The 66,631-nt window shown below is 36.4% G+C and overlaps 3 protein-coding genes across 6 annotated transcripts; all 3 read left to right on the top strand.

Annotated features, from left to right (window-relative positions):
• Positions 1-16,241: 16,241 nt before the first annotated feature.
• Positions 16,242-30,811, top strand: LOC108982152. Of its 3 annotated transcripts, XM_018953449.2 has the most exons (9): positions 16,247-17,082; positions 18,622-18,807; positions 20,812-20,904; positions 21,462-21,644; positions 21,720-21,822; positions 21,901-22,086; positions 28,419-29,620; positions 29,810-30,222; positions 30,315-30,811. In XM_018953449.2, exons 1-9 carry the CDS (start codon positions 16,837-16,839, stop codon positions 30,373-30,375), a joined length of 2,673 nt encoding a protein of 890 aa, XP_018808994.2. In that variant the 5' UTR covers positions 16,247-16,836; the 3' UTR covers positions 30,376-30,811. The 3 variants fall into 3 exon arrangements, with proteins under 3 accessions (XP_035544724.1, XP_018808994.2, XP_018808995.2); XM_035688831.1 differs by lacking the exon at positions 30,315-30,811 and having other exon boundaries at positions 16,242-17,082; positions 29,785-29,881; XM_018953450.2 differs by lacking the exon at positions 20,812-20,904.
• Positions 30,812-35,295: 4,484 nt separating this feature from the next.
• LOC108999446 (probable serine/threonine-protein kinase WNK5) lies at positions 35,296-39,721 on the top strand. 2 transcript variants are annotated; one of them, XM_018976337.2, is made up of 7 exons: positions 35,296-35,957; positions 36,705-36,970; positions 37,382-37,605; positions 37,764-37,921; positions 38,136-38,448; positions 38,548-38,901; positions 39,008-39,721. In XM_018976337.2, exons 1-7 carry the CDS (start codon positions 35,856-35,858, stop codon positions 39,385-39,387), a joined length of 1,797 nt encoding a protein of 598 aa, XP_018831882.1. In that variant the 5' UTR covers positions 35,296-35,855; the 3' UTR covers positions 39,388-39,721. The 2 variants fall into 2 exon arrangements, with proteins under 2 accessions (XP_018831882.1, XP_018831881.1); XM_018976336.2 differs by having other exon boundaries at positions 35,330-35,957; positions 39,005-39,721.
• A 15,828-nt stretch (positions 39,722-55,549) lies between these two features.
• Positions 55,550-60,110, top strand: LOC108981515. Its single transcript, XM_018952711.2, has 3 exons — positions 55,550-56,075; positions 58,942-59,278; positions 59,609-60,110. The coding sequence occupies exons 1-3, from the start codon at positions 55,660-55,662 to the stop codon at positions 59,834-59,836; spliced, it is 981 nt and encodes a 326-aa protein (XP_018808256.1). The 5' UTR covers positions 55,550-55,659; the 3' UTR covers positions 59,837-60,110.
• Positions 60,111-66,631: the final 6,521 nt, after the last annotated feature.

Below are 66,631 nucleotides of genomic sequence, written 5' to 3'. Positions count from 1 at the left end.
GAATTAGAACTGGCCAACCAGTAAAGCAAGATCACTTACTTTGGGTTCATCGTGAAGAGGTTATGGCCTACCAAAAATCTAGAATTAAATGGCTTGCTGAGGGGGATGCTAACACTAGTTTCTTTCATGCTTCTATGAGACTTAAGAAGAAAAATAAATGGATAGAGAGGATGCGGCTTGATGATGGGAGAGTGCTTGATTCGGAAGAAAAGGTGCATGAGGGTGTGGTTGTTTTTTTTTTCCAGCAGCTCCTTTCAGTTTCGCAGGTTGAGAGGGAATCGGCAGATCTTGATTTAATCACGCCGATAGTTTCGAATGATGAGAATGAAGCTTTGTGTGCTGTTCCGTCTATGGAGGAGGTTAAAAGTTCTTTATGGTCTATTCCTACGGATAGTAGCCCAGACCCAGATGGTTTTTCGGCTAGTTTTTTCATGATGGCTTGGGATGTTGTGAAAGATGACCTTGTGGAAATGGCTCAAGATTTATTCTCTGGGCAACCGGTTTCTACGTTCTTTGTGGCTACAAATTTGGTTTTAATTCCAAAGGTAGATGATCATTTGGGTTTTGGCCAATTTCGCTCGATTAGCCTTTACTCGGTAGTATATAAGATTATGTCGTAGATTATGGTGTCTCGTTTGGCTCTTATTTTGGATAAAATTATCTCTCTTGAACATGCAGCGTTTATTCGGGGAAGAAGTATTTTTGAAAATATTTCTTTGGCCCAAGAATTGGTTTAAGGCATTAATAGGAAAGTGAGAGGTGAGAATGTAATGTTGAAAAGATATGGCTAAAGCATATGATCGAGTTAACTGAAGCTTTCTTCTTGAGATTCTACGGCGGATGAGATTTTCTAATAATTGGAGAAATCTTGTATAATGCTGTTTTTTTACTCAATGATGCTTAATGGGTCCTCTAAAGGTTTTTTCAAGGCCTCGCATGGGTTACAGCAAGGTGATCCTCTTTCCCCTTATTTATTTATTTTGTCTGAGAATGTGCTTTCTCGAATGCTTCGAAAAGAGTTCAGTTTAGGTCGAATTAAGCATTTCCATCCTAGTGGAGGAGCTATGATTTCTCATTTGTTTTATGCGGACAATATTCTGATTTTTGCCAATGGGGGAAAGTCTTCTATTCGAAGGCTTATGGAAGTTTTGCACCGTTATGAAAGGATTTCTAGTCAAATGATGAACCTGAGTAAGTCCTCCATGTTTTTTTCCTCCTCTATTTTAGTTGAACGGAAGAATGGTTTAAAGTTGATTTTTGGTTTTGAGGAAGGTCGATGGCCATGCACGTATTTGGGTGTTCCTTTATTTGTGGGTTGTTTATCTATCCGTATGTTTGATTCGTTGTTGGTTAAAATTCAAAAGAAGCTAGTTGGATGGAAAAGTAAGACACTTTCATTTGGAGGTAAAATCGTGCTACTTCAAACATGTGTTAAATAGTATGTCTATTCATTTGTTCTCGGTATTGAATCTTCCTAAAGGTGTTATCGGTGTTGAAGAAAATTTTTTCAGACTTTCTTTAGAGTTACTCGATGGAGTTTCGAAGAAGGAAGTGGATTTCTTGAAGGAAAATTTGTTTGCCGGTGGAAAATAGAGGGCTTGGAATTCGGGATCTTCATGAAGTCCACGAAGCCTTGCTTATGAAATTTGCATGGAAATTAATTCAGGGGAAGTCGATGTGGTTGAATTTTTTTACTACAAAATACATTGGAAATTCTCATATTTTTTATGTGATGCAGCTAAGGAAAAGGTCTCGATTTTGGAAGGGTATAATGGATCTAATGCCAAAGGTGCTAGACAATTCAAAGTGGATTATTCAGGAAGGACAAACTCTGTTTTGGCTGGACAACTGGATTGGGGATGGGGCATTGATTGCCTCTATACTAGTAGTAGGAGATGTGCGATTGAGGCTGGCAGACGTGTTTACGGAAAATGGTCCGAATCTTGAAGTGTTGCGGGATTCGGTTCCGTCTGAGATGTTCAGAACAATTTATGCAGCGGGTATAAAGCGATGGATGAGAATGGATACATGCGTATCGAAGCCCAACATCAATGGAGAGTTCTCCACCAAATTTGCATGGCAAGTAATTCGGCAACGTGGTTATATATGTTCATGAAAGGCTTGGCTGTGGAAGAATTGGATTTCAAAGAAGATGTCATTTTTTGTTTGGCATGCAAAGAGGAGGGTAATTCCGATGGATGGTATTATTCAGTTTTTAGGAATTCTTATAGTTTCTAAATGTGAGTGTTGTGCTCAACCTAAATTGGAATCCTTCCATCATATTTTATATGAGGCGAATGAGCTCAAAAAGTGTGGAAGTTTTTTGCGGAAGCCTGTTGCATTAGAACTGCTCATATTTGAAATTGGGAGGGGATGACGAATTTTTGGTGGCAAAGATCTTCAATGTCTTCACAGGCTGGGTGGCTTCGGGGGGTTCTTCCCATTATCATCTCATGGTTGTTATGGTGGGCAAGGTGTGCGGCTCGAATGGAAGGTACAAAATTTAATTATGATGATATCATTCGTTCAGTTAAAATTTTAGTCAATCATATCTCGAGTGGGACCAAGAAATTTCGGGGCTTAGGAGAGCATGATTGGATGGTTATGGAGAGGTTAGGTTGCTTGATTATTCCTATTGTTAAGAGGAGGATAAAATTAATTGCATGGAAACCACCAGAGAGAGGGAGGGCAAAATTAAATGTGGATGATGGCTCTCACGGTAATCTGGGTGAGTCCGGTGGGGTGATATTATTCGAGATTCTAAAGGTGATGTTATGGCGGGTTTTGCTCACTACTATGGGCAGGCTATGGATACTATCGCTGAGTGTAGACCTCTACTGGATGGGCTTCAGATGTGCAAGCAGTTGTGTTTAAGGGATATTTTGGTAGAATTAGATTCAAGGGTGATGGTTGGTTGGTATCGGGAGTGTGCAATTATTGGTTTCTTTGAAATTTTTGGGAGGAAGTGAAAGAGATTGTTGGTGAGCTAAACGTTCGTTTTCGACATATTTTTAAAGAAGCTGATATGGTGGCGGGTTTTTTGGCAAAGCAAGGAACCCACATCGTTAATTTTGATGACATTATCTTCTCACAAGGCAATATTCGGGGTCTCATTCGCATGGACAAGCTTGGCATTCCATACATTAGGCGATGATAGTTATTTTCTTTTTCTGGGATTTGTTGGCACTTGAGTTTTGTTTATTTTGCAATATCTCAGGTGCTTTATATTGTTACTACGGTATTCCTCTGCCATAAGTGATGGTATTTTAATAAAATTGAGAAGTAGTCACTATTGGACAGGTGACCTCGACTCTTTAAGAGAGAGAGAGAGAGAGAGAGGATGATGATGATAAAAAAGATGATAAATCGATTTTTCCGACTCAAAATCACCTACATGAGTTCTAGGTTCTCGAGTGATATATATATACACACACGCATAAAGTTCTTCTACTTGGAGTTCTTACACCGGCCAACTCAAAATATTTTTTTTCTTTTGTAACCTAAACAACACATTTTGGAAAGGATAGAAGCAAATATTCATTTCATATTCATCTCCCCTAAGTCATTTGCCCTGTTCTCCCCTCCCCAAAATCTCCTCAGACGATAGCGTCTATGGCGTTCTCCAGATATTTGTCATGCAGCGTCTGGGCTTACAAATATATTAACATTTATACATTTCTTCAGTATTAGGGAGATGGATATGCGGCTTCTTCGAAATGAAGTTTGGAAATGGTCTGAAATGATGTTTACCATTGTATAAAGATTGTAACTTTTACTTAGTTCCTAATGGTATGACTATGTTCGATTGTAAACCGGGTATAAGGACTTCAGCTTCATAAAACATTACGTTTTGCAACGAAGGAAATTGTCGTTTGTGAATAAACCCCAAGCAAATTAAATAGATAATAAACATTAGCAACTATGCAAAATTATAGGCTCTCTAATCTACCCATGAAATTAGCAACAATTAATTCAGTCATGGGTTGTGCAAAAATGGATTTTCACTATTTTTCAAAAAGAGTATGCGGCGTTTGCAGAGATTTCGTAAACTGCAACAATTAATTCAAAATTGTTATAACATCTACAACAACCATTCACTACTTCTGTAGAAATTCTGGACAAACCTCTTCAAAAACTGTCTAAAAAATTACCTTCATAGTTTGTCTTTTCTTGAACCATACTGCAATTTATTGGCCAAAAGAGCATGGGACCTAAGCTACTCCATTAATCCCAATTACCACTCCCTATATTTTCTTTTTACACTTATTCAGACTATTTAGCACAAGGTTTAGAAATTTTGGAGTGATGGTCCTATTTTGTTTTTTTTTTTATTGGCTATGTATATTTACTTCTTTTTTTATTTGCGTGCTAACTATACTGATATTTCATGTCTTACTTTCGTCGACCGTATTAAAGTGAAATTATAAGAGTTTATTGTCTTACTTTTACAAGTACAACTATAATTCTTTTACAATTATTTTACTATTCACTTCAAATCAGCTAATATAATTGTGCAACTTCATTAAAAAATATTTTTAATTTAGATACTATTAGATATAGTCTTAAGATATGCATAATGACAGACCCACGTTGGACCATGGCCCCCCCAAAACTTTTTGAAAACACAATATACCCCCTAGATTTTATACATAATTCTATAAATATAGAAAATGCCCCTCCCCCAAAAAAATTTATAATCTCCATATACTTTCTAAAATTTTCTAAAATTTCAATATACTTAAAAATGCCTCTCTCTAGTTTTTTTCTTATAGTCCCAAAATTCTGTTTAATTTCTATATAATATTTATTTTCAAGAATGTGACCTCTTCAAAATTAAACTTAAAACTAAGTTCAGGAGAAATAATAAACTTATTAATATGGATTTCAAAATTTTTTATTATAGAATATTGGGCTTCTTAATATAGAATTTACAAGAAAAATTATTTAAGGTCAATTATCTATATGAAAAATAGTTGTAAGATTTTATCCTCTAGACTTCATTGAGTAAGAAAAGAATTGGTTTAAACTTTCAATTATAACATTATATGTTTAATGTGATATGTTAATATTTAGATTTTATATGAAATCTGATAAAGTAGCTTATATACTAGAATAAAAGATGATATTCTAAATGATCTTTTGATAGTTTATATGAAGAAAATAAATTCTAAATATTTCATTACAAAAATAACAATGGATGAATATTATTCCATAAAACATTATCGTCAGAATCTGAAATATATATTAAGTTGTGTTTTTATAATTTTATTTCTACATGTACGTAGCAAATTACCGAAATATATATACTTTTATATGTAGTTATATTTTTATGATTTTTCAATATCTTTTTAATTTACATAAGAGAAATGAAGTTGGCAGTCCTAGGATGTGCAAGTCGCGTCCACTCCCTTTGAAAAAAGTAGGTAATTCTATAACTCACATAAAAAATTATTTTTTAATGGTGGACCTCACTCTTTTTTCAAATGGAGTGCGTAGTGGTTTCAATTCCTATAACTGTATCTATTATTACTCTTTACTCTTTATATCAATGTGTCACACAGTAGAAAAGTTGGCCCCCTTCAACACAATTGTTGGTTCCGCCACTGGGTGTGCAAGTCTCATGTACTTCTTTTAAAAAAAGTGATCAGGTTCACCATTAAAAAAATTATTTTTTCATGTTGGTCCCTGATTTGTCCACTTTTTTCAAAGGAGTGCACATTGCTTGAACACCTTAGGACTTCAAATATCATTTCTTTTAAATGATAAATCCACAAGTAAAATATAATAAATAGTCTCAAATTATTTAATATCATATCATAGAATGATGAGAGGATGACGAGTAGTATTACTCATATATATTGTATAGGGAAAATGCTAAATGTACTTAAAAAAACTTACAAAAAATTTACTTATCCACATGTCAGTTATTGATATGCTGAAAATTATGAAATTTGAAATTCAAAATCTAAATTTAAAAAAAAAACTAACAAAATGAGTGTTGTAAGTAAAACTATAAGTAAAAATGTAAATATATGTAGCATTACTCTATATATGATAAGGTGGTTGAATGAGGTATGTGAGTTGGATTCGCGAACATCTCTCATAAGAGAAAAGGTAAATACTATTAGTTGCAAAATCATTGATTATAAATTTATATAATGAGAAATTATATTTGTAATCATAGAGTGCGCAAGTGTCGCACGCTCTTTTTAAAAAAATGAATAAATGTGGAACACTCATGAAAATAATGGTGGACTACTCTTTTCTAAAAGAAGTGCGTAGTACTTGCATAACCCAGGACTATATTTAACATTAGTAATCATTCAATGTCACACCAAGAGATGATGAGAGGATGATGGTAAAAATAATGATAAATATATTTTTGCCAATATTAACTCAATAGTATGAGGGTTTTCTTAGTAGGTTTTATATGTGCTTGAACAAAAAAAGTTTTAATAATTCCATATCAACTTTTAGCATTCTTTATTGATAAAAAATAATAATAACCTATAAAAGGGGATCACTATATATATAACCAATTTATTGATCTAGTGGACATATATATATATATATATATATATATATATTCTATTATAATAAGCGGCTATCAAGCTACTACAATAATGAACAATACTCTTTGTCCATCCGTTTTTTTCTTTTGTTTATGTTTTTCATGCCAATTTTAGCCTTCTGTTAATTAAGTTAGTGCATGTGTTTCCATATAGTTTAGGGATATATTTGTCTTTTAGTCATCTAAAGGGAATGGTTTTATTCTGTTTATGTGTGAACTCCCTCATTTTCTTCGTCTTCCCTCTTCCCCCTCTCTCTCTCTCTCTCTCTCTCTCTCTCTCTCTCTCTCTCTCTCTCTCTCTCTCAGACCCAAAACGCCGCCCCATGTCCCCTCTCCAACTTGCGCCGCCGTCCAACTCCAGTAGGGCCATTTTTTTTTTAATGCTTACAGATCTCTAGATCTATAAAACTCGCCATGTCTAGCTTTCTTTTTATTTTCTGATTTTTCGCAAGTTTCTTTTTTGAAACCCTACGAATCTGAAGCTCCATCTTTCAGATTTGAGACTTTTTTTTTTGTTATTTTGCTTGATGTGTGTTGGTTTGTTCTTCTTGATGTAAGCGGGTTCCCCTCACGTCGGCGACCAAATCGACTTAGGACTATGGCCAGGCATGGAGGAGCTTGAGGGGGTGCTGGTGGAGTTGTGGTGGTGAGGGGGTAGGTTGATGGCTCGGTGGTGTTCGACGGTGGGGCTGGGGCCTGGAGGCTAACCACGGCGATGAGAGGGTGAGAACCCATTTTTGGGTTGGTCGCGTGCTGTTGGGGGAGGAGTTGTCAAGGGGTTTCAACCATAGTTTTAAATTTCGTACCGTACCGGCCGGTACGGCCGAAATTTTTCATACCAGCCGTCCGGCCAGTACAGGTACTATATCTATTTCATACCGGCCAAAATACTTTCTCATTCCATTGTTATGGTTTTTCTGGAACTTGAAAAGTAGTTTAGGTTGTGTTTGGATGTAGAACTGAATTGAATTAAATTGAGTTGAGTTAAGTTGAGATGATAAAATATTATTATTATTTTGAGATTTGAAAATGTTGTAATGATGAGTTGAGATGAACTTACGAAGCCGTCTCATCCAATAAGTCTAGGTGAGGGCCGCATAAGTCAGATAGCACCCTGACCACCTATTTCATATTTAGATCTCTCCTGTTTGAAGCAAGAATGGACTTCAAAATCGCAGCGTAACTAGTCGGACAATGGCTATGCTTTCCTTCGGCTTGTGATTGTGGAGAAGGAAGACTCTTGACAATAAAAATATATCTTGATTTTGTTTTAATTAATTTTGAGAAGATTGGGGATATAATACTATATAACTCACTTATCTTGAAATACACTAGGAAGCCGATGTGTCAGCCTCCTATTGGGTGGTGTAAGAACATCCTGATTTAATGTTTTCTCTTTCTTTACACCATGTATGCATGAAATTGATGGTGAAAAATGTCTACCTTATATAATATATTATGCTTTTAACAATACATCTTGACTAGAAAAAAATGTGGGATTTTTCTTTATCACTTCATAAACAACCCCTTCGTAAGCCAGTTTAGCTTTCCCCATTTTCAATCTACATCAGATCCTTTATTACTTATTCCTTGATACATTTTAGCTTTCCTCTAACTTCTATTTTGTCTGATCCACTAGTACAATTTCATTCAATAGTTTTTTTTTGTTTGGGTGTAATATTAAGCATATCAAACATGTTAACTTTGTTTGTATATATTTTAAATCAAATGTTAACTCCTAAAAATAGCGCAACAGGCCGAAATGGGAGAAATAATAATTCCTGGCCCGTTGAGACTGTTCAGGCTTCGATCAATGCTGTGTGGAGTATTGGACGGTAGACCAGTGTTGGTGTATGGTGTTCGTGCCTACGTCCATAGCGGTGAGCAGTAAATAAATGCAAGAAAAATGAAGAAACGAGGATACATAAATTTATATGGTTTGGCGTAATGCTTACGTCCATGGAGTTTAAGGAAGGGAAAATCCACATTAATATAATTATTTTATAGTCTCTCATCCTTGTTGTACAATGGAGATTTGAGCTCTATCTTCTGGTAGAGATCTCTCCACTGGAGTTCTTGTCTTGAGATTGAAGAAGCTGGAGAAGTTGAAGTCCCCTCCCCTGAAAGTCATCTAAAAGCCTCATTTATCATTTGCTTTTCTCCCTTACTTTATGTCTCATCTTTTCTTCTTTACGTCACATCTCTACTTTTTTTCCTGACACCCTTCTCCTTCCTTGGCCTTTTGTCTCATCCTTTATTCATTCTTTCTTCCTCTCTAAAGAGACCAATGTTTTGAATACCGTACCGGAAGCCGTACCGGTCAAGGCATTGGAGCGAAATATTTCGGTACCGGTACTGTTTCGGGATAATATTTTGGTCACGATACCATTTCGGTACCGGTATCATTTTGTGTACCATTTCGGAATAATTTAAACCTGGATAAATTATATATATACAAGCATTAACTGTATTCCAAAATAACAACAAAATAAGTCATAAACTCAATACTTCTCAATACAAGTCTTAAGTTTTAAGTTAAGACTAACATAAAGTTATAAATACCAACATTATCATGATAAAATCATTAACGTCATCATGTCATCAAAAATACTAATCCTCATAAGAAAGACAATAAGGATCAGGATTTGACATGTTAATCAAAATATTTTCATCAACGTCATCACCGTCATCAACATCAACACCAATATCTTTTAGTAAGGCTAATGGCTCCTCAATACTTGCCCAATCTAAATCTTCTCCATCAAGAAGCTCAGATTCTTCACCCACCCATTCTTCCATCAAATCAATGTTTTCAAGATTGATTGGATCTAAAACATCTCTTCCATTTTTTATGCTCCTGTCAAAATAAAATCAAACATAAGTGAAAATGTTATATATTTTTCAACAGTGAAAACATTAGAATTAAAAAAGTTTACCTCTCTCTCAGCTTCAAGTTATAATGAACAAATACTAAGTCATTCAAATGTTTATGTACTAAATGGTATGATTGAGCAATACCATGAGTTTTATGGGCTAGGTAGTGGAAGATCAAATATGGCCCATAGAAGTTCCTCAAGTATTATTGTTGATGACCTGGATTGTGAAGATTTTGATACAGCTATAGAGCAATATCTTGAGAAGCAAAACAGTTCAGTACTTAGCTCGGACATGTATAGGTATTTGTCAGATGTGATTGAACCAAAAATACCCGAGTTTGATATTTTGGATTGGTGGAAGAAGAACTCATTTAGATATCCCATCCTTGCGAAGGTTGCACGTGATGTATTGGGCATCCCTATTTCCACCGTCGCATCCGAGTCCGCATTTAGCACCGGTGGATGTGTAATAGATCCATACCGAAGCTCATTAGCTCCGGAGACTGTCCAAGCACTAATTTGCACGCAAAATTGGTTGACTTGTGAACCACTTAGTTCTTGGGAGGTCGATGAGCATGTAGAACGCGTTGACATTGAAGGTAAACACTTTGATTTGTTAAGTTTGATTTTTTATTATTAATTTATCCATTTAACTTAACCTTTACATTTTTTTTTTCTTAAGATAACCCTCTTCCTTCAACTTCAGCAACTTAAGCAACTCCAACTTCAGCTTAATATGCTTGTGATGTTGGAAATCAGAGAAGGATGACTATTACAAAGAGGTGAGGTAGTGAACTTTTAATGGATTTGTTGAGCTTTAGTTGAGCTGACTATTTCAGTTGCAGACCTCATATAAAAAATAATGATTATAGTTTTTTGTTTTATTAATTGGGATGGCTTTGAAATATTTCTTTAGAACAAACTGAGGGAAATTCTAATTTCCCGGATGAGAATAGCTTGTCAAATGGAATCAAGTGAAGCTCACTACAGATTCTTTCCTTGGCCTTGAAGTTCAGAACACTCTTCATCTTCTAAGTGAGCCTTCAATAATGATTCATGAAATCTTTGTTGTTTGTTCCAACCCTTTTTCTCGATCAAGATGTAATGTGTTGTCTTGCTGCCTTGTGTGGTATATTAGGTTGATGGGCTGGTTTGTTCAGTAGCAGCACTACAATCATCAAGGAATTTGCTGCAATGACACCTCTGCTTGCCATTTCAATATTCTTAGATGCAGTGCAGGGTGTCATATCAGGTCTTGGATGTCTCCTTGGATTCAAGATGAAACTAGGAGTTAAGGTGAGCGAGCTTCTAATATCTTTTGGTAGTATGGACAAAAGTAATCTAATTAGATACAAGATTACCAATATACTAGTTACATGCCTTTGCTTGCTGATGCAGTTGGTCAATCCCTTTCTACAAGGCCGGATATTATTGGTCCCTCAAACTGGGTGCTGGTGCAAACCCACTTCCACAAACAAACATCTTCTTTTAGAGGTGTGTAATAAATTCACTTGTACCCTTTTAAAGGTGTGTAATAAAGTTTAGGAAGGTACTTTTTCTATATGTGCTCATGCATGCTTAGGATTATCACATTGACATTGTATACATCATTTTGGTTGCTTATTAATATATTGTTCTTACAGTTGCTCTACATAATTGTGTGCAATCTATGCATGGTTTCATATCTCTCGGTGGTGTTACTATCTCAACTAATTTATGCTTGGAAGATGTAAGTAGCAGTTGGTAATGCTTAGCAAAAAATCACGGGGCCATCTTTGTTTCATGGAAAAGTTTGCAGAACCAAGATCTGTAGTTGTTTTTATGGTTTAAACTTGTCATTTTAGATACTGAATCACATTGGTTTTCTGTGTGTCATCAGTACTGAGAGCTGTGCCAATGTAGAAGGTTTCCATGCATGTTTGTTTGCATGGATATATATCTTGCATGTACATGCATATTCATCATCAATGTTGGTGCATTTCTTTTTTATATACATATATGCTAGACTACCTAGAGAGAGAGATTGATGGATTTTAATTATGATTGTAAAACTTTCCATCTGTTGGATTTATAATCATGTTATTGCTGAATCACAGGCAGCTCTTCCACAAGGGATTGCACCATTTGTCTTTACAAGGGAATATGGGTTGCATTTAAGAATCATCTTTCAGTTTTACTTCCAAAATAGCACTGGATTAATACAAGATGTGAAGACTAATAAATTTTGATCTTTGTAAATTTATTTCTTTTGTTATTTGTAAATTTATGTTTTAGTTTAATTAGTTGTGATGTATTATTATTTCTTTTGTTTTTTGTAAATTTACGTCCTGCATTGTGATGTAACAACAATATTATTTATTTTACTTTTTTATTTATTTTGTTTGTTAATTTATTATCAGAATTTTTTTTTTAAAAAATTAAGTGCTATAAAAATATTTTTTTAAGTTTTAAAGTCTTTTAAAAAAAAAAAAATTAAAGCCGAATTAAATCCGGTTATAACCCGGATTAAATCAGGCTTTAATCCGGATCCGGATCCGGATTAAATCTGGATATCCGGTTACAATCCGAATATCCGGATTGAATCCGGTTATCCGCCCGGATTAAATCCGGATTAATCCGGGCGGATAACCGCCCGGATTTTAGCATCCGGATCCGGATGAGCACCCCTAGTTACTAGTTAGGCCAATAGAGTGGAAATCAAATATAATCATGCCTCCACTTGTATATAGTAATTTGGTTGGCCGTGATGATCAGTACTACGCATACGCGGTAGTCAAAGTCATGTGCTCTCGGTAGAACAAATTAAATTTAAATACTAATTTCATATCGCACAGTTCTATAAAATTACTATAGTATTAGCCAATTTTTTGTTGAAAAAAATAAATCAATTGCAACAATTTTTCGTCGTTAGTGAGTCATCGAAATTGTCTCGATCGGTGAATGGCAACGAAATACTTTTTCCTCGCTAGCTAATAGTCAATTTTTTATAGGAGTTTTATTGTTGCTATTTGAATTTATAGTCCTCGCTAATGTCTTCCTATTAATATGCTTGGCAGGTTGCTATTTGACAATACAATACGATAAAGAAGAAAGAAAAAATAAAACAAAAATACTTTTACAGAGGCCAGTAGTCATGGAGGAAAAATCGAAATTATGGAGGAAAAACTGGAAAAAAAAAAAAAAAAAACAAAAAACAAAAAACCAAAAATTATGGAGGAAAAACCGAAAAAGAGCTTACCTTTGTGCGTTTTAGACAAGCTACTTGAATTTGAAGTTGGAAATTACACTATCGTAGGGCTTGAGAAAAGAGATGACTCAGAGGAGAGCTTGAGAGTTGAGACTTGAGAGAGTTATACGGCTGAAATCGATTTTGGGCAAAAGAAGAAAAGTCAAAAGAGTTTTGTCAAAACCCTAAGATGTGAAAGTCTAATTTCCAAAATAGTCCTTAAGTGTTTAATCAAAATACGAAACTGCCATCTAAAATTAAAAGCAAACGGCAAGTAGATTTTTGTACCGGCCGAAATATGTGTTTCGGAAAATCAAATACTGGCCGGTATAAGCCGCCGGTACACCAGTATTTTGGCCGGTACGGAACGAAGATATAAATTGTACCGGCCAAGTGGCCGGTATGGAAAATACCGGTAGTACCGGTCGGTACGGTACGGTATTAAAAACACTGAAAGAGACCCTCTCCCTTGGGCTAGGCTTAGAATCTATTATGAGTTTGAGATATTTTATCTCTCTCACAAACAAAAACCTACTAATTAAAAGGGTTAGTAATTATGAATAAATTCAAATCGTTCAAATTAAATAGATAAAAACAATATAATATTGAATTCTACATATGTGATCCAAAAATACAAAACAATCCATATAGAAAGGGAGAAAGCGAGGACAATAAACACTTCGGCCCCGTTTGGTTTCATAGATGATCTCAACTCAATTCATCTCATCTCATCTTAACATTCAAATACAAACACTTTTCAATTTTCAACTTTTAACTTTTTTATCTAATTATTACCTAATCATTACAACATTTCCAAACTTATAAACAATATACAAAAAATAATTTAATTTTTTCAAATCCTAGAACAAAAATTATATTATAACAATATTTTAATTCAATATTTTCTTTCTCTTTTCCCAAAACTACATAAAAATATCTTAATTCAAATTATTTCACTACTATTCACATATTTTTCATCTCATTTATGTAACCAAACAATGCCTCATAATAGTAGGGTATTATTTATTTGTTTCTGGTAAGTAATATAAGGGTCTTGACATTGAAGCAGAAGACTGAAGGGTCCATTTGACAACACAATTATTCTTAAGTATTCTCAAATATTTCCTTTATAAACATTACTTAAACATAAAATACTTTTCAATTCTAAATTTTTAACTTTTTCATTAATCATTACCTAATCATTATAATTTTATCAAATTTTCAAACAAAACATAAAAAACATTACAACAAACTTTAAAACAAAAATAATATTCAAACAATTTTTTAACTTATAATATTTTTATTTAATTTTTTCTCTCACATTTTCTAAAATCCAATAAAACATACTCAAATAATTTTACTATTATTTATAGATATACTGAGATATTCTAAATATGCAAATGGGAGCTAAACATATTACAAACCCTCACTTCTAAGTGCCTCTCTCTCAGCGAACAATACCTTCCTCCTCGCCCCATGATTTGAAATCCTGAAAGAAAAATGATTTATATAACATTTTTTCATAATACTTTATACAAATATGTTTTAAACGAGTGATATTTTTATAAAATAACTTATATAAATAATATCACTTTATAAAAATATCCTCATCTTAAAATATTGTTATGAAATATATTGTGAAATGTGACGTGTGCATATCATTATTATGAAAGAAAACACTACTCTTTATCAATTAATACTACGACCACCACCACGTGCCTCAACAACATACGAGAGGCCAATTGGACTAACGATCTCTACCACCGATGCACTACACCTACAGGTGCATGCACCACTCATTCTAGCTGTACGTCCTTGGTTTTTCCACCCTTGTCGAGAGATAACCTTTTGTTTTCCCTTTTGCCAAAAGAATATGTAAGCACTTTTTTCATTTTCCGATGATATGAAGGATGGGTTGCAAAATGTCCTACAAAACATCTTGAAGCAAGTGTATGCAATGCACCTTTATCCAGTGTAGCTTCTAGCCACACCATCAAAAACCACCATTTGACGATCCTCTTATTGGTTTAGTTGAGGAACATGGGCTTTGACCAATATATTGGCTTCACTATTGTTTTTAGTTTTTTTCTTAATATATATATTTATATCTATGAGATGTGTTGACTGTAGCAAGACATTTTGTTAGGACTTTTTACCCCATTATTTTGTATTTCTTTTTTCTAGTTTAATAAAATTTTATTCATTAAAAAAGATAAGTAATAGAAGGTTTTTGAATATTTTATCAAATCTTGTTATTAATGGAATTAATATATAGCCAATTTAATGGTCAGCATATACGATTGGTTTAAGTGATTTATATATATATGTATTTCCTAGAGTTATTGATGAACTAAATGAGAATTTCGAGTGACACATATGATTTTTGCTCGTCTCTACGGGAGGCAATCACTCTCAATTGCCACCCTCTTGGATGGAGAAGCATATTGTGAATTCGTATTTTTGTTGTGATGGTGGATACAACAACAATATGTGATTAAGGATTTGTTGTGACATAATCTTGACGATTAGAGCTTATTATAAAGTTATAAACTATGTATATTATAAAGTTATAATTATAAAGTTATAAACTATGTATTAACTTCATGTTTTGTATACACGAACAAGGTTCTAGCAACTCGGGCTGGAATCTTCACCTGTGAACACAAAAAAGAAAGTGAGCTCGGGGTGGTCTAGAGAACCTCCAATGCCTAAATTAGTCTTGTGTGTTTTCGATATTGGCCTGGGAATAATTGAGTTCAAATAACGTTTTTCGTACCTGGGACGTGGCTTTTATACTAAATTTCGAGGGAATATTATGTTCCTCGTGTTAGGGTTAAGTTGTCCTGCCCATATCTATCTTAGTCTGGATATTTAATGCGACGTTTCATTCTAAGGCAGAGCTTTCAATGCGGTGTGGATCCTGGGATAACTCTTTTAATGCGGCGTGACTTCCAGGGCGAGTCCCGGCGATGGGTGAACGACGCAATCACTTCTGGTCTCCTTCGTCAGAGAAAAGATGGTCGTTCATGTCTTTAATTTGTCTGCTAATGTAGGTCCTTTAACGCTAGGTATAACAGGGGATGTCAGAGTCGGCGAGTCCCATTTGTCTCCAGTGTTTGGTTTCCCGCCCTATGCATCCTTCTTTATTTGATTTAACCTTGAGGGCTGATCCCTTTGACAACTTTGTGACCTCCGAAGAACGAGACTTGGGCTAGAATAGGACCCAATGTTGGGCCCAAGCCCAATTAGGATGGGCTGGGTGGGAAATACTCCTCCCACTATGGATTGCAGTTTGTACTTTGAATGAGTTATGCTACAATTCACACTCTTATCTTACTTTAATCTCTTTTCTTCACCATTGAATCATTATTTACGTTTTTAAGAGAGAGTTTCAAAGATTGTTGAGCTATCACACCTCATCACAATTGTGATAACAATAATAAAAATGTATTTTGTGGAATTTTCTACTTTGAATTAGAAATTGTTTATCCATTTTATATTGTAAAACGGATAAATAATTTAGGAAGAAAAGGGCAGATACAAACCAAGAGGGAGGAGAGAGCTGGTAGGGGAATGTACCCTCAGGCGCGACGCCAGTAAAAGGAAAGAAGTGGGGCGCATGAAAAGGGTTAAAATCTGAAACCAGCGGCACGGTAACAGAGAAGAGAAAGAAGAGAAGAGAAGAGGTCAAAAGGTGGGAAATGAAAGGAAAGAGAGAAAGAGACACCTGTGTACTGGTATCTGCGTATTTATGCTCTCTGTTCTCTTCTTAGTTTCTCAACTTTCTTTCTCTGAAAACACTACGACATTTGTAATCGCCAATGTTCCCTACTCTTTAACTTCTCTCTACACCTCTTTGGATCTTCCTTTCCCCCACCATCTCCTCCTGCTTCTCCTTTCATATCCTCCCCTCCCTCTTTTAGTTCCACTTCCTCCGTTGTTTCGTCTCTTTCGTTCTTAGCCTGTCCGATCGCCCGAGATCAAGTCTCGTTTCATATCAACGACGCCGATTTTGCGTTTGATTCGTCCGTTCATTCCAACCGCGGTTATGTTTACACCGTCGATTCCTGCGCCGGCGGGTTCCGGAGCCGTAGGTGGCGTGCTGTGTCTTTGAGGGATTTCGCTGTTATTCGCTGGTCATTTAGCGGAACTTGGGTCCTTTTATGGGCGATACTCGGGATTGGTTGCCTGAACCAAACGGCGCCGTTTTGGATCAGAGGCCGCCATCGTCTTCGTCATCGCTGTTCTCGTCGAATCAAACGGTAATTGGTGCCGTGTACTGGCAAAGAGCCGAGGACGCTACGCAGGGGGTCATAGCCCAGGTTCAGCCCACTGTTGTCTCTGAAAATAGGAGGAAAGCGGTCATTGATTACGTGCAGAGGCTCATTACAAGTTGCCTTGGTTGTGAGGTGAGCTACCAATAGCTACATATGTTTGCGTTTGGATGTGTTGTGTATGTGTGTGTGTGTGGATCCCTGTGCATTTATTTATACATGTAGATAACTTCGTAAATGAATAATTTTCTAGAAGTACTTGTAGTAATTAGATTAATTTGTTAACTAAAATCGCTTTTTGTAATAGAATTTCTGACTCTGGCAATGAGAACTCAGCTCACTTAGCCGGCAAAAGAATCACAATTATAGAATGAGTTTGTGTGGTGAACAGATTTTGAATAAACTATCATCAGGCTACAGCCACTGCACGGATTTTATATAGCAAGATAAAAAAAAAAAATATATTATTCACCGTACAATTATAGGAGTTGGAAACTTACTTGAGTACGCGTCCACTGATTAGTGCATGCCAATTGTATCATCACCTAGAGTGGCCAGCTTCTCAATATATGTACCAAGAAGATGTAGATTATTATCTAAATAAAATTAATGGGAACGGCAAAGTTTTCTCTCTTCAATGGAAAAAATAGTGATAAACTTAAACCATCTGTTGAAGCAGTTTTTTATTGAGAAAGTTTTTTGAGGTATATGTTTATTGGAGTTTGAAAAAGTAGTTAAAAACTTATAAAGATATTTGGGGAGAAAATTCTTGTGACAAGTTATTTTTCTGACTTTTTTTTTTTTGTTTTTGTGTTTTTTCACACAAACCAACTCAAATGAGTAAAAGATAATTGTTTTTGAGATTTTTTTGGTGTCTAAAGAATATTTGGATTGAAGGTGAAATGTTTAGAGTCGGAGATTGTTTTCTTAAATATTTTATCCCCAAACAGGGCCGTGGAGTTTTATTTTTCAACCGGTGCAAGTGTCATATAGTTTGGGTGTTTGGGGCATATTTTTTCTGTAGGCCACAATAGATGAACATGTTTTCTGTTTAAGGTAACCGTGTTTTCTGTTTATTGATGTTTTAAAGAAGATTGAGATCTGTTTGCATAAGTTTGCTTTCTCTTCCAGAAGTCACCCATCATATATTTCTTGTATACTGGGTCATTGTGAAGGTTATGCGGTGTGACTGCCATATGCAATAATTTTGGAGAGAGATTGGACTATTTGGACAGACTTAATTCTTATGTGAATGTCCTAAATGTGGGTTTTTCATGGGGAAGACCAATTATGAACTTGATAAGCTGAGAATGAGTTTTATGCCATCGTTGGGTATTGGAGTAACAAACTTGTTTGCTTCTGGATTTCTCCATTTGTGTGTTTTTTAATCCTATTTTTCTCAATATTCTTCCATATTAGCATCGAGATCTGGTTGCAGACTAAAATTCATGTAATGGTTTTTGATCTGAGGGAAAACAAATCTTAATATTAGATGGGGTGAATTCCTGTTCCCATTCCCTCCTTTACTAGGGATTATCCCTTGTATATCCCCAGTCTACTTGGGTGGCGCCCCTTGCTCCCTTCAGTAAATCGCTGTGAGGTTATTTATCAAAAAATAAAAAGGGATAACCTATTCGAAAAAGTAGATTGCTTTCTAACCCATGTTTGTTGCAGGTATTTCCCTTTGGGTCTGTACCGCTAAAGACCTATCTGCCTGATGGAGATATTGATTTGACTGCCTTTGGTGGTCTAAATGTGGAGGAGGCATTGGCCAGCGATGTTTTTTCTGTCCTTGAAAGAGAAGATCAGAATGGGGCTGCAGAGTTCATAGTAAAGGATGTCCAATTGATTCGTGCTGAGGTTTCTAGCTTAAATCCATATCTTTACCAAAGATCTTTCCGATCCATATTTTCATTAAGTTCTTTGATCACCAATTAAGTTGAGACTTTTTTTGCTTAATTGCTGTACATGCAAAATATTGATTACATCAATTTTTGTTTCCTTGTTTGTATTGGAGAGTAAATTCTTAATTGTTACCATAAGTAGTTTTTGTTTCACTTGTTTGTATCGTGGAAGTAGCATTCTTAATTGTTACCCAGTAGCAAGTGAAGTCTCCCAAAAAAAAAGCAAAGAGCAGGAAATCTATACAATATTGAAATCTGTTGAATATTATGTCTAGGATCATTTTTTTTTATAGTTTAAAGCATTTTTCATTATAAAGGCCTGGTTTGTTTGTGAAAGTTACTTGATCACCTCGCTGCTTGCATTTGTGGATATGTTTGTCATTTGGCTTTTCGATAATTCAATAAAAGAGTATAATGGCAGCTCCCATCCCCCTTGTGGCAAAATGAAAATTTGATTGTGAATGCTTGATTTTATAAAGCCATTATATATTATTTTTATGTTGAAATATCTATAAGTTACATTCGAAAAGGGTTGATAACCATTCCATTCTTAGAGGAATTTCTTTATTACATGCATATTGGCTGAGAAGATAGTAGCTGTAAGATACATTTTCTCGAGTCGGCATCTCTGTGTATGTAAAGGTTGGGTCAGAAAGTGCAATTCTGTCTGTCATGGTTGGTTAGATAATGCAGGTAGGGCTGGAGAGTGAGGCGGTAGCATTTTAGTAGCTATTCATTTGTTATTCTTGGATGCGGAATGGTAACATCTTTCACCGCCACAGCTAGCGTTCCTCCACTTCACACCCCCCTAAAAATCCGGATGACTTCAGGCAGCAAGTTGTAGCTTCAAGTATCTAAAGCGAAGCTTGATATGTGGCCAAATGTTTGTTGTTGATTGTTGTTCAGAGAGATTCACTAATTTTGTTGTTTTATCTACTCATGCATATAAACTTGCCTAGCTTTATGCTACTCCATATGGTCATCAAGTTGCTCATCGGTTTAGATCCTTTGCTTTAGCCTTTAGCCACTTTATACACCATAGCTTTGGCCTAAATGTGTGCTTTTATGCAACCCCTTGACAGAATGGCATGAACATATTCAATGTTGAATTGAGGCCCACAGTAAAAACATCATGAACAGCCCCGAGATTAGTCGGAATGCTTTTCCCGGACACCCGGTGCCAATAATAAAAAAAAAACATCATGAAAAGTATGGGTCAATTATAACCAATAGGTATTGAATGGGGGAAAAGTTACATGAGACTAGTATTTTACTTAAAAAAAAAACAAAGATTACATGAGACCAGTATAGTTGAGGTGGCCATTTTTGTAGACATGTTAGCCCTCAACTAATGGTATGCAGGGTGTGTGTCTTCTCCTAAAGTAAGAGTTTCTCTTACCATTGGGTTGGTTGTTGGAATGGAACTCTGCATGGAGGTGGATTTTTGTTCAAGTGGATAATCTGAAAGTCTGTGGTGTTACAACCCATCTTACCTTATTTAGTCTTAGAAACTATTTTATGCTACAATCTCTTCTTGTATGGTTAATCTGTACATACTCTTTTCCAGTAAAGTCATGGCCACCCTGTTGGGGGGTTGTGGCATGCTGAGGCAAGTTCAAATCTTTAGGGTTTCTGTTTGCATATTCATGTTTTTCATTTGACCATTTCCTTCTGAGAGTCCTTTTCAAATTTACAGTCAACTATATTGCATGCAGGATTTTGTTGACCTATACTTTTATTTTCCCTCTCATTCTATCTCATAAACCTGGTCACTGCACCATTGTATAGAGGTTCACTGTTCACGATGAATGTATGCTTGCATACCCTTTTACCTCTACGTTTTTGCTGTTTCTATGAGATATGCTGTGTTTAGGGTATGATTTTTAAATGAATCATTGTTTTTCTTCTAGTAAGTTACATCTTAGTCCCATATAAGATATATAGTGTTTCATGTTGGCAGGTTAAGCTTGTAAAGTGTCTTGTACAGAACATTGTGGTTGATATTTCATTCAATCAGCTAGGAGGGCTCTGTACGTTATGCTTTCTTGAGCAGGTAGCCTTCTCTGAAAAAGTTGTAATATAAACAAAGAAACTTATAATATAAATGAAGAGTGCTTTCTTGCTTAATAACTGGATGCTTGAGTATATGTAGTGAATTGGTTATATATAAATACGTACCGAAAGAACTTAATGATTTATAGCTTTTAGATCACAAAGCTGTTCATCTGAGGGAAAGAAATATATGGATATTTACAACCATTATTTTTATTATTTACTAATCTTTTATGCAGAGAGGAGTCTGCATATTTAATGTATTCTACTGTCTTATCCTATCAATGTTTTCTTTGGTTTTCCTTTTCTTTAGTGACATTTTTGCTGGCAATTTTGGGTACAATACCCTCATTTGCTTTTCCTAACTTTTTACAATTTCCATGCTCATCAGATGTGAATTACTAAACATATGCAGGATAGTTTACAAATCATGTAATAAGAAGTATACACTATAATAGAATGTGGAGCTCTTCTATGTTTGCCTTTGGTCTTCTGGAGTTTGTAGGGTTAGGTTTCTGCTTTTCGATTTTGACATTCTCAGTGCTGCTGAATGCACAGGTTGATCGCAAGATTGGCAAAGATCATCTATTCAAACGTAGTATTATCCTGGTTAAGGCTTGGTGCTACTACGAGAGCCGTATTCTTGGTGCTCATCATGGCTTGATTTCTACATATGCCTTGGAGACTTTGGTTCTATATATTTTTCATCTTTTCCATGCATCCTTAAACGGTCCTCTAGCAGTAAGTGCTTGCATGAATTGGCACTGGTATGCAACTCAATGTATGACATGAACTTGACCATATTTTTCTCTTCAGGTTTTATATAAATTTTTGGACTATTTTAGCAAATTTGACTGGGAAAACTACTGCATCAGCTTGAATGGTCCAGTCCGCATATCCTCACTGCCCAACCTTATGGGTGAGCAACATCTTTTTGCATGCATGGCACACTTTTTGGTTTAGATGCCTCTTAGTCATTGTTTGGTCCTTTTTGCAGCTGAGACACCTGAAAATGATGGCAGTGATCTACTGCTCAGTAGTGATTTTCTCAAGCAATGTTTAGAAATGTTCTCAGTTTCCTCAAGGAGCTACGAGCCTAATTCAAGGACATTTCCACCGAAGCATCTGAACATAGTTGATCCATTAAAAGAAAATAATAACCTTGGCCGTAGTGTAAGCAAAGGTGAAGTCATTTTCGTTTTCCTCTCTCTCATTCCATTGGGACAAAATATTTGAGGTTTGCATTATAGTACTAGTGATGAAAACCCAGTGAATTCCTTCTGGAATTTTGAAATTTACCTTTTGTAACTTTAAAAGCTGGATAAGTTATCCAAAAAAAAAGTCAATTTTTTCCGGGGGAAATTTTTTACATGAAACCCAACATATTTTGGTGACATCACGTGACATAGGAGAGATTAACATTTTGAATATTGTTATAAGTAAGAAGATTAAGGTGCGGTTTGCATAGTGAGATGAGATGAGATGATTTTAGATGAAAGTTGAAATTTGAATAAAATATTGTTAGAATATTATTTTTTAATATTATTATTGTTTTGAGATTTGAAAAAGTTGAATTGTTTATTATATTTTGTGTGAGAATTTGAAAAAATTGTAATGATGAGATGAGACACTTTCACTATCTAAACGGGGCTTTAGTGTGAATGTTTTTGTGTTTTGAGCTGGGGGGCCTATTGATATAGTCATAGAATGATATGTGAGTTCAAATTTTGGACATTTTCTTTTCTTTTCAGCAGTTTCATAAGCATTTGACATTTAGAAGGCTCCAAACAATGAGGTTGCTAATGTTGGGTTGGAACTTGAGTCTTTTTCTCTCCGTACACTTAGTCTTTTTCTCTCCATACACTTTAAAAAAAAAATGTTTTTGTTGGTCCCGTCGTCGATGGTGCTAAGTTGATAGCATAGTAGACTTGTGGTGGCGATGGGCCATAGTAAGGAGTTGATCATAAACTCCAAACGTTTCACACTTGTGAAAGAGGGGGGTAGTTTGATTATTATAGAGAGGGGTTGGAGGGTGGTGGCTAAGGTGGTGTTGGGTCCTTCAGCGATACAATGGCTGGCGAAAGCGATGGAGGCCTGCACAAAGGAAGAAAAAAGAGACTACTACGCCATAGTCCGGGAAGGCAGCCGTAGTTTCATAGCCCAACGCTGTTCGAATGCTCGAGGACGATATATGGCGGTGGTGGAATATGGTGGTGGAGGGAGGAAGAACTTTATCTTTGTTCCTGAGGAAGAGGGTAGGGGTTGGACTAGGATGGGAGAGGCGTTGCATGACTGTTTCTTGGATAGAAGTCCCCATAGTGATGGGCAAGGGAAAGAGAAGGTAGCCATGGCTCAGCCATTGCAGCACTCTTACAGGGTGGCGTTGAGGTTGGAACAGTCGCCTGAGTCTCGGTTTGGGTATGCTGGCAGGTTGGGTTAGAGTGGCACGTTTTCAGGACAAGAGACTGACAGAGTGGTGCGTCCAGTACAGTGGCAGGGTGGTGGTAGCAAAGGGGGCGTGACAGAGGGAGAGAATATGAATATCTTATTGGAAGCCAAGATGCAACTTGAAGATCTGCAAAACAAAATAGAGTGGTTAATTAGGAAGGAGATGGTGTCTAATAACAAGGGACCAAGAGGGGCTCTTAGCTACGGGGGCTGAGTTTGTGGGTGTCGGGCTTCATTCAAATAGTTGGGCATGAGCCCAGATTTCCAACGTCCTTTACTAAGGATAACGGGCAAGTGGGACATAGTGGAAGTGGGCCTAGTAAGCCTGTTTCGGAAGTAAAAAACAATTGGAGGATCCATTTGGAGGGTGACCCGAGACCCATCTCCAACGGTAACTCCACTTGTGTGCTGAGACCAGTGTCGGAAGCAGCGAGGTTCACGGTGGGTCCTTCACCGGTGGCCTAGACAGTGCTGGCGACGGTGGTGGAGCAAATTCTCCCTTCGCATGAATCGGAAAAAGAAATATCGATGGAGGGTCACAGAAAAAGAGATATTGATGGAGTAGATTCTCCCTTCGCAGCGAGGTTCACGGTGGGTCCTTCGCTAGTGGCCCAGACAGTGCTGGCGATGGTGGTGGAGCAGATTCTCCCTTTGCGTGAACTGGAAAAATTGATGTTGCCAGTCAATTTTTTTTCCAGATGGAGAACTTGTCGATACACAGAACATGCCGATAGAGACTATGGATTTATTATTGGCACAGTTTGAACAGTGTTGAGGGGAAGACAATGCTGAGGGGTTTTTGCAGAGGTCTACAGAGCCCAGTGAGAATTTACTGGAGGAGGGGCTGTGAGGATTGTAGAACTTGGGAAAGACAGTGTAGAGGGGCTATCGCAGAGTTTCATGGAGCCTAGTGCTGACATGGTCTTGGTTCTTAAAACCCAGGTGAGCGCATTCCCTACTAAAAATGTGGTGGTCAATATGGGTAATGAGGTTGAATGGGAAGGACATAATCTGTTTGGAGGCGAGGGAGAAACAGGTGTTAGAGAGCCATTCCCGTTGACCTGTTTGTTTCCTAAATGAGTTTGAAATTTCTGATTGGGTATTCAAAATGGTTAAGGATATTCAACATGTGGTGGGTTATGAAGAGCAGTTTATGGCCCTTCTCACGGCCATTGAGGTAGGCCATTCTCAGTCCAAGAAAATTGGTTCCAAGAAGCAGAGGGAACTTAACAGACTTAAATGGTCGCTGAATGAGGGTAGCTCAAGTCATGATAGGAGCAAAGGGAAGGGTATGCATGTTTTTTTATGAAGCCAAAAATTGTGTCTGGGAATGTACGCGGGTTGAATGAGGTTAATAAACACCTTCATATAAAGAATTTGCTTCAGGACTGGAAAGCGGATATTGTGTTTACAAGAAACCAATTTGAAGCTGGTGTTTAGAAAATAGTGAGAAGTGTGTGGTGTTGTCCATATGCGGATTGGGTATATTTGGCTTCAAATGGGGCATCGGGTGGGATTCTAGTGATGTGGGATAAAAGGGTGGTGGAAAAAATGGAGGAGTTTGTAGGGGAATACACAGTGGTTTGCTCTTTTAAGATGGTGGAGGATAATTTCTTATGGGTGTTTGCAGGTATATATGGACCAAATGCTGACAATATCAGACGTTGTCTGTGGGAAGAACTTGCAGGAATGTACAGTTGGTGGGACCTTCCCTGGTGCATGGGTGGTGATTTTAATGTGGTAAGATTTCCTAACGAGAGGTCTGATAATAGTTGGATTTGTCCAGCCATGACAGAATTTTCAGATTGCATTTTTTATTTGAATTTGGTGGATCTCCCACTGATAGGTGGGCCTTTTACCTGGTTGAATAGTCAGACGTGGTCTCGACTGGATAGATTCTTAGAATCGCTGGGTTGGAAAATTCATTATCTGGAGGTATGTCAGAAGAGATTACCATGACTATTCTCGGATCACTTCCCCATTTTATTGGATGGAGGTGGCATCCAAGGAGGTCGTCGCTATTTCAAATTCGAAAACATGTGGCTCAAAAGCCAAGGCTTCGTGGGAAGGGTAAGACAGTGGTGGTCCTCTTATCAGTTTTTTGGTACCCTTTCTCATATACTTGCAGGCAAACTAAAAGCTCTAAAGAATGATCTAAAGCTTTGGAATCTCCAATCTTTTAGAGATACAGGGGTGCAAAAGAGATCTAGGATGGAGGAATTACAGAACATTGAGAGGATCACTGAATATGGAGTTCTCACCACAGAGGAAGTCTCACGTAAGGCAGAACTTGTCTCAGAGTTGGAAAGAGTATTATCCTTGGAGGAAATATCGTGGCGTCAGAAGTCAAGAGCACTTTGGTTGAAAGAAGGGGATCGAAGCACAAATTTTTTCCATAGAGTGGCTAACTCTCACAGGAGAAATAGTACCATTGAAATGCTTAAAATCAATGGTAGTGAAAGCACGGAGGCTTCAGAGATCCGAGAACATGTGGTGACTTTTTATGGAAACCTATTTAGAGAAGGCGAGGGGTGGAGGCCAAAATTAGATGGACTTGGTTTTGATTGGAAAGATCTTTTGACGAAGAGGAGGTGTATGAAATGGTCAGAGGAATGACGAAAGATTATGCATCAGGTCCAGACTGCTTTTCACTGGGTTTCTTCCAAACTTGTTGGAAGGTTGTGAAAGAAGACATTATGAATGTGTTCCAAGAATTATTTATGGCGGGGAAGTTCAAGAAAAGTCTGAATGCTACATTTCTTGTTTTGATCCCGAAGAAGGCTGGTGCATTGGAAATGAAGGACTTTAGGCTTATTAGCCTCATAAATGGGGTATACAAAATTATTTTTAAGGTGCTTGCAAATAGGCTAGGGATGGCCATTGGTAAGATAATCTCAAAGCCACAGAATGCCTTAAGGGGTCGTTAAATTCTTGATTCTGTCCTAATTGCCAATGAATGTCTGGATAGTAAGTTAGCCAATGAATGTCTGGATAGTAAGTTAAAGTCTGGTATTGCAGGGATTATCTATAAACTAGATATGGAGAAGGCATATGATCATGAAAACTGAGACTCTCTTGTATTTATTGAAGAGATGTGGCTTTGGGGAGAAATGGTGTAGGTGGATCAGATGGTGCATTTTAACGGCAAGATTTTCAATTTTAATCAATGGCAACCCAAAGGGCTTTTTCAACAGCTCATGAGGTCTAAGACAGGGAGATCCCCTGTCCCATTTTTTATTTGTTATCATCATGGAGGCTCTGAGTAGGATGTTATCGACGATGGTCAGTCATGGGTTTTTGTCTGGATTCTCAGTGAGTGATCCGAATAGGGGCTTGATCTCGGTTTCACACCTATTATTTGCAGATGACACTAATCTTCTACGAAGTAGAGCAAGACCAACTTCGGGCTTTGAAGGCTCTTCTCTTTTGTTTTGAAGTAGCGTCAGGGCTGAGAGTGAATTTTGATAAATTAGAGTTAGTGGCAGTTGGGAACGTCAGTAATTCTCGGCATTTGGCTAACACACTTGGGTGTAAGGTTGCCTCTTTGCCTATGACATATTTGGGGTTACCGTTGGGGGCTATATCACGAACTTTAGCTATTTGGGATACAATTATTGAGAAAATAGAACGAAGATTGGCAGGGTGGAAGAGATTGTATCTGTCAAAAGGAGGCCGGGTGACCGTTATCAAGAGTACTCTTTCTAACTTACCAACATATTTTATCTTTATTTCCAATTTCAGCTTGTGTGGCGGCGAGGATTGAAAAACTATATCGTGACTTTCTATGGAGTGAACTGAGAGATGAATTCAAGTTCCACCTAGTCAGTTGGGATAAGGTGTGTAGACCAATTTCCTTTGGTGGGTTGGGGATAAAGAATTTGAGAACATTTAACTGGTCACTTCTTGGGAAATGGCTTTGGAGGTACAATATGGAACCGGAAGCTCTCTGGAAACTTGTGGTTGATTGCAAATATGGCAGGGTATGGGAGGGTTGGTGTTCTAGTGAAGGGAATGGGTCTTATGGTGTGGGGGTTTGGAAATACATAAGACGAGGGTGGGGGTGTTTTCTTGATATACTAAATTTATGGTGGGGGAGGGTACTCATAAAATTTTGGAGGGACATTTGGTGTGGGGAAGAGGCACTCATGGACTCGTTCCCTTTGGTTTTCCGAGCGGCACTTGACCAAGAAGCTTCGATGACGAATCTCATGAATCGTTCAAGGGACCAAGTCCAATGGAATATATTCTTTAATAGAGCAGCCCAAGACTGGGAACTAGATAGTTTTGAGGCTTTTTTCAGTTTAGTGTATACTACGAAGCTAAATGGAAGGTGTGGTGATAAGCTGTGGTGGACACCAACAGGTAAGGGTATCTTCTCGGTGCGTTCCTTCTACAAGTCCCTTACCTTACTTCCAAATACTCAATTCCCTTTGAGAAAACTGTGGAGGAATAAGGCACCTCCCAAGACACTCTTCTTCACTTGGATAGAGACCCTGGGTAAGATTTTGACTACGGACAATCCATGAAAGTGTATGGTAATTATTCCTGATTGGTGTTGTATGTGTAAGAAAGTTGGGGAGACAGTGAATCATCTTTTTCTACATTGTGAGACAGCTAGAGTCGTGTGGAGCGAAATGTTCAGTCGTATAGGGTTAAACTGGGTGATGCCTACTACAGTGGTGGAATTATTGGCTAGTTGGGTAATACCGGGTGGAGTTCCACAAATCAAAGCTGTGTGAAAGATGGTTCCTAGCTGCATTATGTGGTGTATATGGCGAGAGCGTAACGAGCGGACATTCAAAGATAAGGAGCGGACCTTAGAGGAGCTTCGAGCTTTATTTTTCTGCACCTTACTTCTTTAGATTATAGCTGTAGATTTTAATGGCCTAAATGTACATGATTTTCTTGTTTCTTTTACAGCAACTTAGATAGGTCTATCCTCTAGTATAACTTCTTGTGTACTTGGGCTATGCCTATTCTTATTAATACTATCGTTTACCTATAAAAAAAAACAATGAGGTTGCTATTACTTTGTTGATCAACAATTACCTGGATGGACTTCTGTAGGAAACTTTTACCGAATAAGGAGTGCTTTCACATATGGTGCTCGGAAGCTTGGGCGTATCCTCTCCCAGCCAGAAGTAAACATTGACGATGAAATCCGTGAGTTTTTCTCTAACACGTTGGATAGACACGGAAGTAGGCAGAGGCCTGATGTTCAAGATCCTGTCCTGGCGTCTGGACATGATATGTTTGGCACCACATCATTATTTTCAGATACAGATTCACAAGAAGATCAGACAATTCATGAATCAGAACATTCTTATGTGAATGGCATGACAGGGGAATGTAGGTTGGGTTATGAGGAATTGATGCATGGTGGGCTCACTAATATTAAGACATCAGGGGCCAGTATGAGCTTTGGCAGAGCCTTGAATGAACCAAAAAGAAGCACTACAAATGCATCAACCTCTTCCATACCAGACTCTGATGGTTCAGGAAATGGGATTACGGTTTCAGAACACCATCTTTCAGGGGATGCCAAAGACGTTGCTGCCTCCAGAATACAGGGTCTTACAATTTCAAATGATGCTACCAAATCCCCCCCTTCAAGTCGTGAGAACGGTATATCCCCTTTGGATAAAGCACATCATGCACCTTATGGAGAGGGACGTGAAGGTAAAGAATGGCCAGAAAATTCTGGTTATGCTGAGAATGATTTTTCTGGGCTTCAGCAAGCACCGCACAAGGAGAAACCCTTGATTACTCCTTGTGGCCTGGATGATAACCAGTTGGTGAGTGATAAGCACAGTTTGTTGTCTGCTGGGTCGAAGCACCAGCTTTCATGTTTGAGCTCAGTTGCTTGGTCCTCAGAAGATCTTTATCCTAATCGTCCTGCTTACCGGGCGTTAAATGGCACTTCTGGGAATCCTGAAGCTTTGAACTCTTTGTCAGATCTCAGTGGGGACTATGAGAGTCACCTTAACAGTTTGCACAATGGTAGGTGGTGCTACGAGCATGCCTCGAGTGCATCTATTACTCCCATGTCTCCACTGTTGGTTCCACAGCTCCATGGCAAAAAGCCATGGGATATAATCCGACAGTCTGTCCAGCTAAATAGGAATGTGTTTTCCCAGATGAACGCCAACAGTGTTGTCCCAAGGTCAGGATTCTACCGAATGAACCTACCAATATTGCCCAGTGGTGTGGTATTTGGTACGGAAGAGATGCCAAAGCCACGAGGAACAGGGACATATTTTCCAAACACGGTATGCTCACTTTAAGCCTCTTGATTATCATTGTTTTTGGGGGGTTAATGAAATTTTATGTGGAAACCTTGTGTTGTTTGTGGGGGCCATGCCTTGGTTTGTTTTCAGTGTTGGTATGCAGCTTTGTTCATTAAGTGGTGTAGCTGGTCTAATTATCTTAAAAGTGCTTTTATGCATAAATTTTTGCAGAACCATTACGGGGACAGGCCCTTGACAGCAAGGGGAAGAAATCAAGCACCAGTAAGGTCTCCTCGGAACAATGGAGGTGCCATCTTAACCCCCGAGTCTAATTGGTCCGAGAGAAGCAACCACGAGCTGGCACAAGCACAATTGCCTGTTTATGGTAGTGGAAAGTCCCTGCCTTCATATCACACCTCCGGTTCTCCTGGAAGGAACGTATACTCTACTGCCAATGGTTCTTTGCATCCGTCTGAGAGAGCTGTTGAATTTGGGTTGATTGAGAACCTGCCAGTGGACGGATCTTTGCTAGAAAGGAGCGGACAAAAGAACTATGGCTCAGTGCTTGCTCAAGACTCTAGTGGAAGCCTTCCTTTGCCAGGGATGCAAAGCCCAAAAGCTGTAGTGGATATGAATCAAGAGAGGTATGGATATATCATCATTTTTGAAATTTTTTGTCTGGCACTAGTTGACTTACATGGGACTCATTATGTAAGCTTCTCTGTTTTGGACGTAGGATTGGTGTACAATCATACCGTTTGAAAGATGAAGATGATTTCCCACCTTTATCTGTCTGACTGCAGCGAGAAGGAATGATGGTTTGTATGTATGGTTAGATTTTGAATGATTAGAGAAGTAAACGCTAACAAAGCATAGCCTATGCCCGGGCTCTCAACCTATATGGCTGCTTCATATTCATTTGGAAGCTCAAAAATGGAGTCCCTTTACCGTTTTCCTCTTTGTTGCTCAAAAGCATGTACATTTTACTGATTGTTTTTTTGCCCTCTTCAATCTTGGTAGCTGTGTTTCACCGAGATTCTAGAATATAGAAGAATGTTTGAGATATGGCTTTGCCCCAGGTTTTGTTTTCTATGTAGTTAAAAATTACAAACAAAACAAAAAGGAAAAAGAAAAAAAAATGTTTCTGATGTCGGATGTAACTTAATATAGAAATTGTTTTGCGCAGTTGTAATTATGTAACCTTTTGGTTCTTATACCATTGGAATTGGGGTACATCCGAATTTTCTTCTTCCTGCTTCCTTTTTCTTTTTAGTACGGTACTCTTTGCTTTTACAAGGATGATTAAGATATTAATTATTCTAGTTACAAGTCCATGCGAAGAATGATAGGATTTGATTTGCAAGAAGATTTTTGTGTTTTGTTTGGAAGTTTGAAAAAGTTGTAACGGTTAGATGAAAAAATTAAAGATTTGAAATTGAAAAGTATTTGCATTTGATTGATGTTTGGAAAAGAGATGAGATGATATGGAATGAGATAAGTTTCAAATGAGACTTTAATCATTTGGAAGACAAATCATGCTCTCTCATTTATCCTCTTCATCGACATCGACATGTATATATAAATTTACTTTTGTGGGTAGTCACATTATTTTTGCATCTGGACAGAATGTGGTCGACTTAATGTGGGATATGCTTATGCTTATTATATGTGCATAATTGTAATGGAGGAAACTGTTGGCATTGATATGGTGGCGGGCAGAATTGCGATCACAGGCTGGAACATGTGCTGGAGATCCCTAAATTCTTCGCTAGAGGTCAGCTCAAAAGTTGAACTATTGGCGAAGGTATTTTTTGTTTGACCATTATATGAACTTTTCCTGGTGATCTTGCTATTCATGGTGATCTTTCTGGCGATCTTGCTTTCATGCTAAAATTTACAACAACAAAAAAACCCTTTGAACTTTGTGTTAAAATTTACTTTTGGTTTTATAAAGGCTTCTTAATTTACTTCTTAAGTTTACAAAATTTATTAAGTAGATCCTTTCTGTCTGTATCCCGATCAAATAAACTAATGGCAGCCTTGCCACCTAGCCATCTCCCAAGTCATATTACACTATACACCTAATGAGTCAACTTTATATAACTAACCAAAAAAAAAAAAAGTCAAAAGGGTGTACACGTAAACCAACCCCCCAAGGCAAAATATACGCAGAGTAATAGACCCGATCAACCCACACAAACTTATAAACAAAATAATTATATAAACCGGAAATAACGAAAAATGTTAATATTGTCAGTGCTAAATGAACATATATAAGATTGGTAACTTTGATGAGTTTCGATTCTATCCAGTGAATATATATATATATTTAAAAAGTGGATGACACTATAATTGATCTTGCCCTTTCATTTGTATGATAAGGCAAATAAGTGGATGTCACTAAGTGTTTGGATGCTAAAAGAATATCTTAGATGATCTAAGTTTATTTGTCAATAGTAGTGAGTTAACATGTTTGAGTGGATTTTATAGGTCCTATTGAGATGTGTTATGATGTATAAAGTAAGTTGATATATGTTTAACATTTTATGAAAAGTTGAAAAAGTAATAGATCACATCAATGATTAATTTTTTGTTGTAATGATGAAATAATTATTTTATTTACATGTTTTACAAATAAAAATCATTTCAATGAACAATGTTGATTTAAGACGAAAAAAATAAGGTTATTTTAGATGAAATAAATTGTGTATTTAAATAGGAGTATATCCATCCGTACGAAACTATCTCAGATGATTTGATATAGTCTTACAATCCAAACTCAGTGCCAAATTCTATTTTTATTTTGTGTTGTCTTAAGTACATTATAAATTCTAAATTACTTTGGGCATATTTAAGTGAAAGTTCAGAAATATTATGAAACAACGATTTTTTTTGTTTTTTTCAAAAAAGGAGAAGATACTTATGGTATACAGCAAAGAAAGAAAATGGGCAATGGTAATTCAGAGAAAGAAGAAGAAGAAAGGAAAGAAAAAAAAAGAAACCTGTGCCGTATCAAATGTGATGATGTGTACACAAGACCACCCATCATGATGGGTCCACCTATTTCAATTGCCATTTTTTTTATTTTTATTTATTTTTGTCTCTATTAACACGTGTACTTCTGGACAGCATACTCTCTCATGAATTATTGCCCCACTAAACGAGTTAAAAAAGTAGATCATTTAAAATTCTTATCAAGTCAATGCATCAACATATATAAAAAAAAATGACTTATAAAAAAAAAAACATATATAAAAACTTTCTAATATTAATATCCATTACTTTATATATTTTGGACCAATGATAGATGGCTTTTCATATGTGAATGCGATCGTTGAAATTGAATCAATTAGGGCCAGGCGTCACGTATATATAGTACTGAGAAAGGATAAGACTAAAATAAGTGGTGGGACTCTTTCCAAAAGCTTTGTGCATTTTTTGGCAAGTAATTAAAAGGTAGACTAATTCATAAAAAAATAAAAATAAAAACTAAAAGTTAGATCAAGATTCCTATATATATATATATATATAATAGTTTATCTGAAATATTTTGAAGAGAAATAAATATATTATATATATTGATTAAGAGACACATATTATATCTATGTGTATGTTTATTTATTAATATACATAACACAATTAATGTAAATGATCATGTCTTCCACATCAACTTGTATAAAAAATTATAAACTTTGTAATTATAATGATGTTCATGGCAAGAGGCTTGTATAATATTATGGACAAAGATCATTTTTTTAAAAAAGAAAACGGTATGTATCTGTTTTATTACTAATTATAAAAATTATTCAGACCAAAAAATTAAGGTATTGCTGGGAAGAAAGACTTTGGATATTATTATTAAACATGAGAATCCATGAAAATGAACAATTGGTGTCAACCCATTTCTGAATCCAAACGGGGCCTCATACCATTTGGATAATGAGTTGAGATGAAATCAGTTGAGATAAAAGTTGAAAGTTAAATAAAATATTGTTAGAATATTATTTTTTAATATTATTATTATTTTAGGAATTGAAAAAGTTAAATTGTTTATTATATTATTTTGTATGAAAATTTGAAAAAATTGTAATAATGAGATGAGATGAAACACTTCTTATATCCAAATAGACAGCCTTAATTAGCGCCTAGCCCGGTGAATGGAGTTGCTGAGAATCCATGATTCGAGCCTTCGATCTCCTTAATATTCTTAATTGTGCCTAAAACTCTATATTCATGCTCCTATAAACTTGGGAAAAGCATAAAAACTTGTAGTTTATGTTGAAATAATTAACATCATGTATAAGTACTGTACGTGATATTTGATCATATATATCTAATGTCATTAAGAAAACAAGTGTAAGGAAGTTTTCTTACGGCAAAAGAATCAAGAACGACTAAAGATCATAAACATGATCATAGTCATAATAAATTGCCAAAATTAGATTGCATCCACATATTCGTTTTTAGGCAAATAGATACTTGGGCTAAATGGAAACTTAGTTTGGTAAAACAAATTAAATAAGAAAATTAAGAAACAGAAAGACAAATAAATAAAAAGAAAATGTGAAAGGGATCGAGGTATACCCAATTTTAACAGTAACTTTTACTTAGTTCTTAATTTTTGCTTGGAGGTAATATTAATATGGCAAGAAGTACGTCTAAACGTAAGTTTTATTTTTCGAAGAAAGTTGGTTGTATCTCCTAAAAGTTATAAGTTATATATAACGTGTACGTACAATATGATTTTTCTCTACAAAAATTGAGAGGGAATTAGATCATAAATATATAGATTTAGGGTTTCTTCCTCTAAAAAACAAAAGAATGCGATTTTTGTTGATTTATTTTAATTAACAACTTGGTAATTAAAATGCACACTCACTCATATATATATACATTGAAATGTTAGTATGAAAATAAATGTATGTATGCACATATGACACACGACATGTAACTAATATAGATATCATGTGACAGTATATCTGGAATCTGCATACATATTATATGCAATGAGTGAAATAACTCTTCTTCGAATTTAAGACCTGGTTTCTGAGCTGAGCCAGCAGATCAGTTGATCATCGACCGATCTATTTTACCGCAACATCAGTCCGTCTCAATCGATAGATAATTAATGTCTATATATAAATAATTATTAAATAACTTGATTGACGTACGGACGGCGTTATCTTATTTATTCCAACCAGTGATTACTGTTATTTGTAGTATGAATTCGGTTAAATTAATATTTCTCGTACTCTATATAATTAGACATGGATCACAACTGTGTTCCGTTGAATTAATCAACATTCTACGATTAATTAACAATGTATCAAATGTAACAAAAACGCCATTTAATGTTATTAAACTCCTAATTATATATGATCATTAATTATAGTTATTGTTTAGGGTTTGGAGTAGTACTTCTACGTACTACTCTGTCAGCTCCGTTATCTGGCCGAGGAGTCGATCGAGGACCCCACAACCCCACATACGATATAACCATCCACACCACTACCTCCTTCTTCCTAACCCTCCCTTTTTGTCTTCAAACACACATCTATCTATCGATCCAAACTTTTCACTAGTCTCTATATCTCTCGATCCTCATTTTCTTCCCCCCACAGATTTCTGTCTCTGTCTCTCCTTGGAATCTAATTTTCGGATTGCTCCCACATCCACTAATGGTTATATCAAAGCGTGGCCACAGATTCTTCAAATTTAGACGTCCAGTACCTTCAAGCCAAAGTCCCATACACGATCATGTCAGTTTCTAGAGACTTTTACAGACCATTTTCCTCCACAAACATCTTCTCAGTTCGTACTCAATAACACCTTAGTCCACATAAAAAAAGAGAGTTTTCTTTTTTCTTCCTCCGTTGTGCTGACAAGAAAACAGTCTTTAACAGTCTCTTCCCTAGCTACCACAACCACCCAACTTTCTTAGTTCCTGCATAGTTTTGTTCCTGTCCGGAAGAAGCAAAAAATCTAGGATATTATATATCTCCCTCACTCTCACTGTCATTCTCTATGAGACAAATGGTTACTAAGGAATACGAGTTCTCACGTGGGGTTGTGGAAATGGCTTGGATTATGCTAAGCGTAGATTACTCGAGACTTTTCTGGTTGTTGTTCCGTGTCTTCTCCTACGAAAACCATGAAGGAAAGCCCCGGATCTAGCATCCATCTCAACTAGATTGCTCGCTTGCTTTCATCTTTTATTGTCTAACCCTATTACATATATCAGTACTATATATAGAGAAAGTTTTCTAGGAAGATAGCCATGTTCAAGGCACGGATAGGAGGATCATCATGTGTTGTTGATGGAGCCGTGGATGAGCAGCTTGGATACGTTGAAACTGATCCCTCTGGTCGATATGGACGAGTAAGTATCATCTATATTATATATAATTCTGGATTTATTTTATGAATGATATATATATTTGAGGTAGATCATATACTCTATCATATATTATCTTTTGAAGAAACATTATATGTGATAACTGGTGCATGAGTGCCTCATGTTCTAGAGAACTATGGTGGACGTCTGATTAAAAAGAAGATCAAATATAAATCATGAGTCTTGTGAGATCAGCACGTACAGGTTATTTCAATTTCCTTTAGAAACGGTCGAGTACTGATCGATCGTTGACGTCCCTTCATCTCCAAAAACAAAAGTCGAACATGCATCGTATTATTAGTGTGAGTTTACCATGAATGGTTTAATCGTCATAAGATTAATGATATCAGCTAATTAATTAATTAAATATGTGTCGTGTCATATAACATCCAAGATTATTTCACTGCTTTTTATATGATCCATTAATTTGGATGCATATCGACCAGCTTTTTTACGCCTACTCTGTCCTGTCGATTGGGCTAAAAAGTCCACGATCCATATTCATCGCTTGTGAAGTTGCTTCTTTTTTTTTAATAAAAAAAAACTTTTTTAACCGTCATTTTTTTTCATCATGTATTAATTTGACATGATCAAATAATTAGAAATTTATTTATTATTTTTTACTTATTTATTAATTATTTAATGTCATATATATCAAATTAAATGATGCCAAATGACGAAATTACTGTATAGAATTGGGGCTTACTAGTGTGAACAATATTTGCGATGCAGTTCAGGGAAATTCTGGGGAAAGGTGCAGTGAAGACGGTGTATAGAGGATTTGACGAAGTACTTGGACTGGAGGTGGCTTGGAACCAAGTCAAGCTAAAGGAAGTCTTTCATTCGCCGGAGGAATTGCAGAGGCTTTACTCAGAGGTTCACCTTCTCAAGAACCTTCATCATGAATCCATCATGCGATTCTACGCTTCTTGGGTTGATATTGCTCGCAGAACTTTCAACTTCATCACCGAGATGTTTACTTCCGGTACCCTCAGAGGGTACGTTATAATATTATTTACGTACACCACCTAATTCATCTTTAACACTACTATATAATTATTCATATAATTTATATTGTTAAGGTTAAATAAAAATAATTAAATATACTCATTTTTATCCGTTTAAACTTTTAAGATAATGTGTAATTTCACATAATATTAAAATAAAGGTTGAATTTTGAGTCTACCAGCTTTTAAAAAAATAATTACGCTACTACATGCAGTTGCATAACTCATGCTTATATATATATATATACTTTAAATTAGTCATACATGATAAAAGACTAGGCAGCATACAATGCACAGTTGACCTGATTTTCTGGATTACCAAAGATACCTATTAAAATATAATATTAATGGTTTAACAATAGAGTAATAAATAATCATTAATTTAATGGGATCTGATGGCAGGTATAGGCAGAAATACCAGAGAGTAGATCTTCGAGCTGTTAAAGACTGGGCCCGTCAAATCCTACGGGGTCTTGCTTATTTGCACGGCCACGATCCTCCTGTCATACACAGAGATCTCAAATGCGATAATATCTTCATCAATGGCCATCTTGGACAAGTCAAAATTGGTGATCTGGGGCTTGCAGCGATCCTTCGAGGCTCCCAACATGCCCACAGTGTCATAGGCATGCATGCAATCCCTATTTACTTGCATTAAATTTACTGCCTAGGGGTTCCCATTTGACTTAACCATAGATTTTTTTAGTACAATATTAAGATTTTAACTCTTTACTTTTAAATTAAGTCTTACATAATTAACGAATGATTCTAATGAATGAATCAGGAACACCTGAATTTATGGCACCGGAATTGTACGAGGAGGAATACGATGAACTAGTAGATGTATACTCCTTTGGCATGTGTGTGTTAGAGATGCTTACATCCGAGTACCCGTATACCGAGTGCTCCAATCCTGCCCAAATCTACAAGAAAGTTACTTCGGTAAGCAGCTTGCTTGGAACTTCAGCAGTACCATATATACCTCTATAATTTCCTCTATACATGTTTGATGTGTTAATTAACATACTTGCAAGTAGATTTTTTTCTTCGAAATGATAATCTCAACATTCAGGTATATATATATCTTACGTACCCATGATATTATTGTATAAGCTTGGTTCAGTACTTATGGGCATGCTGATTGACTAATTACTAGGGGAAGCTGCCCAATGCATTCTACCGAATTCAAGACATGGAAGCTCAAAGATTTGTGGGTAAATGCTTGGAGAATGTTTCAAAGAGGATGCCAGCAAGTGAGCTTTTGTTGGACCAATTTCTAGCGTCTGATGAAGGTGGATTGTTGCCCATAACAAGGATCCAAACTCCCAACTCACTTTCCAACACAAAAGTTGTCGATTTGCCTCCATTGGTGTCTCATCCAACAAAAAGCACAGACATGACAATCACTGGGACCATGGACGAGGAAGACAACTCCATTTTCCTCAAAGTGCAAATTACGGACAATCACGGTATGTTAATGACTAGTACTACAGGCGGCCGGTATATCCTGGTTTTGTTTGTTGCCATTGTCATTTTTCAAATATGTAAGGATTTTCTATGCATTGCAGGTCATGCTAGGAACATATATTTTTCCTTCGACATCGTACAGGACACTGCCATTGACGTTGCCATTGAGATGGTCAAGGAATTGGAAATCAATGACTGGGAACCACTGGAGATAGCCGGAATGATAGAGGAAGAGATATCTTCTTTGGTTCCAACTTGGAAGGATTGGGGCCCATCCCAATACCATAATCAACATAGCTTTAGCTATGAAGAGGAAGATGAAGACGGCATCCACCATCCATTCTACACATCGTCTTCCTGTTCTTCCTCTGCAGCTTGTCTCCCGGCTCTGAGCTCTTCCTGCAAGAGCCATAATCGTGGGAACAATGTTTCCACTGACATCGATTGGCTTCAAGGTACATACTACATGCTCATTATTGTTCTTATCGTAGTTTCGTAATCTTTGTATATAGCGGTTTTAATATTCTTTCAAATATGATAATTTGCGACGCAATGCAGAAGATTTGTTTGCCAATGACGATGCTAGTTCCCAAAGCTCCTTGAACTCCTTCAAGTACTCCAATTTAAGCTACTACTCGAGCAATGAAGATGATTATGATTCCAGTATTACAAGAGGAGGTGAACCCATTTGCAATATTGGAAAGGGTCACATTTCTACAACAAGGTTCAGTCCTGCAGAGAGAAAGAGTGGAAACAATTGCAGACACTATGATTGCCACTCAAATCTGCCAAGGAAGCTTACTAGGATTCGGTCACTGGTGGATGTACGTAGCCAGCTGTTGCATCGGTCTCTGGTGGAGGAGATAAACAAGAGGAGATTATTAAAGACCGTGGGAGCTGTCGAGAACATTGGGTTTCAGGATCCGGCCATCGAGCTTTAAGGCAAGCTGGTGTCTCTTAAAGTGGTTTTTTATGAAAGTTCGAGACACCCATTAAATTTGCAAAATGATGATGATTGCCGCTCTTCTTTTTAATCACAGAATGTTTAATTAAGCAATGATTTTGGGTGTAGTAAACTATGACGTTAAAAAGAGAGTGATTTTATAATAATCATGGCAGAGATGAGACATGTCTTGGACTCTGAAACATTGTGGCATGAAAGTCTATAATGATGTAAAATGCAGATATTCGAATGTTAAGCTATGTAGCAGATCAGTTTGATATATGAAGCCATTAATTGTAAAGAGCTTCGTCCTTGACAAGAGTTAAATTTTACAGCCATCCTCGTCCTCTTTTATACTAGCTAATATACATTGCTTTCACATCAATAACATGTTAAATATGTCAATAAGCGTGCCTATAAATAAATTTCTTTCAATTGAATTTTTTTTTGAGATGATAAGAGTTTTGTCCATCAACCCCGTGAGAATGATCCACAAGCTAGAACGGGTGCGTGGTTGCAGTGGTTGGCCACCAATAGAAGTAGATGGAGTAGGCCAAGCTGCCGACTACCACAAGGCCAAGAGGTGGTTAAACACCTAATCATGAGACATGAATTATTCACGTCGATTTAATGGATGTCATTGTAAATGCCACACAATTGCCACAACAATTTTTTCTTATATAAAAAAAAAAAAAGTAGTAAAATTTGTATTACAATGTAGTTTACCCTAGCAATTAATAAGTGGAGAAACCGATTTTTTATATTGGCAGATCTTAGGCTCACCGGCTATGATGAAGAAGGACCTACGAAATCGCGGCACCCAATGAATCAGTAGAACAAGAAGGGAAAAAAAAACTCTAAAAACAGTGTTGAGGGTTCAGACCATGGGCCAGAGGGGAGAAAGAGGAAACGAATCCAAAACTGGTGTGCAGCCCAAGTGGCCCTTTTCGCTTTCTCTTTTGTTTTGCATTTTTTTTTTTTTTTTTTGACCATTTCGCTCACAACGCATTTGGCAAGAAAAAGGAAACACTCATCAACAGAAGAAAAGGAGTAGCAGTAGACCATGCATGCAAATTTTAAGAGTAAAATATGGAATCATTCTCTCGGATAACAGTTGAACAATGCTTTTTCAGCATAGACTAGACGACCCCAAGAGTTTGTCCTGTGAAGGAATAAAACATTTAGCTACTAAAACAATGATTTAGTAGATAGGTGTAGGTGAGTTTAGCTACTCAGTCACCGGTCCCCATGATTTAAGTAAACAGCCGTACGTGAAGACTGAATTAGAACCATAGTCACATATATTTTGGTTTGCAAGTTGGGAAATAGGCACAGAAGATGAAATCGATAGCCAAATTGAACACTTAATTAATGTGACTTTTGGGTTTAATTGCTTTTCTCAGTTTTTCTTCTAGATGATTTGCTTCACATGCTTTGGCTTACTCCGACCGATGGCTCTGGTTCCAACCCCAATTCTGAACACGTGGAGCAGAACTGGAGTTTTGCTCCAACTCAAAAAGAAATCGACTCGATTTGGAGCCTGACAGCAAGATAAAGAATTCCAACTCATCAGTAACTCACAGCTTCATCTCAGCAACACACGATGACAGCAACAAGGAAAGAAATCACTCTCAAATACAAGACTCTTCCTAAAGCAATTATTCTGAAGGATTTTATTGTAATTCTCCTAGAATATTCTTGAGATTCTATTTGTACAAAAAGGAAACTTTTCTGTAATAGCAGCTTGATTCAGCTAGCTTTAGGATTCATGCACACCTCATGCTTGTAAAAAGGCCTAACCATTTTTGTTACTCTCAGCTCTATAAATAGAGCACACTGTAAATACTTTATAGAACATGAGAAATGAATTCTTCAGAAATTTAGATTACTACATGGTATCAAGAGCCACTCGAAGACTAGCGTCTCACCATGGCCGAAGAAACTCCTTCTCCAAAAACCCCTTCGAACCCACCATTTCCTTCCCTCCTTCCTCATCTTTCTCACCTAATTTCCGTAAAACTCACCAACGACAATTTCCTCCTATGGTGCACCCAAATGATACCCTACCTCAAAGGACAACAGCTCTTTCACTACGTTGATGGCTCTGTCCAACCTCCTCCTCGTCTCCTACCTGATAACAAAACTATCAACCCAGCCTTTGTCACCTAGTCCCAAACTAATCAACTCATTCTTAGTGCCTTAATTTCCTCCCTCTCAGACAATCTAATCGCTCAAATTGTTGGTCACACCACTGCCCGTGATGTATGGGCTGCTCTGGAGAGGCTCTTTACATCAAAATCTCATGCTCGCATCATTTAGTTACGTTATCAACTCGCCACTATTTCAAAAGCATTGAGCTCTGTTTCTGAGTACTTCATCGAGGTAAAACATCTGTCCGACACCATGAGTGCCTCGGGTAATCCTCTTTCCCACCTAGAATTCATCTCTTACCTCCTTGCTGGCCTAAACAGTGACTATGATGCATTTGTAACCTCTGTTACCGCTCGCATTGAACCTCTCTCTCCAGAAGAATTATATGGTCTCATGCTTACCCATGAAACTCGTCTTTCTCATTCTAATAACCTCCCTACTCTTACCAATTTCTCATCCAATTATACATCAAACTCCCATGGTCGCGGCTCCAATCGCAGTTCCCCCTCTAAAGGTAGTTACCGTGGTCGTGGTCGTGGTCATGGTCGAGGCCATTCACCTTCAAGTCCTCCACCATCATCCTCTTCTTCTACCCTTTCACACAACAAACCCACTTGTCAAATTTGTGGCAAGGTAGGTCATCTGGCCATTCACAATTACTACAGATTTAATCATGCTCTTCAAAGTGACCCCCCCAAAACTCTCACAGCCAACTATACAAACTCCTCTTCCTTCTCGGATATGTCCTAGTACCTCGATATTGCTGCTACAAATCATCTCACTTTTGACTTATCCAACCTTAACGTTCAATCCTCTCCCTATGGTGGCAATGAACAAATCAGGGTTGGTGATGGAAATGCTCTGCCAATAGCACGCATTGGTGACTGTTTTTCCTACTTCCTTTACCTCTTTTCTTTTGAAAAGTTTATTACATGTCCCTGCTATCACTAAGAATTTAATTTCGGTTAGACAGTTTTGTATTGATAATTCTGTCTTCTTCGAGTTTCATAGCTCTCATTTTCTTGTGAAGGATTCAAAAATGGGGAATCTTCTTCTTCATGGCCCCACAACTGATGGTCTATATTCCTTCCCAGCTCCGGTTTCCACTCCTGAAGCCTTTGTTGGCCAGCATACCTCCACCTCTTAGTGGCATTCCCGTCTTGGCCACCCTTATCTTCAACTAGTTCCTCGCATCCTCTCTACTCACTCTCTACCTATTTCAACTCGTGACTCTCCAAACAAGTGCTTAACATGTTGCCAAGCTAAAAGCTCTCAACAACCTTTTCGGGACTCACATCAGCATTCCACCAAGCCTTTACAACTTATATATTCTGATGTATAGGGCCCTGCCCCCGTTGTGTCTAGGAATGGTGTTCGATACTATGTAGCATTTCTAGATGATTTTACTTGTTACACTTGGTGGTATCCTTTAATTCAAAAATCTGATGTTGTCAAAGTCTTCCTTCAATTTCAAGCACATGTTGAGTTACTATTTAATTCCAAAATCATTTCTTTACAAAGCGATTGGGGTGGGGAGTACCGATCTTTAAATACTGTCCTGCAAAATAAAGGTATTTCCCATCGATTATCTTGTCCATACACACCAACAAAATGGTGCCGTTGAGCAGAAACATCGACACATTGTCGAAACAGGATTAGCTCTAATGTCTCACACATCTCTCCCTCAAATTTTCTGGGCTGATGCCTTCCATACCTCCATATATCTAATCAATCGGCTTCCCACACCAATACTTCATCATAAATCACCATTCGAGAAGTTATTTTCCAAACCTCCCAATTATAATCTTCTCAGGGTATTCGATTATGCCTGTTGGCCTCATCTTCGGTCATATAATCCGCACAAGTTAGATCTAAGGTCAAAACAACGCTTGTTTGTTGGTTACAGTGATTCCCATAAGGGATATCGTTGCTTAGATCTTGATACTGGGCGAGTTTACATTTCCAAGGACGTGGTATTTGCTAAGCTTCAGTTTCTATTTGCCCAATCCATCAATTCACAGCTCACTGATCACAAGCCTAATTCTGTCTCACTACCATCTATTCTCGGGCCTCCTCCAAATCCTCTGACTCACAAAGGCCCAGCTCACCTAAAAGCCCATCTCACTCTCAATTCACTCCCATCAGCCCATCTGCGCTAATTATCCCAACTCTAACCTCTCGTGACTCACCATCGAATATTCATTCCAGCCCATCATCTCAATCGTCTCCTCCCGATCCTTCTAGGGCTTCCTCTAAATCACCTTCCTCACCCACCTCTGAATCTTCTCCAATATCCTCTGCCGAATCTTCTTCCCCATCCCCTATCATAACCAGGGCTCGTTCCAAGAGTCTTTGTCCTCGCAAATTCATTGATGGTACTATATTATGGCCACCTCCTCCTAGCCACCTTACCACCAATACTTAAATCCCTGAATCACCCACTTCCTATACTGAAGCTGCTAAACATCAGCCATGGAGGAAAGCTATGTTTGACGAATTTCAAGCTCTTTTGCAGACTCACACATGGACCTTGGTGCCTCCTACTGGCGTCAACAATATCGTTGACAACAAATGGGTTTTCTGCACCAAAAGGCTATCTGATGGTTCCATTAACAAATACAAATCTCGCTTGGTCGCCAAGGGCTTCCATCAACAGGAAGGTATTAACTTCTCCGAAACATTCAGTCTAGTGGTTAAACCCACTACAAATTCGTACTATTTTTTCTATTGCTGTTACTGAAAAATGGTGTCTTCGGCAATTAGACATTAATAATGCATTTCTTCATGGTGATCTCCAAGAACAAGTCTATATGTGTCAACCAATTGGTTTTGTTAATCCAAATTATCCCAGCTACGTGTGTCGCTTGAATAAGGTCATTTATGGTCTTAAGCAAGTACCTTGTGCCTGGTTCTCAAAATTAAGTAATCGGCTCAATGAAATTGGTTTTGTTTTATCACTTGCAGATCCATCCTTGTTTGTCTATCACCATAATTCTATCATCATTTACATTTTGGTTTACGTTGATGACAACATTCTTACTAGTTCATGTTCTAATGCTATTTCCTCTGTTCTTAATTCACTGAGTATGTCTTTTCCATTAAAGGATTTGGGTAGTCTTCGATATTTCTTGGGTCTAGAGATAAATCAACTTTCCAGTGGTCTTCATTTATCTCAAACCAAATATATCTGTGACCTTTTAAAAAGGACAAACATGGACCTAGCTAAGCCTGTGAAATCTCCCATGGCTTCTTCCACATGTCTCTCTCTCATTGATGGTCCTAAATTTTTTGACCCAATTTTATATCAAAGCACAGTCGGCAGCATGCAATATTTGTCTATCACTAGGCCTAATGTTACCTTTGCTGTTAGCAAAGTTAGCCAGTTCATGCATGCCCCAAAAATTCCTCAGTGGCAAGCTGTTAAGAGAATATTTCGGTATCTCAAATAAACTGCCAATCTCAGTTTACATATTAAGCCTTTCAATTTTTATCATCTTTATGCTTTTACTGATGTTGATTGGGCGGGGTGTCCTGATGACCGTCGCTCAGTTCGTGGCTATTGTGTTTTCTTTGGCTCCAATCTCATTTCTTGGAGCTCCAAAAAGCAATGAACAGTGGCAAGATTAAGTACCGAAGCGGAATACAAATCACTTGCCAACACAACTGCTGAATTATTATGGATACAATTGCTGCTCAAGGACCTTGCTGTGTTTCTCTCTCAACCTCCCACCTTATGGTACCACAATTTGGGCGCTACTTATCTCTTAGCCAACCCAGTTATCCATTCACACACCAAACACATGGAAATTGATTTCCATTTTGATAGAGAACAGGTTGCAGCAAAAACATTGCATGTGGCTTTTATTTCTTTCTATGATCAACTTGTAGATGTACTTACCAAGCCACTGCCTTCATCTCGGTTCTTGACATTACGATCAAGTCTCACCATGGTCCCCATGTTGGACTCGCGGGAGGATGACAACAAGATAAAGAATTCCAGCTCATGAGTGACTCAGCTCCATCTCAGCAACACATGATGACAGCATCAAGGAAACAAATCACTCTCAAATACAAGACTCTTCTAGAAGCAATTCTTCTTAAGGATTGTATTGTAATTCTCTCTAGAATATTCTTGGGATTCTGTTTGTACAAAATGGGAACTTTTCTGTTATAGCAGCTTTGTACAGCTAGCTCTAGGATTCATGCACACCTCATGCTTGTAAAAATGCCTGACCATTTTCGTTACTCTCAGCTCTATAAATAGAGCACACTGTAAACACTTTATAGAACATGAGAAATGAATTTCTCAGAAATTTAGATTTCTACAGAGCCCAACCCTAGGGTAAAAGTAGAGAAGAAGTCAACATCATCTAGTTTTTTATGATGTCTGCCTAGACTTATGGTACCCAACAATATTCAGTTTTTTGGATATAAGTCTTATAATTTTAAGGATAATGATATGCTTCACTTGTTAAAACGTTAAGCACTTAGAAAGTAAATTACATGCATGCCCTTAGTAGGTAATCCAGTGTTTATTAATTATGAGGATATTATGGTAACAAAACTAAGAGAAATTAGATGGTTGGAAATTCATAATATTTTAGAGTTTAATCACATTGTCATTTGGAGAAATTATGAGAAATTAAAATATTTTATAGAGTGACGATATTTTGGGGCTCCGAAGATTTTAGACATTAGAGAAATATAGATTTTTAATACCAATGTTAAATAAGAAGTACGTGTTCAATTGGATATTTATGCAAGTTACGTGACTATTTTAAAGGTGATGATTAATATTTCCTTAGCACTATTGTAAGGAAGTTTAAAAAATTTAAAAAGTCATAGTAAGCGGGGTTTCTATACGAGTCTTTACATTAAAGAAAATGACTAAGATTGATTTGAAAATATGCATGCTTATTTAAAAAAAAATTGAAAACAATATCAGATAAGTGTTCTGCATACTCATGAAATCTGTATAAGAATATAGTATTTTCTCTCATGACCGATGTAGACATGAGCTTATTTTTAGCATTTTGTTTCTGAACTGTGAAAAAGAGCAAATATGAGATCTAAAAAGTTTTGTTTGGATTAAATGAAGATACTTTGATTCTATTATGTTGAACATGTGAAATGATCTAAAACTATTCAATACTCTGTTTTGATACGATGTGTTATATGAAAACTTTGACATGAATTTCTGATTCTGCATCTGATTATAATCTAGTTCTGAAGTTGCTTCTGTTTTGTTTCCGTTAAGGTCCTGTCACGGGTATAATAGTGGTTTACGGCCCCAACGGGTATAATAGTAGTTTATAATCATACCACGAGAGTTAAATATGGTATATGACCTTACCACGGATATAATAGTGGTATACGGTCCCACCATGGGTATAATAGTGGCATACGGCTCCGCCACAGGTATAATGGTGTTTTATAATTCTACCACGGAGGTTAAACATGATATATCTTCTGATGTGATGCTCTGATATCATATGAAACTGAGGTCTCAGTTTATGATATGCCAAATGATTTTTGAATAAAAATATTTTTTTGAAAGTTTCGCTCTGATATTTTGATAACATGTTCTGATTCTTCATTCTATAAGTAAATATTTTGTTCTGCATTCTAAACTCTGTAAATGCTCATGTTTATATACTAGTATATATTTTCTGTTTACTGAGTTATTGATAATTCACCCCTTATATTCACATTATTTTCCAGATAATTCTGAAGTCTTAGCTGGAAGTCAAGAGTAGGAAGTGTTAGCAGGGTTTGATGATCGTAGATGAATAAGTGCCAAAGGGTACAAATATTTATTAGAGAGTCTTATTTAGTAGGTTTATTATTTATGTTATTTTGGTACTTTGAGTCATGGATATTTTCGAGTCTTTGTGAAGTTTTTAATTTATTTCATTGAGATATTTCTTTGGCGTCCCTGTGAAGGAACAATGATATTTGTGTTGAAAAAATAAATTAATATTTTTGTGGAGTCTGTTAATGATATATAATTGTGTCATTGGAGATGATTTTAGGTAACATGAGCTAATTCTCTGGATCTTCGAGATCGGGGTGTTAGAGTAAAAAATGTTTCATCTTATCTCATCTTATCATTACAACTTTTTTAAATTGTCACCTAAAATATAATAAATAATTCAACTTTTTCAAATCTCAAAATAATAATAATATTTTAACAATATTTTATTTAATTTTCATCTCAACTCATCTCATCTCAACTCACTATCCAAATGTCACCTTAATATACATTAATAAATAACAATTTTCACATAGGAAAAAGACAATTTCTTTACTTGACAAGATTTTCTGCTCGTTATTGCATTTCTATACAAAGTTTCCATCTTAATTGCATTAACACGAATGATTTCACTCAACAATTATAACGTTTTAAAACATGATAATGCTCCTAAATATTAATGTTGATATCATTAGTGTTCAAGGCCGGTTTTTCTTTCTCGATAATTCTCTTAATGTATACTCCGGATTCAAGGTTGATGCGGGTTTGAATTATGGGTTGCATGTGTTCAAAATGTAGGGTGAGAACTATTGCCAATGTTGTTCTATGATTTAATAAAAATAAAAAGAAAAAAAGAAAACAAAAAGAAAAGAAGAAGAAGCAGTACTTAGCTATCCATTTCACTCAAAATATTTTAGGTGATTATAAATTAGGTACGAACCTCACATATATAGCATTAATAAAGATTAAAACAAATATTTCAAATAATATATATATATATATATATCCCAAATATATAATGTTCGATACAACATAAAAAAGTAAAATAATAACTAAAATGATTTATTTGCTAAGTAGATCAAAACTCTCTTGTAATATTTTCATGTATTCATCCATATCCTTAAATTTCTCCATGATGGGCTCAATAAACTCTACGAACAGAGCTCGTAGCTGATCCAAAGTAGTCCTAGCAGACTGTCTCTCAACACCGGCAGTACCACTGGAAGCTAGATCGGTCGGCGTGCCACTATGTTGTACTGATGCAGGCTTCTGCAAGTGCCCCTTGCTCTTGCTGAATGTGATCTTGTTAAAAGGTCTCATCGGTGGCGACCTTTGCTCAGTCCCTTGCACTTTAATCCCCGATCAGAGTAAGATGTTAGATATCAATAGTGCAAATGGTAGACTACCTCCACTCGAATAGTGTGACTCCGATCGAATGCGGAGGAACAAATACAATGTCAGATCAATCGGGTCCCCTAGTGCTATCAGCAACAAAAATCAAGCTCGCTCAATCCTGAAATCAGTTTTATGTTTTTCCGGATTGATGTTATACCCAACAATTAAATTAAGCATTCTGAAAAATGTTATGCAGTCGGCCTGTCGGATCATCTTGCTGCCATCATATGAAGGAGCAGAAGGCTCTCGCACTAGCTGGCAGACTTAATCGTTTGTGAGACCATCATCAGATATATCCTCGTCCTTACTATTATCCGAACTAGCATCCACGTCATCGGTCTCTACATTCGACATTAGCGATGAGGATGTGGTCGGTATGTCTGCATCAGATGGTGCAGCCATTGTAGGATATGCGTTGACCACGTGTAGAATATCAAGGAACTCTGCAATAATGCGGGGAGAAAAATTAATACTCACTCCTCGGACTGCTAAGGTGTAGCACAGAGCTTCAACATCATGCTCTCCTATGGCACGAAAAAACTCACCAACCATCTCCGAATATGTAGTCCCCCTCTGCTGATAGATCAGTGTCCATCCTCGGTCGGTGATGATGGAGTGTATGCTCCATCCCTCCCATGCAAGATTACAGAAGTCATCTAGAATGATCTCCCGCTAAACAAGTATAGGCATCGCCTCCTGAGCATGAATTGCTTCGCGACTTTGGCCGGTCTGATCTCTCCCACGTTTTCTACCGCTGGTTGTCATTAGTATACTGTTGATCCTATAACCACAAGGAAAGTAAGAATATAATTAAAATTTTTGTGTAATTATATTATTGAAGAATTATACTATATTGAACTGAATTGAAATAACTCGTTCGAACAAAACATATTATGTTTGAACTAACCATCTGTAATGTAACTTCATAGTTCAAACTAGGAAAATCTCTATTTGAACAGAATCTTCTGTTCATTCAAACAGGCAATTTATGTTCATTCGAATACATTTAATTTGTTCAAATGGAAATAAATCTATTTGGCAACTGAGCATTCAAACGGCTTAGAGTCCATTTGAATGAGAATCCATTTGAATGGGAACAGACCAAACAGCTATGGCTGAGTCAACTCAGCCCCGAATGAAAAAACCTAGGATTATTGAGAATCCTTAGTTTTAATAAGTAGAAATGATTAAGGAGTTAGGCCTCATCATTTCTACCGATTATTTTAGTGTTAGTTGGCTAGAAAACACCAAAATGGGATAAGATTGATTCGAAATCCAACCCCATAAAACACAACCCATTCGAAGAAAAAAATAAACAGTAGAATAGGAGAAATGACCCATACCTCTTAGAAGTTCAAATGTTGGCTTGCTCCGACGGAGTTTATGGTAGAGTTGGTGGCTGCGAGAGGTTTCGAACATTGTGGGATTTGAATGTAAATGAAAATTTATTCGAACTGGATATATGATGTCCATGAGGTCCTGTTCGAATTGTAAAAAAGCCATTCGAACGGTTATTACATGCATAAATGTTGTTCGTATCAATATCAAATAATTATTATACTAATAGATTTCTAATCATATTACTAATACTTATATATAATAATACTAATATTACAAAGTACAAAAGTAAAAAAAAAAATTACTAATATTATTGTTATAATACTTATATTTAATATACATATACTATTATTTGTAATATACCTATTCTATTACCTATGACATACGAATTACTTAGTATGTATTTTAAACACTTTAATATATTTAGTATAATACTTAGTATTACTTACAAGTAACTTATAAGTATATTCTATAGTGATACTTAGTATATTAATAGTATCTTCTACTACTACATATATTATAAGTATATTATATAGTGATGCTTAGTATAGTACTTTGTATATTATTTGTATAATACTTATACTATTCTATACTTATATAGAATACTTAGTAAATTGCTTAGTATATTAGTATTATAATACTTATATTTAATATACGTATACTATTATTTGTAATATACTAAGTACTTAGTATATATTATAAACACTAATAATTTATTTAGTATAATATGTATATTCTATAGTGATACTTAGTATAGTACTTATTATATTATTTGTAATATACTCATACTATTCTATACTTATACAGAATACTTAGTAAATTACTAAGTATATTAGTATTTTAATATACTTATAGTATTATTTGTAATAGTATAATACTAGTAATATTAGTTCGAACAGAATAAAGGCCCGTTTTAATGGATTTATCTTGTTGAATGTGTTTGGAGAGAAACTCGGCGCCAAATACTTAGAAGATTCACTTATTTGAACGTGAGATTTTCCATTCGAACGTTCTAATGGAAATTGGTTACGAAAATACCATATGATATTCTCTACATTTGAAGAATACGCTAAGGAATATTCTTATTTGTTAGTTTGAACTACTATCTTACCTATTTGAACGTTAAATAGTTAAATCAAATCATGGTAGAATTTGACAGCTTTTTGAAATATTCGTGTTCGAATGGAAAAATTATTCGTTCGAACGGGACTTCAAATATTCAAATACCTATACCTTCAGTTCTTTTTCATGCACGAATGTATCACTTTGGAGGCAGAGCAGACAAAGCAGTGGGCTAGGATATTTGGGCGATTTTGTGTGTGTGTGAGAGAGAGTGTTGTGGAGAGAGAGAGAGAAACAGTTCTAGTGAGAGAGAAGGGATTCTTGAGAGAGATGAGAGGTTTAGAAGAGGTAGGCATTATTGTTTTGCTATTTTTTTGGTATTTCGAGTTTAGCTATTTTGGTTTATTGAATTTGATTTAGGGTTTTCTCATAATGTGTTTTATGAAAATGTAGGTATTGTGGATTCATATTTGTTATTGGATTGCAAAAATTTGAGGGAAGATTTCTAATTTTTAGTTTAGAAGTTGGTATATTTGTGTTTGGATGTGGGAATATGAAAATATATTTGTGTTTGTGCAATCCCATGTGAAATGTTTGTGAATATGTATCGTATGAGATTGTGTTTTCATAAATTGTGTTTTCTGAGATTGTGATTTTAATACTTATAAAATAATAATAAAACATATAATTTGTAATGTATTTGTGATTTGGAATGTGATTAGATTTCATATTTGATAATTGTAGCAGTTTGTTTACTAGTTAGGTGCTGGATTTCAGAGTTATTTTTATATGCAATTGAATCTTAGATCCGTTCGAGAGTCTTGGCCAAATATTCTCTCTTAAAAAATGTTTGGGTACAACTTTTGAATTGTCTAAAGTAAACAGTTTGGGATTCTATCATATATGGCAGATAAGTTTAAACTATTGTGTTAGTCAATTAAAATTTTGGTTTAGTGATTCTTTACATTTTTCGGGTATGTGGTTCGTAAGTTTCTCAGACCATGAATAGGGTCGACGACTTATCGTCACTAGCATATTTCGAGAATTATAGTGAAATGCTATCGAAATTTCATTAACATTAGAATTTTGGATTGAGTATATATGCAATATAGATGCTAGTCTCTCGAATGTAATAAGACCAACTACCTTATAAAATAGATTCTACACAAGTATGAATGTACTCTTAATAGTGTTTATCCAATGAATTAGGTTTTTATAATAAACAATCGACGAGTAACGAAAATACAATGGATAAGAGTTAGATGTTGTTGGGAGATAGATTTGAGCGAGACTATAAGGAGTATATACAAGGGGTAAAGTTTTTTATCGAGTTCACTCGTATGAGTGTTAATAGTCGAGGATTTATAAGATGTTCGTACAAGAAGTGCAAAAATCTTAGTTCTTATAATTTGATGGTAGTTGGGGAGCATTTATTTGTAAATGGAATCGATCCTAAATACTCACATTGGGTCTTAATGGTGAACGATTTTCTAAAGGAGTTAGATTTAGCAGCCAGACCAATCAAATGGAAGAAGGCAACGACATTTACATGGATGACATAAATGTGGATATTTCTAATGACAATGATGATAATGGAGAAAATATGACTGGGATGTTAGGCGATCTAGGTGCAGGAATATTTGGGACGATGGATGGAGAATGAACATCTACATAATCATATGAGGAAAATGGAAACTTTTGGAGACTGTGTGAGGATGCACAACAAAAGTTGTACGAGGGGTGCACCCGACATAGTAAATTGTCTTTCACAGTGAGGTTGTTTCATATTAAGTCTATTTGTCATATGTCTGCTAAGACCATCGACATGTTGCTAGAATTATTTAAAGAGGTTCTCTCTTAGGATAACGTAGTACCTCGTAATTCTTATGAAACGAAGCAATTGAAGTGAGGGTTAGGATTTTATTATAATATCATCCACACTTGTAAAAATGATTGTGTTCTTTTCTGGCAGCAATATGCAGAATTTGATTCATGTCCAGTGTGTCATGAGTCAAGATGGACATCTGATAAGCGTAATATACCCCAAAAAGTGTTAAGACATTTTTCGTTGATTCCCCGACTTCAAAGATTGTTTACATCTCGGTTGACTGTGAAAGACATGTCTTGGCATCACACTTAAAGAGTCCAAAATGAAAACTTCCTCTCGCATCCTGCAGATTCCTTACAATGGAAAAAATTTTACGTCGAGTATCCATAGTTTGCCGAAGAACCTCGCAATATACGTCTTGGTTTAGCAACGGATGATTTTAATCCATTTGGCAACATGAGCACTTCTCATAGTACTTGGTCTGTCATATTAATGCCTTATAACTTGCCACCTTGGAAGTGTATGAAGGATCCATATTTTATGATGACTTTACTTATACCAGTGCCAAGGTCACTAGGAAATCAATTAGATGTATATCTACAACCACTGATTGCAGAGTTGAAAAAGTTGTGGGATCAGGGTGTCAATACATATGATGCGGCCCTCGTCGCGGAAGTTCAAGATGCATGCAATAGTGATGTGGATAATAAATGATTTCCCAGTATCTGGAAACTTGTCTGGGTGAAGCACAAAAGGTAAAATGGCTTGTCCTGTTTGCAATAAAGATACACAGTCTCAATGGTTGACAAATGGTAGGAAATTATGTTTTATAGGACACTGTCGATATTTACCACATGATCATAGATGACGTTCAAATAGAATGATGTTTGATGGAAGGGTTGAGTATGGTCATCATCGCCAGAGTTGTTTGGGATTGATATTATCACATAGTTGGGGATGTTTCAAAAAACAGATTTGGGAAATATGCAAGAGTTCAAAAAAGAAAACAACAAACAACAGAGTTGAATTGGACAAAAAAAAGTATTTTTTCTGAGTTGTCATACTTGTCTACCTTGACACTGCGCCACAATTTAGATGTTATGTATATTGAAAAAAATATGTGAGAATATATTAGGCACTCTGATGTCAATAGAAAAAAATACAAAAGACAAAAAATAGAACTAACTCTCGTAAAGATTTAAAGGAGTTGACAAATTTAAAAACTACATAGTTTAAAAATTAATACACTACAATTTACACAAAATATGCACTAGCAAATTTAAAAATTACATAGTTTTTAAATTATAGTCATATTTATAAAATTTAAATTTATAATTTTGGTCTAAAAATATATTTTTAATTACTTTTGTACTTAAAAATAATTTTTAAATTAAGTAAAATGTAGTATTTTTTTGAAGTAGATGGAGGTGGGGCGGATTCCCAATCCGCCCCGCACCCCATCCACCGGGGCGGGTAGCACCCCTAAAACCCAATCTCTTGTCGTGATATGATGTAATCACATCATGAACAAAATGTATGCATCTCTCTCAATTGATATTTAAACATGGCACTCTTAATTCTATACATCCTTTAGCTAATTTCCTCTTCTTTTTTTAAATAATCGTAGTGATCATCATGATCTTGTAGTATTATTTATTTTCCCTTTCTCTCTTTCCTTTTGAATATTTAATTAACCATGATATTCTTATGGTATTTCTTATGATTTGGATTAACACCATTAGTACTTTTAATAATTAAACAGGTTATATTACCTATATAATTTTTATGAGTTTCAATCACTTATCATGTAATAATTAAACAGGTACTATGCTTAAAAAAATTAAACAGGTACTATTATAAAACTATAGCTTAGATTATTTTTTGAAGCATAAGCTTTGCTGATCATCCTGATAGACAATATTAACCTCATCCATTCTTTCACTAGATGAATATAAACATTAATGTAATTTAAGTTTAAAATAATTTGGAAGTTCATGTCAATACACACACATGTATATATATATATATATATAAGCTTATTTAACTCTTTTATCTTATTTTCTATATCTAATTGATTATACATAGTAATCGAAAAAAATTAGGTTTAGATTACTCTACAATCTGCCGCACATCGCGTAGTTACGTACACGATTAGTTATATATTCATAATAGTCGTAATCCTAATGCATAAAGAAAATTTTTTAAATTGATATTGAATAAATCCTAGTTAAGACCAATCAAGTCATAGAAAAAAAAAAAGAAATGTGTAACAACATTTGCTATTGAAAAAGCTTGAAGATAAAATTTTGATTTACAATTATATATAAATCTCAAAAATAAGAAAAATAATTGAATAAAATTTGAAATATTTTAAAATACTATATTAGAATTAGAAAAACCCGGTTTGTAATTATCTTGATAGAAATGAATTTACAAAGAGGCCTGGAGGTAAAAGATTGGATTATGGGAACGATCATGGTGGGCTGGGGTGGCTCGACAGATTAAGCTTAATTAACACGATTAATCTGACCATCAACTGTTGTTTCCTTACAGCTAACCACGTAGACGTGCGTACTACGCCTAACGTGCTCCACCACCATCACCATCCATCCTCCACAGAGAGGGGCCCCGGCCCTGCATTTTCTTTCCAAAAGTTGGATCAAAAACTTGAACGTCTGCCTTTATATATACCCGCCTCACCACCTCCTCCTCATTTTCTCCCACTATATTTGACGTGGTTCGCCATGCCTACCATTCGCACGTCCACCGCGGTGCCACCTCCGTCTCCGATACCCACCGCCACTGGATCGCGCTCTGCAGCCAACGAGACCTTCATCGAATACCTCGAAAGCTCGCTGCAACCTCCGCACCTGGCGTTGCCGTCGAGCACACGTCATCCGGTTCCGGTGGAAATCGATGTCCGATCGCTCGCGTCGAGAGGCTGCGAGTCCGTCGATCGGCTACTGAGGTCGGCCAGGGAGTATGGTGCATGTCGGATCAGCGGCCACGGGATACCTGGCGAGGAGTTACGGTCGTTCGTGGAAGCGGCCACGGGTGTGTTCCGAAATTCGGATTTCGTGGAGCGCAAGGGTAATCGGGACGAGATTGTTTGGGCTCTTTCTCCGGAATCGGAGGGAAAATTTATCAATCGCAATTTCAGGTAGGCTGATAACTTTTGAATTTCTTATATATATATATTATGGATTTAGACTGTTAATTTGTAATCTGGGCCTGAGTGTCTACACCTAGTCCCAAGTCCGAACACCCTATTATATTTCATATTCAATTGCCCATATTTGGGCCTAGGCTATATAAAGACTATATGCTTATGGTCTGACGATCAAATTTGAAACGGGCCCAATATTAAACGGGCCCAATCAATACTAAAACACTTAATAAACAATTTCTTTAAAAAAAAAAAACTAAAACTAGAAAAGGATAAAAAAAACAAAAGAAAAAGATAGAAAAAAGTTGGGTTTTTTATTTAATTTGATTTATAAGTGTTTTTAAAACTCTCTTTGCACTCCCTAAAAAAAAAAAAAAAAAAAAAAACTGACTTTGCACTTCTAAGTTATATCATTTATTTTATAGTTTTCAATGCTTTATTTCTTTTTTGTTGTGACATGCATGTTAATTGTAGACTTTGCGTTTTTTTAAAAAGAGTGCGCGGGACTTGCACACCCTAGATTTGTATTTAACATTACTCTTTCTAAAAGAGAAATGATATTTCTTTAGGATTAACTTGTATTATAATGTGGGATAATCTTGAAAGTGGGTCTATACTAATGGGATCATTTGTGTGAAAAATCCTAAGTAGGATAGTTGGGCTTGGCTCCACATCAGGCCCATCCACCCACCCCTGCATGGGCTCAAGTGGGCAATCCACCCGACCCAAGCAAACGGGTGGGCAAGCTTTTAAAGAAAAGAAAGGGGTGGGTGCTGGGAGCGGGTGAGACTACCCGCCCACCCCCATACCTTGATATAATTAAAAGGGAAAAAACCCTAGATTGGTTTATTTTCTCAGCTCTCTCTTCCCGCTGAACCCCTTCCGCAATTTGACCCCCATTTCTCAATCTCTTCTCTCTTCTGCATCTCTTCCTTCGTCGTCGGCCCCAACCCAGCAACATTGCAATATGTCGTTCCTCCGCTTCCCTCCTTTTCTTCTTCTTCTTCTTCTTCTCCATTTGCTCCACAGGCCATGGGTCTCTGCGTAGACCCCAGGCCACAATTGGCCCTGGGTTTGTTCAGAGAATCACAGCCACACGATTGGCTAGGTTTGGTTCGATTTTCATTGGTTAATCAATATGGATTTTGGTTGGTTGGTTGGTTGATTTTGGTTTGGATGGATTTTGGCTCATTCGAGTTTTGGAATGGAAGACCTGTTGAGCCACATATCTGGTAGTTTCTGTGCATGAAGAGTAACGGCTTTGACTCTTCATGCTTGGATTTGGATTAACGGTGGCCTGGGGCGACAGTACGGCCGATGGACTAAGCCACCCATCCACTCTTTGAATGGACAAAGCTAGAGAGTATATGGAGGCGGGGACGGGGATGGGGTGCGGGGGAAGAAATGATTCCCCGCCCAGGGGGCAGGGTGCGAAAGGGGTGGCTGCTCTCCTGTGTGGGATGGGTAATTTTTAAAGCTCTCTTTGCATTTTTCTTCTAAGTTATATCATTTATTTTATAGTTTTCTATGCTTTATTTTGATGTGACATGCATGTTAATTGTGGACTTTACATTTTTTCAAAGAGAGTGCGCGAGACTTGCATATCCTAGGACTGTATCTAGTATTACTCTTTTTAAAAGAGAAATGATATTTCTCTAGCATTAACTTGTTTTAGAATGTGGGATAATCTTGAAAGTGGATCTATACTAATGGATCATTTGTGTGAAAAGCATATCCTAAGTAGGGTTGTTGGGCTGGCCCTGCATTAAGCCTATCACCCCCTGTATGGGCTCAAGTGGGCAATCCACCTGGCCCAAGCAAACGGGTGGACAAGCTTTTTAACAAAAGAAAGGGGTGGGTGAGGGGAGGGGGTGAGACTACCCACCCGCTCGCTCCTATATCTTGATATAATTAAAAGGGAAAAAAATCCTAGATTGGTTTATTTTCTCATCTCTCTCTTCCCTCTGAACCCCTTCCGCCGTTTCACCCTCATTTCCCAATCTCTTCTCTCTTATGTATCTCTTCCTTCGTCGCCGACCCCAACCCAACAATAGTGAAATACGTCGTTACTCCTCCTCCCTCTTCTTCTTCTTCTCCGTCTGCTCCACAGGCCATAGGTCTATGCGTAGACCCCAGGCCATGACTGGCCATGGGTTTAATAGAGAATCACAACCACACGATTGGCTATGTTTGGTTCTATTTTCATTGGTTAATCGATATGGATTTTGGTTGGTTGGTTGGTTGATTTTGGTTTGGATGGATTTTTGGCTCATTTGAGTTTTGGAGTGGAAGAGCGACCGAGCCACATATCTGGTAGTTTCTGTGTATGAAGAGTTACGACTTTGACTCTTCATGTGCGGATTTGAATTAATGATGGCCTGGGGTGGCGATACAACTGATGGACTGAGCCACCCATTCACTCATTGAACGGACAAAGCTAGAGAGTATATGGAGGCGGGGACAGGGTGCAGGGGCAGGAATGATTCCCCTCCCAGGTGGGGGCAAGGTGCAAGGGGGTGACTACACTCCTGTATAGGGTGGGTAGCACCCGTAATCCCAAGGATCTGTTTAAAATTGGTCAAAATCCTAGGGACTAATGGATGAATGTATTCTCTAATATAATCTCAATATTACTAGCCCAAACCATCAAATACTTTTATAAGTTTTAAGTGATTATATCCAAACTCCATTCCCAAACACGAGTCAGTAGTTATTATAATTAAATGCTAAAGTTTGGACCAATTACGGTGTACAGTTTGGTCCATGCCTGGCCAACCTGAGCAGATCATGATAATAATTATCTTAAAGACAAATGATATACAACAGTACTACAAATTACTCAAATTCCTTTTATTTGCAGTCAAATTATGGAGAATGTTGCAAGAAAACTTGATGCAGTAGCTAAACAGTTGATTCAAGTTCTCATAGAAAATGCGGATAATAAGAAGTTTTGGAAGGTTATGCAAGAGAAAGAAACTGTTGTTACCTTGTACAGATACCATCACAACAAAGATCTCCTTAGGGAAGAAAATCCACCGTTGCCAAATGATCAGCGAAGCGACAAATCATTTGGTCATGCTCTAAGCTTCCACCTTCATATCGAGCATTGTCAATTTCATGTTCAATCGAAGAGAGGTCTTTTGTCTTTTGAAGAAGGCCCGGACACCATAGCTATTACTGTTGGAAAACAGCTAGAGGTAACTAATTTCTTCTATTCTTCTTTGTTTTGCTGAAGAATTTCGTGGCCATTTTTGGCTGCATGAATTGGCATTTGTCGTTAGTCGGCCAACGTGGGGTTACTGACATAATAAAGTTTAATTTGTAAGAGAATTTAAATTTTAGATTTTTTATTGCAAATAAAAACTTATCGTATCAACAATATGTAGCTAGGGAGAGAGGGGTTTCAACTTTCAAGGGAGGCCTTTTTTTTTACATCCACAAAACAACCCAATATATATACCTCTCAAGCACACATCAATGAGAAGATCGATCACATTTTAACTGAAAATTCTACATCGTGTTTATAGGAATGGAGCTTGGGAGAATTCAAATGCGTTTCTGGAGAATCGATCATTGATCAACCAGATGTTCAAGCTTCCCAAGCCTCTTACTCCCTAGAGCTCAAGTATATATCTTCTAGTATAAATTACAATTTTAACAACATGAGGAGTAAGACAATTTCCTTACTTGACCAGGTGCTACTTGCACTCATCGTTACATTTCTATACAAAGTTTGTATCTTTTTATTGACTTGATTTACACAAACATAAGTGCATCCCCCATTAAAACCTCATACACATTACACAACATCATAATGCTCTTAATTATTTCTTGATATGATCTTTAGAGTTCAAGGATTTTTCCTTTTTTGTTTTTCTTGGATAATTATTTTTCCCTTTATACGTGGGTCCTCTTGCTGTATACTTTATGAGATTGAAGGTTCTGGATTTGAGTCATAAGTTGGTTTATTTTAATATTAGTTAGAATGTTATTGTTTGGTGAATTGTCAATATTGTTGTTTTATTAATAGTACTGTACCTCCAAATGAATCATGCAGCTTTATTAATTTATTATCCATTTCGTGCAAAATATTTTAGGTATGTAATTGATTAGGTACGAATCTCTTAATGAGGTGCTAGGCTAATTAATTTTATTGGGCTGATGAGTTGAATGCAGGGATGTTACAACTCATACAAGTCATATATATATATACATATATATATATATATATATTGAAGTGTATACTTATTAAACTACATTGAAAATAATTAAAAGCAAGTACAGTATCTTCCAACCATTGCGAAAAAATTGGGTAAGCGATAATCCAAATCTTGACATTGAATTAAGCCATATATAGATTGAAGACTGATCATCATAAGGTTGAAAAATATAAAGTTAAAGTCTAATAATTTCTTAAGAGGTTTAATTATTGCCATTAATAACGTGATCAGCTAGCTGGTGTTTGAAAGAGTGAAGAGCCTTATAATTACTTTTAATATATATATATATATATATATATATATATATATATATATATAATTCGCGTGTACGTGTGTGTATATATGCACGTACACACATGACTGAGGAAACAGATGAGATTTATTTCGTTGAGATGTCACATTTGAGGCCCCCACGAGAATCTAATGACAAAACCTTCGTGGATTTGATCTCACACTTTAATGAGATTTTAAATGTCCACATTAATTGAAGTACGTAACCTTTATATCACGGGAAAAGGAAAAAGAAATTCCCACCATTTATACACTAAAATTAAGATTAATGAGGCTGTTAGATTTTAGTAAAATATATATACAAGGGTATAAGAAATTTGTGCAAAAACAAAGCATGTTTCTTGATAACACGTCCCATCATATTAGTCTTACAAATCATATATAATCTCTCAAAAAGTCTTCGTACGTAACGATTATTCGCTAACAATTAATTTTGATTGGGTGATACAACTCATCATCTATTCCTGGTTTCCACTATTGGTTGGGAAAAGAATTGAAAATACGTACGGGAATGGTTATCGATCGATCGCCAGCTTTATCGGTGGTTTAGATAGAGCTGGCTAGCTAATTAAAATTATGTAAATTTTTAATTATATATTGGAATCATGATGATGAATCGATGATCATGACCACCAAGGTCCAAACGAGATCTTATAATTCATGTCTAATACTTGTGGGACAAGAAGAAGATTAATACACCTACCGAATATATTAGATACAATAAATATATATATATATATAAATATATATATGATTTAACCACTAAATTTCTTGGAATCATCGCCTCCAAGGTCCAAAACAATCTGATAATTGTCTAATATATGTGGGACAAGAAGATTATACATAACTAATAAATTAGATAAAATAATAAAAAAACTATATATTTAAAATCACTTTTTTAGTCTAAGAAGTCATAAAAATGAGGTTTACACATGCTAGCTAGGTGCCTATAGCCAGTGATTCAACGGCATATAAATTAGATAAAATTAAAAAAATATTAAAAATATTAAAAAATATATATATTAATATACTAATAGTCACTTTCTTAACCATTAGGTCTTGTTTGGATTCGAAGATGAGTTGAAATGAGTTTTGAATAGTAGTGAGATGAGTTGTGAATAGTAGTGAGATTTGTGAGTTAAAATTGATGAATAATAGTGAATAATAATATGAATAGTTAAATTGAGAAAAATAACTTAGACGATATTGTATCATTTTCTAACTTGAAATACGCTCAAGATATTAAAATATCTTAAATTTAATATTAAAATACATGCTCAAGATTAAAAAAAAAAAGATTTTAAATACCTAAATCTAAATTCTCGATGTTCTCGAGTTTAGCAAATCCAAACCAACCACAAAGTGCTTGAATAATAATGAAAGATCATCATTTTTATGCTTGGTTTGGTTTTGATCAATAGCTTTTCAGGTGGCAAAAATAGTTCGGAGCTGGGAGAAGATGAAAGATAGAAATTGTGTTTTTTAAACCTAAATGTAAATAGCAATGAATCATGATGATTGGGAAACTAGTGAAATCGCCGATCCAGAGTCACCAACCGCCATGCATTTTTGGTATATAATAAATGATAGTTATAGTTGAGTGTATAAAAATTGTATAATCATTTTGAACAAAATAAATATATATGAGATTTATATGAAAAAAAAAGTAATTTTTTAATAATAAATTTTATTTTATTTTTAAATAATTATACAATATTTATATATTTTACAATTATATATATTATTACTCATGACATAGCATGCCTATTTTCTCAATACGTTTCTTCTTTCTTCATTGATGACGTGGGCTAGCTAATTATGGACCCAAAAATAATTTTCCTTTTTCTTTTGTTATTTTATTTCGCTGTTGGCGTTATTAGGAAGTGAGAACAAATGAGAAAAGACATGGCGCCACGTAATTTGCAAGGAATGCGGCCGTATTTGTACAATCCACGATTACCTCCAAATTTAAGATTTTCTTAAGATTTTTGTCTCCACACCCACACGTGCACTTCTCACGTACAGTGAAATCTATCACATCGTGGCTTGTTTCTTGCTGTCTTGTTATTTGTAATGTCCTAATTACTTTATTCTCGCTTTATATATAGCATTTAGGTGATAATAAAAGTTTTATCCTTTGTCCCGACTCCCAACAACTCTTTAATTATCCCATGTAAATAAATTCAACTTTCCTACTCAATTAGCGATATATGTATAAAAGTAATTATAAAATATTAAATAAAAATAATAAATAATAATAAAATATTCTAAAAATATAAGATATTTTAGTATCCAAACTTTGGACTAATTTGGAGATTGAAGAGATGAATATTTGAATATTGCAGTAGGTCCTAGCTAAGCTAGTTACAAGCTGCTGGCCACACAAGGCCCCGGTGTTGGAATGCGACCAAGGCCACACAGTGACTCTGACATGAATGCGAGCGATAATAAAGAGTGATGACAACACGTCAAATTAAGGTGGGCGGGCCAGTAGCAGACGGCCGGTGCTCCTGTGTTAGCAGCTCAAACACGCCAATTTGTATTTTAGCAAAACGCATGTTCTTCAATTATTATTAAAAACTTTATAGTGTTGTAGCTAACCCCCCACATGCATGCATCCTAACCCCCCTCCCCTTGCCGCGCCTAGTTATCAAACAGCCTCATTTAATATAATTATTTGGCTCAATTAATGAACAAAAAAGGAAAAAAAAAAAAAAAAAAACGGAGGAAAATGACAATGGCACGGCGATCGACATGATCAAGCAAAAACCCAGAATCTCTGGATATTAATTTGTTGTCGTAAATTGCACGAGTACTCTTCTAATCAGTTTTTTTCATATTGACTTAGTCTCTCCTTGCGGCTGACCGACACTACACCCTGCACTAAAATTAGACCCAACCGTCCTTTTGCACGCTTCGTCGCCACGACTCCAGGTCACGACCATATCTTTCTCACCCAAATGTAGCCAGGTCCACCCTCGGTCTTTTAGTCTTATCCGGTAGCGTTCAACATATATGATTATAGGCATGCATGCACGAACGCAGTATTGTCTGCCTCCTTTACTTTCTCTCAAGAAAAAAACATGTGCTCGTTGAGAAAGTAAGAATTTTATATAGATACTTCGTACTTGCGAAATGAAAAGAACTGACCATCTTCTTACCTTTTTGATCTATTTGTATTGAAAGAGATCACACAATCAAGCAAACGGACTTGAGTTTGATTTGGATTTCTCACCTTCTCTAGCTTTTACTCCCATGACAGTACGGGATGTCCAACACTCGATCATAAAGTATAATTCGTTGGATTTTGTATTGGAAGATAATGAATGAGATCCGTCGTTACTTCACTACTCATTTGAGTGTGCATGGGACCTTTCTCGAATCATTATAAATGGTCTTATAGTTAAGTTTCAACAAGATTGTGGGACTTGAGTTGTGTTATCTTATAATGAATTTGGCTCGACAAGGATATTGAAGATTTAAGAGATGAAATTCATGTAATGCCTTTAAATTGGGTGATTGTGTAAAATTGTAATAACCTAAATTGCAGGTATGATTGTGTATAAGAATCACGTGGTAAATGAGATTTCAGATTGCCTGAAGTGCAGAAGTTCAAACCTTTTATATTAATACCAAGAAACTCTAATTGTAATATTGACTAGCCTTTTTGAAACATGGGTATAAACATAATTAACTTGGGCCTTTCTTGAATCGTTACAAGAGCATCGTGATCATCACAATCTTCATGTACGTAGGTTAGGCCTGCAACCTGACTAAACCATGCTTGATTTGGGCCCGATCCGATCCGACCCGACATTCATGCTAACATATAAGAATCCGACCCGACTCTAATCGGGTCAACTTGTTTGATATCGTCCAATCTCTAGAAATATATTTTGAAACCCCTCCGAACCCACAGCCTATACATGGGTTTCTTCTTCAATTGCTGTAAATTCTCTCAATGCCTCCAAATCGTTCTCTGCGCAGCCTACTCTGAGCTACTAGGGTTTCGAAAGTGAGGGTGACAAGGAACTTAGACACGGAATCACCATGAGGGCCAAGGAACTGCTAGGGTTTCCAAATCGTTTTTTAATTTTCCTAATCTCGTACTGGGGTTTGCTCTTTGGTTTCAAAGTGGAAGAAGAAGCGCATGAGGAGGTTGAAGAGGAAGCGCCGAAAGATGAGGTAGAGATCCAAGTAGTTCTTTGCCAATAAATCGAGGTTGTTTTGTGTCTAATCGGTTTTTGATTAGAGAGTCATAGTGTTTTCCATTTCTACGTTTGGATTTAATATCTGAAAGGTTAGAGTTTTGTGATGTTGAATGAGTTTTTCCCTTTCGCTCTCCGTCGGATCTGTCTGAGTCTACAGCGCATCGAAGAAAATAGAGCCCAACGTTGCAATAAAATTACGCCTCCAACCTCGCGAGCTTGGCTTACTGTCAACCCTATCGCATAGCTGCAGCGCAGGCAGGGCACAAACTTCACTGGCGACAACTACTTAGGTGATAACAAAGAAAAAATGAGAGTGATGACAGTGTGGTTTGAGATTTGGGGATGGATGGCATAAGTTATGTGATTGTCGGATCGAAACCGACATTTAGCGGGTTTGACCTACAAGTTCGTTCAACCTGCTTTTTATCGGACGGGTCGGGAAAGATTGGTTCGTATGGATGGATCGGGTCAGCGCCTTTTCTGGACAGCCCTAACGTAGGTTCCACTTACCTTCATAGCTACTTCTAACACTTTTTGATGATCATATTTATTTTATTCCCACCAGAATTTTTTTTTTTTGAGTAACTTGTGTATATTAATAACAAAAAAAGAGGGAGTATAGGGCACCCATTAAAAATCCCATTACACTCGTGACTACAAAAACGCTAGCTAGCTAGTAATTAAGAGAATCGATCGAGTAGTACTGCATGAATGCTCCATTATTTGTTTTCATCAGCTAATTATGTGCTTATGAAATAATCGTGATCACAAGGACGTACGACTGATTTAATGATCTAGAAGGTTACGATCGAACAGCTTTGATTACGTTAATGCTGGCCTGTAAGTACGCTAGCTATATATGGGGTACTACCGGTATGCTATGAAAGGTTGCGTACGTGCCTGGAGGCATTTGAGATGAATATCAAGAAATCAACTTTCTTTGCTATAGTCAAAAGTGGAAATAAACTTGGGTCGACTTGAAAGAAATAATTGGTAAGATAGATCACATGTAGGCCGGCCGAATGGACGTTGGACCCGTCAAAGTTATGTCATGTCAATATACAAGAAAGAAGCACGAAAGATGCATGGTATATGGCTCCTGCATGCAAGCAGGCGTACTGCGTACTACTTTCTCTAACTGTGGTATCTACCATGCAATTACTGCATGCATGCGTATGGTGCAGTAGTACTTTTTGATGGGGTCGGTTAGATTTTTTAAAAAATTTACAGTACTACTAGTATTGCAAACCGCCACAACATGATTACCCAGTTTAATTCTTGTCCTAACTGATCCCAATTTGATACTTGTTAATTAAGACGACTTAACTGATCTAGCTAGCTAGGCTGCATGCACTTGATTTATTATTTTCCAGAGATTGATCCACGAATATGAGCGATAAATTAATTTAAAACTTGGTAGACAGAATATATATAAGAATATTATATCATATTATTTTTTCCTTTCAGCTTGAATTGGTGTACGAAATTATGAATGATCGATGCAGACAGAAAATAATTGGTGTGGTTCTAGCTAGCTAGGCTTTATAGCTAGCCTCTAGGCCCTACATTCATACATACATTGGTCTCAAAAAGGACAAAAAAAAAAAAAATTAAATTAAATTAAATTACTTGCCCACCGTTGGCAGTATTTAATTAAATGACCATTTCCCTCCAGGTTCGTTGTTGTTCAGAAATAAATATTGTAATATGTATAAGAACTCTCGAGGAAAATTGCTCATATATACTATAATATTCCAGCTTCTTGGAATTGATAATATATATATATATATATATGTAACTCTCCTTTTTTTGTTAATGTTGTTGGTTC

Source organism: Juglans regia, chromosome 3 (genome assembly GCF_001411555.2).
Source record: "Juglans regia cultivar Chandler chromosome 3, Walnut 2.0, whole genome shotgun sequence".
NCBI classification, from domain to species: Eukaryota; Viridiplantae; Streptophyta; class Magnoliopsida; order Fagales; family Juglandaceae; genus Juglans; species Juglans regia.
This window is presented reverse-complemented; position numbering and strand designations above follow the sequence as displayed.

Bases quoted from the DNA above. Each gene is read 5' to 3' on its own strand.
- LOC108999446 (XM_018976336.2), top strand. From the start codon at position 35,856: ATGTTCAAGGCACGGATAGGAGGATCATCATGTGTTGTTGATGGAGCC. The intron at 35,958-36,704 runs GTAAGTATCATC...TTTGCGATGCAG, and splicing joins CCTCTGGTCGATATGGACGA to TTCAGGGAAATTCTGGGGAA. The intron at 37,922-38,135 runs GTAAGCAGCTTG...ACTAATTACTAG, and splicing joins TCTACAAGAAAGTTACTTCG to GGGAAGCTGCCCAATGCATT.
- LOC108981515 (XM_018952711.2), top strand. From the start codon at position 55,660: ATGCCTACCATTCGCACGTCCACCGCGGTGCCACCTCCGTCTCCGATA. The intron at 56,076-58,941 runs GTAGGCTGATAA...TTTTATTTGCAG, and splicing joins TTTATCAATCGCAATTTCAG to TCAAATTATGGAGAATGTTG. The intron at 59,279-59,608 runs GTAACTAATTTC...TCGTGTTTATAG, and splicing joins CTGTTGGAAAACAGCTAGAG to GAATGGAGCTTGGGAGAATT.
- LOC108982152 (XM_018953449.2), top strand. From the start codon at position 16,837: ATGGGCGATACTCGGGATTGGTTGCCTGAACCAAACGGCGCCGTTTTG. The intron at 17,083-18,621 runs GTGAGCTACCAA...TGTTTGTTGCAG, and splicing joins CAAGTTGCCTTGGTTGTGAG to GTATTTCCCTTTGGGTCTGT. The intron at 30,223-30,314 runs GTATGGATATAT...TTTTGGACGTAG, and splicing joins GTGGATATGAATCAAGAGAG to GATTGGTGTACAATCATACC.